This window comes from Anomaloglossus baeobatrachus, chromosome 3 (assembly GCF_048569485.1).
Source record: "Anomaloglossus baeobatrachus isolate aAnoBae1 chromosome 3, aAnoBae1.hap1, whole genome shotgun sequence".
In the NCBI taxonomy this organism is placed as follows: Eukaryota; Metazoa; Chordata; class Amphibia; order Anura; family Aromobatidae; genus Anomaloglossus; species Anomaloglossus baeobatrachus.
Window position 1 is genome coordinate 7,667,839 of NC_134355.1, and position 71,601 is coordinate 7,739,439.

Below are 71,601 nucleotides of genomic sequence, written 5' to 3' on the forward strand. Positions count from 1 at the left end.
TCCAGCTCTAGGCCCCAGATTCACAGGACAGCTCACTCTGCGTCTGTTCACTTCTACTGCTCCCTACAGACTAACTAACTCCTCCCCCAGGTCAGGCTTAAGGAAGCTCCCTGAAACTTCAGGTTCAGAGCTCCCCCTACTGGCCTGAGGGAGAAACTGCGGTGGATGTTAACTTACTGGCCAGTAGATTTCCCCATTACCTCCAGGCTCAGCATTAACCCTCAGGAGGGCAATGCCGTTGTGGCGACCAGGTCCTAGGGCGCCACAGATAGATAGATAGATAGATAGATAGATAGATAGATGATAGATAGATAGATAATAGATAGATAATATAGATAGATAGATAGATAATAGATAGATAATATAGATAAATAGATAGATAATAGATAGATAGAGGGATAGATAGATAATAGATAGATAGATAGATAATAGATAGATAGAGGGATAGATAGATAGATAGATAGATAGAGGGATAGATAGATAATAGATAGATAGAGGGATAGATAGATAGATAGATAGAGGGATAGATAGATAGATAGATGGATAGATAGATAGATAGATAGATAGATAGATAGATAGAGGGATAGATAGATAGATAGATAGATAGAGGGATAGATAGATAGATAGATAGATAGATAGATAGATAGATAGATAGATAGAGGGATAGATAGATAGAGGGATAGATAGATAGATAGATAGATAGATAGATAATATAGATAGAGGGATAGATAGATAGATAATATAGATAGATAATAGATAGATAATATAGATAGATAGAGGGATAGATAGATAGATAGATAGATAATATAGATAGATAGATAGATAGATAGATAGATAGATAATATAGATAGATAATATAGATAGATAGAGCGATAGATAGATAGACAATATAGATAGATAGAGGGATAGATAGATAGATAGATAGATGGATAGATAATATAGATAGATAGAGGGATAGATAGATAGATAGATAGATAGATAGATAGATAGATGGATAGATAATATAGATAGATAGAGGGATAGATAGATAATATAGATAGATAATAGATAGCTAGATAGATAGATAATATAGATAGAGGGATAGATAGATAGATAGATAGATAGATAGATAGATAGATAGATAGATAGATAGATAGATAGATAGAGGGATAGATAGAGAGATAGATAGATAGATAATATAGATAGAGGGATAGATAGATAGATAATATAGATAGATAGATAGATAGATAGATAGATAGAAGGATAGATAGATAGATAGATAGATAGATAGAGGGATAGATAGAGGGATAGATAGATAGAGGGATAGATAGATAGATAGATAGATAATATAGATAGATAGAGGGATAGATAGATAGATAGATAGATAGATAGATAGATAGATAGATAGATAGATAGAGGGATAGATAGATAGATAGATAGATAGATAGAGGGATAGATAGATAGATAGATAGAGGGATAGATAGATAGATAATATAGATAGAGGGATAGATAGATAATATAGATAGATAGATAGAGGGATAGATAGAGAGATAGATAGATAGATAATATAGATAGAGGGATAGATAGATAGATAATATAGATAGATAGATAGATAGATAGATAGAAGGATAGATAGATAGATAGATAGATAGAGGGATAGATAGAGGGATAGATAGATAGAGGGATAGATAGATAGATAGATAATATAGATAGATAGAGGGATAGATAGATAGATAGATAGATAGATAGATAGATAGATAGAGGGATAGATAGATAGATAGATAGATAATATAGATAGAGGGATAGATAGATAATATAGATAGATAGATAGAGGGATAGATAGATAGAGGGATAGATAGAAGGATAGATAGATAGATAGATAGATAGAGGGATAGATAGAGGGATAGATAGATAGAGGGATAGATAGATAGATAATATAGATAGATAGAGGGATAGATAGATAGATAGATAGATAGATAGATAGATAGATAGAGGGATAGATAGATAGATAGATAGATAATATAGATAGAGGGATAGATAGATAATATAGATAGATAGATAGAGGGATAGATAGATAGAGGGATAGATAGATAATATAGATAGATAATAGATAGATGGATAGATAGAGGGATAGATAGATAGATAGAGGGATAGATAGATAGATAGATAATATAGATAGATAGATAGATAGATAGATAGATAGATAGATAGATAGATAGATAGATGGATAGATAATATAGATAGATAGAGGGATAGATAGAAGGATAGATAATATAGATAGATAGATAGATAGATAATATAGATAGATAGAGGGATAGATAGATAATAGATAGATAATATAGATAGATAATAAATAGACAGATGTAATATTATTACACATTTTTTTTTTATAAAATAATAAACATCACAAATCAGTAAATACAATGGACATATTTGTTGTCCTTGTAATCGTAACGACCTGAACAACGCAGCGATCAGATTATTTATGGGGATCGGTAAATGTCAAAAACAATGGCGCAATTTATTATTTTCTTTATTAAACCCCTAAAATATGTAATAAAAATGTATCACTGAGGCCGTGTTCACACGTAGCGTAAATGCTGCGTTTTTCTGCAGGATCCGCAGCACGAGTGCAGTAACAATCTCCTCTGATTATTGGTGTCTGCGGTATTTTTTATGCATTGTTCCCTCTTTTGCTCCATGTTTGTTTCAGACGTGAATCCTGAACCTTCGCACAGTTCAGCGGCGTCTTTAGACACCGAGGCCGGAGATCTCAGGACGTCTCATCCACTTTGCTGGGACATTTAGTCCGTGTTCACATGTAGTGGAAACGCTGCATTTTTTTCTGCTCTTTTTTTGCACAAATTCTGTTGTGTTTAATTGTCCGAGCAAAGTGGATGTGATTTCATGAGAAGACGTCGCTGAACCAGGTTTCTATGTGGAGCTTAAAAAAATGCAGGAAAAAACTGCAGATACTTTTATAAGAGCAGAATCTGAGGTTTATTGTAAAAACACTTAATAACCTGATTCACTTTGCACCAGAAACGCATTAACTAATGGAGAAAAAATGGAATAAGCAGAGACGATTGTTGTGTAGTTTGGTGCAGACAGCGGCAGAAACAAAAACCACCGGATTTATGCAGCGTGTGAACACGGCCTTATAGGCACAAATAAACGTCACATAGTGACACATAAATCTAAGAACATTCTGGCTGCGATGACGATGAATGAGCCGTCCAGGGCGTCTGCTGAATGACCCTTACTGACAAATGGGTGTGGCCAGGGGCGTGGTCATGGCCCTCTCCTTTCTTCAGTAGGCGTGAGGGGTGTGGTGGAGGTGAAGTTACAGCAGCACATTTGTTGTCTGCTCTGCAGCCGCAGTTCCTCCGTGTGCCAGGTCCTCGGTGATGGACAATTGTACGGTTTTTCTGCGGCTCCATCGCTGCAGATCCCAACCGTACAGTGACCGCGGAGGACGGCGGCAGTGCAGTGTGGGCGTGGCCTGGAGATACATGGCGGAGCGGAGACACACCCATTTGTCCTATTTCTCATGGTTGCTATGGTTTCGATGTGGTGCGTCGCCCTTTGCTGGATGGTTTCGTTCTGTGACCAAGAAAACCATCAAAGGATTTTTAAAAATGTAAAAAATTTTTTTTCCAAAGTTAAAAATATAAAAATGAAAAAAAAAATAAAAAGAAGCCGCAACAGCCGATGTATGAGATATAGCATTAAAAGAATAACTGTGGAGACGGAAGGGGTTAATGCAGGCATTCCGCTAGTCCGGCACGGCACGGCACGGCACAGCACAGCACAGCACAGCACAGCCGTGTTTTGCAGGGGTCGCCGCCGGGGGGCGCTTTATCAACGGGTTCCATAGTTTCCCGCCATCTTTCCGTTGCTATGGATACAGGTACGCTCGACATTCCACTGCTCACGCCTGGCTGTGATTGGCGGGAGCTCAGGAGCTCGGGCGCTGATTGGCTGGGCCTCGCTGTGTTTGGTTCCGTGTCGGCGCTTGATGACGTGTGACTGAGGCGCCGCTCGGCGGGTGATTACTCTGCTCTGACCGGCGGTTGCTCCGGTGCTGCTGGCGCTCGCCCTGAAGGCCGCGGAAGAGGAAAGGGAACAATGGCGGAGACCGAGGCTGTGAGGGACGAAGACGGCGGAATGTGCTGGTGTCTGCGGAGACTGGGAGGAATCCAGGAGATATTACTGCTGCCTGAGGGGGAGGAGGTGAGAAGACGGGGCCCCGATACACAGCTGATAGGAGGGGCCCCCGATATATACACACATGGCAGGAGGGGACCCCCGATATATACACAGCTGACAGGAGGGGGACCCCGATATATACACAGCTGACAGGAGGGGACCCCTGATATATACACACATGGCAGGAGGGGACCCCCGATATATACACAGCTGACAGGAGGGGGACCCCGATATATACACAGCTGACAGGAGGGGGACCCCGATATATACATAGCTGACAGGAGGGGGACCCCGATATATACACAGCTGACAGGAGGGGGACCCCGATATATACACAGCTGACAGGAGGGGACCCCCGATATATACACAGCTGACAGGAGGGGGACCCCGATATATACACAGCTGACAGGAGGGGGACCCCGATATATACATAGCTGACAGGAGGGGGACCCCGATATATACACAGCTGACAGGAGGGGACCCCCGATATATACACAGCTGACAGGAGGGGACCCCCGATATATACACAGCTGACAGGAGGGGGACCCCGATATATACACAGCTGACAGGAGGGGGACCCCGATATATACATAGCTGACAGGAGGGGGACCCCGATATATACACAGCTGACAGGAGGGGGACCCCGATATATACACAGCTGACAGGAGGGGACCCCCGATATATACACAGCTGACAGGAGGGGGACCCCGATATATACACAGCTGACAGGAGGGGACCCCCGATATATACACAGCTGACAGGAGGGGGACCCCGATATATACACAGCTGACAGGAGGGGGACCCCGATATATACATAGCTGACAGGAGGGGACCCCCGATATATACACAGCTGACAGGAGGGGGACCCCGATATATACACAGCTGACAGGAGGGGACCCCCGATATATACACACATGGCAGGAGGGGACCCCCGATATATACACAGCTGACAGGAGGGGGACCCCGATATATACACAGCTGACAGGAGGGGACCCCCGATATATACACACATGGCAGGAGGGGACCCCCGATATATACACAGCTGACAGGAGGGGGACCCCGATATACACACAGCTGACAGGAGGGGGACCCCGATATACAAACAGCTGACAGGAGGGGACCCCCGATATATACACACATGGCAGGAGGGGACCCCCGATATATACACAGCTGACAGGAGGGGCCCCCGATATATACACAGCTGACAAGAGGAGACCCCCCGATATATACATAGCTGACAGGAGGGGACCCCCGATATATACACAGCTGACAGGAGGAGACCCCCCGATATATACACAGCTGACAGGAGGGGACCCCCGATATATACACAGCTGACAGGAGGGGGACCCCGATATATACATAGCTGACAGGAGGGGGACCCCGATATACAAACAGCTGACAGGAGGGGACCCCCGATATACACACATGGCAGGAGGGGACCCCCGATATATACACAGCTGACAGGAGGGGCCCCCGATATATACACAGCTGACAAGAGGAGACCCCCGATATATACACAGCTGACAGGAGGAGACCCCCGATATATACACAGCTGACAAGAGGAGGACCCCCGATATATACACAGCTGACAGGAGGAGACCCCCGATATATACACAGCTGACAGGAGGGGACCCCCGATATATACACAGCTGACAGGAGGGGGACCCCGATATATACATAGCTGACAGGAGGAGACCCCCCGATATACACACATGGCAGGAGGGGACCCCCGATATATACACAGCTGACAGGAGGGGCCCCCGATATATACACAGCTGACAAGAGGAGACCCCCCGATATATACATAGCTGACAGGAGGGGACCCCCGATATATACACAGCTGACAGGAGGGACTCCCCATATATACACAGCTGACAGGAGGGGACCCCCGATATATACACAGCTGACAGGAGGGGGACCCCCGATATATACATAGCTGACAGGAGGAGACCCCCCGATATACACACATGGCAGGAGGGGACCCCCCGATATATACACACATGGCAGGAGGGGACCCCCGATATAAACGCACCTGACGGGCACACCCGTCCCCCTCCTGTTGTCAGCGGCATCTATTATTGTACTTATGTGCTCACATCTGGGGCTCCCCGCTTCGTTGGCGCTGTGTCCCTCATAACTTGTAATTTTCCGTCTCCTTCAGGTTTCGCTGGGCAGAGGTCTGGGTGTCATGTACCAGCTGAGCTCCACGGCCTGGCCGCTGATGATCTCCCGCACACACTGCTTCCTCAGGCAGAACGAGGAGGGGCGCTGGACCATCACAGACAACAACGTAAGTCTGACACCCCAATCCCCAATGCAGGAACAGCATGATGTAGAGGACGGTCCCTGCGAGGACCCCCAGGAAGGGAACGTGGGCAGCTCTGGAGGGTCACAGGGGAAGGGAAAGTGGCAGCTGTGGAGGGTCACAGGGGAAGGGAACGTGGCGGCTGTGGAGGGTCACAGGGGAAGGGAAAGTGGCAGCTCTGGAGGGTCACAGGGGAAGGGAACGTGGCAGCTCTGGAGGGTCACAGGGGAAGGGAACGTGGCGGCTGTGGAGGGTCACAGGGGAAGGGTAAGTGGCAGCTCTGGAGGGTCACAGGGGAAGGGAACGTGGCAGCTCTGGAGGGTCACAGGGGAAGGGAACGTGGCAGCTCTGGAGGGTCACAGGGGAAGGGTAAGTGGCAGCTCTGGAGGGTCACAGGGGAAGGGAAAGTGGCAGCTCTGGAGGGTCACAGGGGAAGGGAAAGTGGCAGCTCTGGAGGGTCACAGGGGAAGGGAAAGTGGCAGCTCTGGAGGGTCACAGGGGAAGGGAAAGTGGCAGCTCTGGAGGGTCACAGGGGAAGGGTAAGTGGCAGCTCTGGAGGGTCACAGGGGAAGGGAACGTGGCAGCTCTGGAGGGTCACAGGGGAAGGGTAAGTGGCAGCTCTGGAGGGTCACAGGGGAAGGGAACGTGGAGGGTCACAGGGGAAGGGAACGTGGCGGCTGTGGAGGGTCACAGGGGAAGGGAAAGTGGCAGCTGTGGAGGGTCACAGGGGAAGGGAAAGTGGCAGCTGTGGAGGGTCACAGGGGAAGGGAACGTGGCAGCTGTGGAGGGTCACAGGGGAAGGGAACGTGGCAGCTCTGGAGGGTCACAGGGGAAGGGAACGTGGCAGCTCTGGAGGGTCACAGGGGAAGGGTAAGTGGCAGCTCTGGAGGGTCACAGGGGAAGGGTAAGTGGCAGCTCTGGAGGGTCACAGGGGAAGGGAAAGTGGCAGCTCTGGAGGGTCACAGGGGAAGGGAAAGTGGCAGCTCTGGAGGGTCACAGGGGAAGGGAAAGTGGCAGCTCTGGAGGGTCACAGGGGAAGGGAAAGTGGCAGCTCTGGAGGGTCACAGGGGAAGGGAAAGTGGCAGCTCTGGAGGGTCACAGGGGAAGGGAAAGTGGCAGCTCTGGAGGGTCACAGGGGAAGGGTAAGTGGCAGCTCTGGAGGGTCACAGGGGAAGGGAACGTGGCAGCTCTGGAGGGTCACAGGGGAAGGGTAAGTGGCAGCTCTGGAGGGTCACAGGGGAAGGGAACGTGGCAGCTCTGGAGGGTCACAGGGGAAGGGTAAGTGGCAGCTCTGGAGGGTCACAGGGGAAGGGAACGTGGAGGGTCACAGGGGAAGGGAACGTGGCGGCTGTGGAGGGTCACAGGGGAAGGGAAAGTGGCAGCTGTGGAGGGTCACAGGGGAAGGGAACGTGGCAGCTGTGGAGGGTCACAGGGGAAGGGAACGTGGCAGCTCTGGAGGGTCACAGGGGAAGGGAACGTGGCGGCTGTGGAGGGTCACAGGGGAAGGGAACGTGGGAGCTGTGGAGGGTCACAGGGGAAGGGAACGTGGCAGCTGTGGAGGGTCACAGGGGAAGGGAAAGTGGCAGCTGTGGAGGGTCACAGGGGAAGGGAACGTGGCAGCTGTGTAGGGTCACAGGGGAAGGGAATGTGGCAGCTGTGGAGGGTCACAGGGGAAGGGAACGTGGCGGCTGTGGAGGGTCACAGGGGAAGGGAACATGGCAGCTGTGGAGGGTCACAGGGGAAGGGAAAGTGGCAGCTGTAGAGGGTCACAGGGGAAGGGAACGTGGCAGCTGTGTAGGGTCACAGGGGAAGGGAACATGGCAGCTGTGTAGGGTCACAGGGGAAGGGAACGTGGCGGCTGTGGAGGGTCACAGGGGAAGGGAAAGTGGCAGCTGTGGAGGGTCACAGGGGAAGGGAAAGTGGCAGCTGTAGAGGGTCACAGGGGAAGGGAACGTGGCAGCTGTGTAGGGTCACATGGCTGTAGACAGTTAGAGGGGGCTTCTACAGGAGGATGTGGGTAGTAGTGGAGTCCAGGGCATTGCAGCTCTTGAAGGTCTGTAGCGTTAACTACATGATATACCCAGTGCAGGTCTATAGACAGTCATCTCTGCGTGACACTAGATGGCGCCACATGTCCGTGTATAAGACCTGTAGTAAGAGGGTTGTGTCTGTAGAGAAATAATCCCAACGGTTTCTGAAGCAGCGAGGGCCATCCCCAGAGGAGAGCAGTAACTGCGGGGTACATATATATATATCTCCTCCTGTCAGTGTATTATATTTGGTGGCTCTGACACTAGATGGCGCCACATGTCTGTGTTATGATGTGGCCGTTGTGACTGCCCGGGGCTTTACAGTGTTATTTGTCTGATCTCTGGAGTCAGCGCTGCCTCGATCACTGCTCTGCCGTCACGTCCTCTATTATTTCTGTATCAGTCCGGGTTATGTAATCTAATGCACCAGTGTGGATTATATATCTGCCCAGCAGAGGGCATCACAGGGTGTCCGGGCCGCAGCCTGAGAGCGAAAGCACGACTGTACATACAATGGAAAATGCATTAATGTACTGACACAAGGCATAACTCCCCCTGACCCCCGTGCTCGCAACCTCTCCTCCACCAGCTGTGCCCCCACAGGAGACAAATGATGCACGTCACTGCCCCAAAATATGGAAACACTAAAACCTATGGACTCCTTCCCTTCTGTGACCTGAGCTCCCGACACACCGGGAGAAGACCGAGATACATAATACAGGAGGTGACTCAGGATCAGTAATGTATGTGCACAGTGACTGCACCAGCAGAATAGTGAGTGCAGCTCTGGAGTATAATACAGGAGGTAACTCAGGATCAGTAATGTATGTGCACAGTGACTGCACCAGCAGAATAGTGAGTGCAGCTCTGGAGTATAATACAGGAGGTAACTCAGGATCAGTAATGTATGTACACAGTGACTACACCAGCAGAATAGTGAGTGCAGCTCTGGGGTATAATACAGGAGGTAACTCAGGATCAGTAATGTAATGTATGTACACAGTGACTGCACCAGCAGAATAGTGACTGCTGCTCTGGAGTATAATACAGGAGGTGACTCAGGAGCAGTAATGTGTGTGCACAGTGACTGCACCAGCAGAATAGTGAGTGCAGCTCTGGGGTATAATACAGGAGGTAACTCAGGAGCAGTAATGTAATGTATGTACTCAGTGACTGCACCAGCAGAATAGTGAGTGCAGCTCTTGAGGATAATACAGGAGGTAACTCAGGATCAGTAATGTAATGTACACAGTGACTACACCAGCAGAATAGTGAGTGCAGCTCTGGAGGATAATACAGTAGGTAACTCAGGAGCAGTAATGTATGTGCACAGTGACTGCACCAGCAGAATAGTGAGTGCAGCTCTGGGGTATAATGCAGGAGGTAACTCAGGATCAGTAATGTAATGTATGTACACAGTGACTGCACCAGCAGAATAGTGAGTGCAGCTCTGGAGGATAATACAGGAGGTAACTCAGGATCAGTAGTGTAATGTATGTACACAGTGACTGCACCAGCAGAATAGTGAGTGCAGCTCTGGAGTATAATACAGGAGGTAACTCAGGAGCAGTAATGTGTGTATATAGTGACAGCACCAGCAGAATAGTGAGTGCAGCTCTGGAGGATAATACAGGAGGTAACTCAGGATCAGTAATGTATGTACACAGTGACTGCACCAGCAGAATAGTGAGTGCAGCTCTGGAGTATAATACAGGAGGTAACTCAGGATCAGTAATGTATGTACACAGTGACTGCACCAGCAGAATAGTGAGTGCAGCTCTGGAGGATAATACAGGAGGTAACTCAGGATCAGTAATGTATGTACACAGTGACTGCACCAGCAGAATAGTGAGTGCAGCTCTGGAGTATAATACAGGAGGTAACTCAGGATCAGTAATGTATGTACACAGTGACTGCACCAGCAGAATAGTGAGTGCAGCTCTGGAGTATAATACAGGAGGTAATTCAGGATCAGTAATGTATGTACACAGTGACTGCACCAGCAGAATAGTGAGTGCAGCTCTGGAGTATAATACAGGAGGTAACTCAGGATCAGTAATGTATGTACACAGTGACTGCACCAGCAGAATAGTGAGTGCAGCTCTGGAGGATAATATAGGATGAAATGGAATGTGTGTACTCGTACTGTTATATAACACAGTTAGAAAAACATTTGTTGTTTTTTTTGATCCATCAGAAGCTGCTGATTTGGGCTGAACCCTTCATCTCTGCTGCGGTGAGAGATATCGGAGCGTCTTTATTACATCAGCAGATGCGGTGCAAATCATTTTGGCATTGAGTTACATGTCCACAGAGGGGGGGGGGTGAATGGCAAAAAATGACTTTTAAGAGCAATGTATTGGATGATAAGATGTAACACACAGCCGCGCAGTGTTAGTGCCGTCCGCAGTGATGCAGTGATGCAGCGGATGTGACAGGGAAGGATGGGTTTGTACGGATACATTCCCCTGTATAATGGTGCATAACCGGTGACTTGTGCCACTCGTTATCATGTGATTGGTTCTGATCTCATTATATTATGGCATCACGTGTCGCCTCTGCGGCTGCGGGCGACATTCCAGCATCAGGGTGAAGGGTCCGGACAATGGAACAGGTTTTAATTGATCTAAAATAAAGGTTTTTTTTCCTTTTCGAGTGGATTTTACCCTCCTCCATTCTTCTTTATCTCTTAGCTAGTATTGGGGCTATAAACAATAACCGGGGTCTTTTCTGTGGGGGGGGACCTCAGAAGTTGCTGATTGTCTCGTCTCTCGTCTTTCAGAGCCTGAATGGAGTTCTTCTCAATAAAGAGAAGCTGAAGCCTCAGCAGCCGTACCCCGTGCCCCCGGGCAGCAGCCTCCAGATCGGCGTGGTCATGCCCAATGCAGACAGGCCCGAGTTTGAGTACGAGTTTGTTCAGGAGAACCTGGCACAGATTCGGCCGCTCCTCACTCGCCCGCAGTCCGGAAAGAGAAAGTCAACCAGAAGCAAACGGAAGCTGAACTGTGAGGACTCCGAGGCCTCCGGGATGGAGGGCACCTCCAGCACCTCCAGGGCCAAAATCCCCCGCGTCTCAATAGACCGCAACCAGCCAACCAGGTCACCGCATACTGAGATGTCTAAACAGCCCACAGTAAAGGTGGACGCATCAATGGACCTGGACTGCTCCACAGACGTGGACCTCGTGGCCTCCACTCAGACGCCACCTGACACCACTCTCCATTTCACTAAAATCAGTCAGTCTCTTGTAGAACTTAACAACTTCATTCTGCAAGTCAAGGAGAAGATAAAGACCACCCAACAGTTCGGCTCCCCCGGGGACAGACAGGAGCTCCTGGACCTGCAGAAGGAGCTGAGCAGCAAACGAGAGGAGCATCTCCAGAGGCTCAGCGAGATGAGGACCACCATCCCGGAGGAGCGAGGAGGCGAGGTATGGGGAGCGAGGAGGCAAGGTATGGGGAGCGAGGAGGCAAGGTATGAGGGGCAGGCAAGGAGGCGAGGTATGGGGAGCGAGGAGGCGAGGTATGGGTAGCGAGGAGGCGAGGTATGGGGAGCGAGGAGGCGAGGTATGGGGAGCGAGGAGGCGAGGTATGGGGAGCGAGGAGGCGAGGTATGGGGAGCGAGGAGGCGAGGTATGGGGAGCGAGGAGGCGAGGTATGGGGAGCGAGCAGGCGAGGTATGGGGAGCGAGCAGGTGAGGTATGGGGAGCGAGGAGGCGAGGTATGGGGAGCGAGGAGGCGAGGTATGGGGAGCGAGGAGGCGAGGTATGGGGAGCGAAGAGGCGAGGTATGGGGAGCGAGGAGTCGAGGTATGGGGAGCGAGGAGGCGAGGTATGGGGAGCGAGGAGGCGAGGTATGGGGAGCGAGGAGGCGAGGTATGGGGAGCGAGGAGGCGAGGTATGGGGAGCGAGGAGGCGAGGTATGGGGAGCGAGGAGGCGAGGTATGGGGAGCGAGGAGGCGAGGTATGGGGAGCGAGGAGGCGAGGTATGAGGGGCAGACAAGGAGGCGAGGTATGAGGAGGCGAGGTATGGGGAGCGAGGAGGCGAGGTATGGGGAGCGAGGAGGCGAGGTATGGGGAGCGAGGAGGCAAGGTATGAGGGGCAGGCAAGGAAGCGAGGTATGGGGAGGCGAGGTATGAGGAGGCGAGGTATGGGGAGCGAGGAGGCGAGGTATGGGGAGCGAGGAGGCGAGGTATGGGGATGCGAGGTATGAGGAGGCGAGGTATGGGGATGCGAGGAGGCGAGGTATGGGGATGCGAGGAGGCGAGGTATGGGGATGCGAGGAGGCGAGGTATGAGGAGGCGAGGTATGGGGATGCGAGGAGGCGAGGTATGGGGATTCGAGGTATGGGGATGCGAGGAGGCGAGGTATGGGGATGCGAGGAGGCGAGGTATGGGGAGCGAGGAGGCGTGGTATGGGGAGCGAGGAGGCGTGGTATGGGGAGCGAGGAGGCGAGGTATGGGGAGCGAGGAGGCGAGGTATGGGGAGCGAGGAGGCGAGGTATGGGGAGCTAGGTATGAGGGGCGAGGAGGTGAGGTATGAGGGGTGAGCGAGGAGGTGAGGTATGAGGGGCGAGCGAGGTATGAGGAGTGAGCGAGGAGGTGAGGTATGAGGAGCGAGGTGAGGTATGAGGGGCGAGCGAGGTGGCGAGGTATGGGGAGCGAGGAGGCGAGGTATGGGGAGCGAGGAGGCGAGGTATGGGGAGCGAGGAGGCGAGGTATGGGGGGCGAGGAGGCGAGGTATGAGGGGCAAGGTGTGAGGCGAGGTATGAGGGGCAAGGTGTGAGGCGAGGTATGAGGAGGCGAGGTATGAGGAGGCGAGGTATGAGGAGGCGAGGTATGAGGAGGCGAGGTATGAGGGGCGAGGAGGCGAGGTATGGGGATGCGAGGAGGCGAGGTATGAGGAGCGAGGAGGCGAGGTATGGGGATGCGAGGAGGCGAGGTATGGGGAGCGAGGTATGGGGAGCGAGCGAGGAGGTGAGGTATGAGGAGCGAGCGAGGAGGCGAGGTATGAGGGGCGAGCGAGGTATGAGGGGCGAGCGAGGTATGAGGGGCGAGCGAGGTATGAGGGGCGAGCGAGGTATGAGGAGCAAGGAGGCGAGGTATGAGGAAGCGAGGTATGAGGAGGCGAGGTATGGGGAGCGAGGAGGCGAGGTATGGGGAGCGAGGAGGCGAGGTATGGGGAGCGAGGAGGCGAGGTATGGGGAGCGAGGAGGCGAGGTATGAGGAGGCGAGGTATGAGGAGCGAGGAGGCGAGGTATGAGGAGGCGAGGTATGAGGAGGCGAGGTATGAGGGGCGAGGAGGCGAGGTATGAGGCGAGGTATGAGGGGCGAGGAGGCGAGGTATGAGGCGAGGTATGGGGAGCGAGGAGGCGAGGTATGAGGAGGCGAGGTATGAGGGGCGAGGTATGGGGGCGAGGAGGCGAGGTATGGGGAGCGAGGAGGCGAGGTATGAGGGGCGAGGAGGCGAGGTATGAGGGGCGAGCGAGGAGGCGAGGTATGAGGGGCGAGCGAGCAGGCGAGCTATGAGGGGCGAGCGAGCAGGCGAGGCATGAGGGGCGAGCGAGCAGGCGAGGCATGAGGGGCGAGCGAGGAGGCGAGGCATGAGGGGGCGAGCGAGGAGGCGAGGTATGAGGGGCGAGCGAGCAGGCGAGCTATGAGGGGCAGGCGAGCTATGAGGGGCGAGCGAGCAGGCGAGGCATGAGGGGCGAGCGAGGAGGCGAGGCATGAGGGGCGAGCGAGGAGTCGAGGTATGAGGGGCGAGCGAGGAGTCGAGGTATGAGGGGCGAGCGAGGAGGCGAGGTATGAGGGGCGAGCGAGGAGGCGAGGTATGAGGGGCGAGCGAGGAGGCGAGCTATGAGGGGCGAGCGAGCAGGCGAGCTATGAGGGGCGAGCGAGCAGGCGAGCTATGAGGGGCGAGCGAGCAGGCGAGCTATGAGGGCGAGCGAGGAGGCGAGCTATGAGGGGCAGGCGAGCTATGAGGGGCGAGCGAGCAGGCGAGGCATGAGGGGCGAGCGAGGAGGCGAGGCATGAGGGGCGAGCGAGGAGTCGAGGCATGAGGGGCGAGCGAGGAGGCGAGGTATGAGGGGCGAGCGAGGAGGCGAGGTATGAGGGGCGAGCGAGGAGGCGAGCTATGAGGGGCGAGCGAGGAGGCGAGCTATGAGGGGCGAGCGAGCAGGCGAGCTATGAGGGGCGAGCGAGCAGGCGAGCTATGAGGGCGAGCGAGCAGGCGAGCTATGAGGGCGAGCGAGGAGGCGAGGTATGAGGGGCGAGCGAGGTATGGGGAGCGAGGTAGGAGGGGCGAGCAGGCGAGCTATGAGGGGCGAGCGAGGAGTCGAGGTATGAGGGGCGAGCGAGGAGGCGAGGTATAAGGTCATACCTGACCCTACACATGTAATGGTACGGCCGGTGTCACCCCCGGTCACACCTGAGTCTATCCACGTGGATCTGTGCCTCTTGTTTGCTCACACACGGCCCCCCCGGCGGTGCAGAGGGTTAGGGGGGTCGCTCCGCCATGTGACCGACAGAGCTGTGGGGTTGGGGTTTCTCCGGTGTCATTCAGAGACTTTCTCCTTCTGACCACAGGGGGCGTCATCGCTGTCGGCAGAGGAGCGTGTGACGGAGCCGCTGGCACAGACCCTGGCAGAGGTGACGTATGGCTGTGAGACCCCCGGATGAATGATGGCGAGTATGGGGGGAATCTGTGGACCCCGCGGTTACGATCTCACAGCTCAGAATGTGGAATTACGAGGACGTTTTACATCCTGCACATTATGGGTTAATTGTCCTTGGGTCTTACATTACAAATGGGAATTTTTTTATAGAGGGAGGAGGGGTCTCTATAGTGATACTGTATGAGGAGGGCTGGTAATGGAGGGGGGGGGAGGGGTCTCTATAGTGATACTGTATGAGGGGGGCTGGTAATGGAGGGGGGGGAGGGGTCTCTATAGTGATACTGTATGAGGGGGGCTGGTAATGGAGGGGGGGGAGGGGTCTCTATAGTGATACTGTATGAGGAGGGCTGGTAATGGAGGGGGGGGAGGGGTCTCTATAGTGATACTGTATGAGGGGGGCTGGTAATGGAGTGGGCCTCTATAGTGACACTGTATGAGGGGGGCTGGTAATGGAGGGGGGCTCTATAGTGATACTGTATGAGGGGGGCTGGTAATGGAGGGGGCCTCTATAGTGACACTGTATGAGGGGGGCTGGTAATGGAGGGGGGCTCTATAGTGATACTGTATGAGGAGGGCTGGTAATGGAGGGGGGGAGGGGTCTCTATAGTGATACTGTATGAGGAGGGCTGGTAATGGAGGGGGGGGAGGGGTCTCTATAGTGATACTGTATGAGGAGGGCTGGTAATGGAGGGGTCTCTATAGTGACACTGTATGAGGAGGGCTGGTAATGGAGGGGGGGGCTGGTAATGGAGGGGGGCTCTATAGTGATACTGTATGAGGGGGGCTGGTAATGGAGTGGGCCTCTATAGTGACACTGTATGAGGGGGGCTGGTAATGGAGGGGGGCTCTATAGTGATACTGTATGAGGGGGGCTGGTAATGGAGGGGGGCTCTATAGTGATACTGTATGAGTGGGGCTGGTAATGGAGGGGGGCTCTATAGTGATACTGTATGAGGGGGGCTGGTAATGGAGGGGGGAGGGGGCTCTATAGTGATACTGTATGAGGGGGGGCTGGTAATGGAGGAGGAGGGGGCTCTATAGTGATACTGTATGAGGGGGGCTGGTAATGGAGTGGGCCTCTATAGTGATACTGTATGAGGGGGGCTGGTAATGGAGGGGGGCTCTATAGTGATACTGTATGAGGGGGGGCTGGTAATGGAGGGGGCCTCTATAGTGACACTGTATGAGGGGGGCTGGTAATGGAGGGGGCCTCTATAGTGACACTGTATGAGGGGGGCTGGTAATGGAGGGGGGCTCTATAGTGATACTGTATGAGGGGGGCTGGTAATGGAGGGGTCTCTATAGTGATACTGTATGAGGGGGGCTGTTAATGGAGGGGGCTTTATAGTGATACTGTATTAGGGGGGCTGGTAATGGAGGGGGGGAGGGGGCTCTATAGTGATACTGTAGGAGGGGGGCTGGTAATGGAGGGGGGGAGGGGGCTCTATAGTGATACTGTATGAGGGGGGCTGGTAATGGAGGGGGGAGGGGGCTCTATAGTGATACTGTATGAGGAGGGCTGGTAATGGAGGGGGGGAGGGGGCTCTATAGTGACACTGTATGAGGGGGGCTGATAATGGAGGGGGGAGGGGGCTCTATAGTGATAATGTATGAGGGGGGGCTGATAATGGAGGGGGGGAGGGGGCTCTATAGTGATTCTGTATGGGGGGGCTGGTAATGGAGGGAGGAGGGGGCTCTATAGTGATACTGTATGAGGGGGGCTGGTAATGGAGGGGGGGAGGATGCTCTATAGTGATACTGTATGAGGGGGGCTGGTAATGGAGGGGTCTCTATAGTGATACTGTATGAGGGGGGCTGGTAATGGAGGTGGCTCTATAGTGATACTGTATTAGGGGGACTGGTAATGGAGGGGGGGAGGGGGCTCTATAGTGATACTGTATGAGGGGGGCTGGTAATGGAGGGGGGGAGGGGGCTCTATAGTGATACTGTATGAGGGGGGCTGGTAATGGAGGGGGGGAGGGGGCTCTATAGTGATACTGTATGAGGAGGGCTGGTAATGGAGGGGGGGAGGGGGCTCTATAGTGATACTGTATGAGGGGGGCTGGTAATGGAGGGGGGGAGGGGGCTCTATAGTGATACTGTATGAGGAGGGCTGGTAATGGAGGGGGGGAGGGGGCTCTATAGTGACACTGTATGAGGGGGGCTGATAATGGAGGGGGGGAGGGGGCTCTATAGTGATAATGTATGAGGGGGGCTGATAATGGAGGGGGGGAGGGGGCTCTATAGTGATTCTGTATGGGGGGGCTGGTAATGGAGGGAGGAGGGGGCTCTATAGTGATACTGTATGAGGGGGGCTGGTAATGGAGGGGGGGAGGATGCTCTATAGTGATACTGTATGAGGGGGGCTGGTAATGGAGGGGGGAGGGGGCTCTATAGTGATACTGTATGAGGGGGGCTGGTAATGGAGGGGGGGAGGGGGCTCTATAGTGATACTGTATGAGGGGAGCTGGTAATGGAGGGGGGCTCTATAGTGACACTGTATGAGGAGGGCTGGTAATGGAGGGGGGCTCTATAGTGATACTGTATGAGGGGGGCTGGTAATGGAGGGGGGAGGTGGCTCTATAGTGACACTGTATGAGGGGGGCTGGTAAAGGAGGGGGGGAGGGGGCTCTATAGTGATACTGTATGAGGGGGGCTGGTAAAGGAGGGGGGAGGGGGCTCTATAGTGATACTGTATGAGGGGGGCTGGTAAAGGAGGGGGGGAGGGGGCTCTATAGCGATACTGTATGAGGGGGGCTGGTAATGGAGGGGGGGAGGGGGCTCTATAGTGACCCTGTATGAGGGGGGCTGGTAATGGAGGGGGGGAGGGGGCTCTATAGTGACCCTGTATGAGGGGGGCTGGTAATGGAGGGGGGAGGGGGCTCTATAGTGATACTGTATGAGGGGGGCTGGTAATGGAGGGGGGGAGGGGGCTCTATAGTGATACTGTATGAGGGGGGCTGGTAAAGGGGGGGGGCTCTAGTGATACTGTATGAGGGGGGGCTGGTAATGGAGGGGGAGGGGTCTCTATAGTGACACTGTATGAGGAGGGCTGGTAATGGAGGGGGGGGAGGGGGCTCTATAGTGACACTGTATGAGGGGGGCTGGTAATGAAGGGGGGCTCTATAGTGACACTGTATGAGGGGGGCTGGTAATGGAGGGGGGAGGGGCCTCTATAGTGACACTGTATGAGGGGGGCTGGTAATGGAGGGGGAGGGGGCTCTATAGTGATACTGTATGAGGGGGCTGGTAATGGAGGGGTCTCTGTAGTGATACTGTATGTGGGGGGCTGGTAATGGAGGGGGGAGGGGGCTCTATAGTGATACTGTATGAGGGGGGCTGGTAATGGAGGGGGGCTCTATAGTGATACTGTATGAGGTAGGCTGGTAATGGAGGGGGGGAGGGGGCTCTATAGTGATACTGTATGAGGGGGGCTGGTAATGGAGGGGGGGAGGGGGCTCTATAGTGATACTGTATGAGGGGGGCTGGTAATGGAGGGGGGGAGGGGGCTCTATAGTGATACTGTATGAGGGGGGCTGGTAATGGAGGGGTCTCTGTAGTGATACTGTATGAGGGGGGGGGCTGGTAATAGAGGGGGGAGGGGGCTCTATAGTGATAATGTATGAGGGGGGTTGGTAATGGAGGGGGGAGGGGGCTCTATAGTGACACTGTATGAGGGGGGCTGGTAATGGAGGGGGGAGGGGGCTCTATAGTGATACTGTATGGGGGGGCTGGTAATGGAGGGGGGAGGGGGCTCTATAGTGATACTGTATGGGGGGGCTGGTAATGGAGGGGGGGAGGGGGCTCTATAGTGATACTGTATGAGGGGGGCTGATAATGGAAGGGGGGAGGGGGCTCTATAGTGATACTGTATGAGGGGGGCTGGTAATGGAGGGGGGGGAGGGGGCTCTATAGTGACACTGTATGAGGGGGGCTGGTAATGGATGGGGGGAGGGGGCTCTATAGTGACACTGTATGAGGGGGGCTGGTAATGGAGGGGTTGAGGGGGCTCTATAGTGATTCTGTATGAGGGGGCTCTATAGTGATACTGTATGAGGGGGGCTGGTAATGGAGGGGGGAGGGGGCTCTATAGTGACACTGCATGAGGGGGGCTGGTAATGGAGGGGGGAGGGGGCTCTATAGTGATACTGTATGAGGGGGGCTGGTAATGGAGGGGGGGAGGGGGCTCTATAGTGATACTGTATGAGGGGGGCTGGTAATGGAGGGGTCTCTGTAGTGATACTGTATGAGGGGGGTTGGTAATGGAGGGGGGGAGGGGGCTCTAAAGTGACACTGTATGAGGGGGGCTGGTAATGGAGGGGGGGAGGGGGCTCTATAGTGATACTGTACGAGGGGGGCTGATAATGGAAGGGAGAGGGGGCTTTATAGTGATACTGTATGAGGGGGGCTGGTAATGGAGGGGGGAGGGGGCTCTATAGTGATACTGTATGAGGGGGGCTGGTAATGGAAGGGAGAGGGGGGCTCTATAGTGATACTGTATGAGGGGGGGCTGGTAATGGAGGGGGGAGGGGGCTCTATAGTGATACTGTATGAGGGGGGCTGGTAATGGAGGGGGGGAGGGGGCTCTATAGTGATACTGTATGAGGGGGGCTGGTAATGGAGGGGGATCTATAGTGACACTGTATGAGGGGGGCTGGTAATGGAGGGGGGGAGGGGGCTCTATAGTGATACTGTATGAGGGGGCTGGTAATGGAGGGGGGAGGGGGCTCTATAGTGACACTGTATGAGGGGGGCTGGTAATGGAGGGGGGGAGAGGGCTCTATAGTGATACTGTATGAGGGGGGCTGGTAATGGAGGGGGATCTATAGTGACACTGTATGAGGGGGGCTGGTAATGGAGGGGGGGAGGGGGATCTATAGTGACACTGTATGAGGGGGGCTGGTAATGGAGGGGGGGAGGGGGCTCTATAGTGATACTGTATGAGGGGGGCTGGTAATGGAGGGGGATCTATAGTGACACTGTATGAGGGGGGCTGGTAATGGAGGGGGGGAGGGGTCTCTGTAGTGATACTGTATGAGGGGGGGCTGGTAATAGAGGGGGCTCTATAGTGATACTGTATGAGGGGGGCTGGTAATGGAGGGGGAGGGGGCTCTATAGTGACACTGTATGAGGGGGGCTGGTAATGGAGGGGGGAGGGGGCTCTATAGTGATACTGTATGAGGGGGCTGGTAATGGAGGGGGGGAGGGGGCTCTATAGTGATACTGTATGAGGGGGGCTGATAATGGAAGGGGGGAGGGGGCTCTATAGTGATACTGTATGAGGGGGGCTGGTAATGGAGGGGGGAGGGGGCTCTCTAGTGATACTGTATGAGTAGTGCTGGTAATGGAGGGGGGAGGGGGCTCTATAGTGATACTGTATGAGGGGGGCTGGTAATGGAGGGGGGAGGGGGCTCTATAGTGATACTGTATGAGGGGGGCTGGTAATGGAGGGGGGAGGGGGGCTCTATAGTGACACTGCATCAGGGGGGCTGATAATGGAGGGGGATCTATAGTGACACTGTATGAGGGGGGTTTTATAGTTATTTTCCCGTCAGTGGGATTTTGGGGGGATTTACCGCGGTTTCCTCGGTCTCCCCAGTATTCGCGGCTCCTGGAGGATTTGAGTTGTTCTCACCAAGACTTGGAGCGGATAATTCAAGCTAAGAATAAAGAGCAGGAAATCAAGGTGCGTCCTCCACATCCCTGACACACGGGCGGGGTCTGTCCAGTTCTGCTGGGAGTTGTAGTCCTCACATTGTGATTTTTCTGTTTTTTGCAGGAGGAGATGGAAAGGATGGAGGCGCGGAAGGAGGAGGTTCTGTACCACGTGAACGACGTCCTGGACAACGAGCTGCAGTGCATCATCTGCTCCGAGCCCTTCATAGAGGTGAGGGGCCGGCACCGCCACCCGGGGGAGGGGGGTGCTACAGTATATCACAGAAGTGAGTACACCCCTTACATTTTTGTAAATATTTTATTATATCTTGCACAATGTGCAGTGTCAGTGTGCAGCTTGTATACAGTGTGCAGTGTCAGTGTGCAGCTTGTATACAATGTGCAGTGTCAGTGTGCAGCTTGTATGCAATGTGCAGTGTCAGTGTGCAGCTTGTATGCAATGTACAGTGTCAGTGCGCCGCTTGTATACAATGTGCAGTGTCGGTGTGCAGCTTGTATGCAATGTGCAGTGTCGGTGCGCAGCTTGTACACAATGTGCAGAGTCGGTGCGCAGCTTGTACACAATGTGCAGAGTCAGTGCGCAGCTTGTACACAATGTGCAGTGTCAGTGTGACAGCATGTGAGCGAGAACACCGAATGTAACACACCTGCTGCTTCAGTCACTCCGGAGACCTTGTGACATTAAAGAGTCACATGAAACAGAAGAGGGAAGATGGCTAATTGGGGGCAGTTTGGCCATTTTCACTTAGGGGTGTACTCACTTTTGTTGCCAGCAGTTTACATATTAATGTCTGTGATGAGTTATTTACACTGTTATACAAGCTGGGCACTGACACTGCACATTGTATACAAGCTGCGCACTGACACTGCACATTGTATACAAGCCACTGCACTGACACTGCACATTGTATACAAGCTGCGCACTGACACTGCACATTGTATACAAGCTGCGCACTGACACTGCACATTGTATACAAGCTGCGCACTGACACTGCACATTGTATACAAGCTGCGCACTGACACTGCACATTGTATACAAGCTGCGCACTGACACTGCACATTGTATACAAGCTGCGCACTGACACTGCACATTGTATACAAGCTGCGCACTGACACTGCACATTGTATACAAGCTGCGCACTGACACTGCACATTGTATCACAATCAGACCTGCAGCAATGTCCCAGGAGAAGGTATAAGAAAATATTCACACATGTCAGGGGTGTACTCACTTCTGTGATATCCTGTATATTACAGGCCAATCAGTGGGACTCATCCAATGCTCGATCCTGAAGCTTCACTCCAGGAGACGTCCTAGTGATTGGGCTGTAATGTCATTCCCAATGTCCGCAGATGTGACGTGCATTACCCCGTGTTTACTGCCCCCCATAGGCGGTCACCCTGAACTGCGCCCACAGCTTCTGCGCATATTGCATCCAGTCATGGAGAAGTCGGAAGGAAGAATGTCCCATCTGCCGGCAGCAGATAACGTCCCAAACACGCTCCCTCGTCCTGGACAATTGTATCAGCCGCATGGTGGACAAGCTGAGCCCCGAAATGAAAGATCACCGACTGGCCCTCCTCCTAGAGCGCAAAGGTGAGAGGTGGGTGACCCCAACCACAGCGGCCGGTTACTGACATCTAGAGAAAGCAGACCACGAACCGCTGATCTCTGGTGATGGATAGGAGGTGTTCTCAGTGATGTCACCGCTGATCTCTGGTGATGGATAGGTGGTGTTCTCAGTGATGTCACCGCTGATCTCTGGTGATGGATAGGAGGTGTTCTCAGTGATGTCACTGCTGATCTCTGGTGATGGATAAAAAGTGTTCTCAGTGATGTCACCGGTGATCTCTGGTGATGGATAGGAGGTGTTCTCAGTGATGTCACTGCTGATCTCTGGTGATGGATAGGCGGTGTTCTCAGTGATGTCACTGCTGATCTCTGGTGATGGATAGGAGGTGTTCTCAGTGATGTCACTGCTGATCTCTGGTGATGGATAGGAGGTGTTCTCAGTGATATCACCGCTGATCTCTGGTGATGGATAGGAGGTGTTCTCAGTGATGTCACTGCTGATCTCTGGTGATGGATAGGAGGTGTTCTCAGTGATGTCACTGCTGATCTCTGGTGATGGATAGGAGGTGTTCTCAGTGATTTCACCGCTGATCTCTGGTGATGGATAGGCGGTGTTCTCAGTGATGTCACCGCTGATCTCTGGTGATGGATAGGAGGTGTTCTCAGTGATGTCACTGCTGATCTCTGGTGATGGATAGGAGGTGTTCTCAGTGATGTCACCGCTGATCTCTGGTGATGGATAGGAGGTGTTCTCAGTGATGTCACTGCTGATCTCTGGTGATGGATAGGAGGTGGTCTCAGTGATGTCACCGCTGATCTCTGGTGATGGATAGGAGGTGTTCTCAGTGATGTCACCGCTGATCTCTGGTGATGGATAGGAGGTGTTCTCAGTGATGTCACCGCTGATCTCTGGTGATGGATAGGAGGTGGTCTCAGTGATGTCACTGCTGATCTCTGGTGATGGATAGGAGGTGTTCTCAGTGATGTCACCGCTGATCTCTGGTGATGGATAGGAGGTGTTCTCAGTGATGTCACTGCTGATTTCTGGTGATGGATAGGAGGTGTTCTCAGTGATGTCACTGCTGATCTCTGGTGATGGATAGGAGGTGTTCTCAGTGATGTCACCGCTGATCTCTGGTGATGGATAGGAGGTGTTCTCAGTGATGTCACTGCTGATCTCTGGTGATGGATAGGTGGTGTTCTCAGTGATGTCACTGCTGATCTCTGGTGATGGATAGGAGGTGTTCTCAGTGATGTCACCGCTGATCTCTGGTGATGGATAGGCGGTGTTCTCAGTGATGTCACTGCTAATCTCTGGTGATGGATAGGAGGTGTTCTCAGTGATGTCACCGCTGATCTCTGGTGATGGATAGGAGGTGTTCTCAGTGATGTCACCGCTGATCTCTGGTGATGGATAGGAGGTGTTCTCAGTGATGTCACCGCTGATCTCTGGTGGTGGATAGGAGGTGTTCTCAGTGATGTCACCGCTGATCTCTGGTGATGGATAGGAGGTGTTCTCAGTGATGTCACCGCTGATCTCTGGTGATGGATAGGAGGTGTTCTCAGTGATGTCACCGCTGATCTCTGGTGATGGATAGGAGGTGTTCTCAGTGATGTCACCGCTGATCTCTGGTGATGGATAGGAGGTGTTCTCAGTGATGTCACCGCTGATCTCTGGTGATGGATAGGAGGTGTTCTCAGTGATGTCACCGCTGATCTCTGGTGATGGATAGGAGGTGTTCTCAGTGATGTCACCGCTGATCTCTGGTGATGGATAGGAGGTGTTCTCAGTGATGTCACCGCTGATCTCTGGTGATGGATAGGAGGTGTTCTCAGTGATGTCACCGCTGATCTCTGGTGATGGATAGGAGGTGTTCTCAGTGATGTCACCGCTGATCTCTGGTGATGGATAGGAGGTGTTCTCAGTGATGTCACTGCTAATCTCTGGTGATGGATAGGAGGTGTTCTCAGTGATGTCACCGCTGATCTCTGGTGATGGATAGGAGGCGTTCTCAGTGATGTCACCGCTGATCTCTGGTGATGGATAGGAGGCGTTCTCAGTGATGTCACCGCTGATCTCTGGTGATGGATAGGAGGTGTTCTCAGTGATGTCACCGCTGATCTCTGGTGATGGATAGGAGGTGTTCTCAGTGATGTCACCGCTGATCTCTGGTGATGGATAGGCGGTGTTCTCAGTGATGTCACCGCTGATCTCTGGTGATGGATAGGCGGTGTTCTCAGTGATGTCACCGCTGATCTCTGGTGATGGATAGGCGGTGTTCTCAGTGATGTCACCGCTGATCTCTGGTGATGGATAGGCGGTGTTCTCAGTGATGTCACCGCTGATCTCTGGTGATGGATAGGAGGTGTTCTCAGTGATGTCACCTCTGATCTCTGGTTATGGATAGGAGGTGTTCTCAGTGATGTCACCGCTGATCTCTGGTGATGGATAGGCGGTGTTCTCAGTGATGTCACCGCTGATCTCTGGTGATGGATAGGCGGTGTTCTCAGTGATGTCACCGCTGATCTCTGGTGATGGATAGGAGGTGGTCTCAGTGATGTCACCGCTGATCTCTGGTGATGGATAGGAGGTGGTCTCAGTGATGTCACTGCTGATCTCTGGTGATGGATAGGCGGTGTTCTCAGTGATGTCACCGCTGATCTCTGGTGATGGATAGGAGGTTTTCTCAGTGATGTCACCGCTGATCTCTGGTGATGGATAGGAGGTGTTCTCAGTGATGTCACCGCTGATCTCTGGTGATGGATAGGAGGAGTTCTCAGTGATGTCACCGCTGATCTCTGGTGATGGATAGGAGGTGTTCTCTGTGATGTCACCGCTGATCTCTGGTGATGGATAGGCGGTGTTCTCAGTGATGTCACCGCTGATCTCTGGTGATGGATAGGAGGAGTTCTCAGTGATGTCACCGCTGATCTCTGGTGATGGATAGGAGGTGTTCTCAGTGATGTCACTGCTGATTTCTGGTGATGGATAGGCGGTGTTCTCAGTGATGTCACCGCTGATCTCTGGTGATGGATAGGAGGAGTTCTCAGTGATGTCACCGCTGATCTCTGGTGATGGATAGGAGGTGTTCTCTGTGATGTCACCGCTGATCTCAGGTGATGGATAGGCGGTGTTCTCAGTGATGTCACTGCTGATCTCTGGTGATGGATAGGAGGTGTTCTCAGTGATGTCACCGCTGATCTCTGGTGATGGATAGGCGGTGTTCTCAGTGATGTCACTGCTGATCTCTGGTGATGGATAGGAGGTGTTCTCAGTGATGTCACCGCTGATCTCTGGTGATGGATAGGAGGTGTCCTCAGTGATGTCACCGCTGATCTCTGGTGATGGATAGGCGGTGTTCTCAGTGATGTCACTGCTGATCTCTGGTGATGGATAGGAGGTGTTCTCACTGATGTCACTGCTGATCTCTGGTGATGGATAGGAGGTGTTCTCAGTGATGTCACTGCTGATCTCTGGTGATGGATAGGAGGTGTTCTCCGTGATGTCACTGCTGATCTCTGGTGATGGATAGGAGGTGTTCTCCGTGATGTCACTGCTGATCTCTGGTGATGGATAGGAGGTGTCCTCAGTGATGTCACCGCTGATCTCTGGTGATGGATAGGCGGTGTTCTCAGTGATGTCACTGCTGATCTCTGGTGATGGATAGGAGGTGTTCTCAGTGATGTCACTGCTGATCTCTGGTGATGGATAGGAGGTGTCCTCAGTGATGTCACCGCTGATCTCTGGTGATGGATAGGAGGTGTTCTCAGTGATGTCACCGCTGATCTCTGGTGATGGATAGGAGGTGTTCTCAGTGATGTCACTGCTGATCTCTGGTGATGGATAGGAGGTGTCCTCAGTGATGTCACCGCTGATCTCTGGTGATGGATAGGCGGTGTTCTCAGTGATGTCACCGCTGATCTCTGGTGATGGATAGGAGGTGTTCTCAGTGATGTCACTGCTGATTTCTGGTGATGGATAGGAGGTGTTCTCAGTGATGTCACCGCTGATCTCTGGTGATGGATAGGAGGTGTTCTCAGTGATGTCACCGCTGATCTCTGGTGATGGATAGGCGGTGTTCTCAGTGATGTCACTGCTGATCTCTGGTGATGGATAGGCGGCCTTCTCAGTGATGTCACCGCTGATCTCTGGTGATGGATAGGAGGCGTTCTCAGTGATGTCACCGCTGATCTCTGGTAATGGCTAGGCGGTGTTCTCAGTGATGTCACTGCTGATCTCTGGTGATGGATAGGAGGTGTTCTCAGTGATGTCACTGCTGATCTCTGGTGATGGATAGGAGGTGTCCTCAGTGATGTCACCGCTGATCTCTGGTGATGGATAGGAGGTGTTCTCAGTGATGTCACTGCTGATCTCTGGTGATGGATAGGAGGTGTTCTCAGTGATGTCACTGCTGATCTCTGGTGATGGATAGGAGGTGTCCTCAGTGATGTCACCGCTGATCTCTGGTGATGGATAGGCGGTGTTCTCAGTGATGTCACCGCTGATCTCTGGTGATGGATAGGAGGTGTTCTCAGTGATGTCACTGCTGATTTCTGGTGATGGATAGGAGGTGTTCTCAGTGATGTCACCGCTGATCTCTGGTGATGGATAGGAGGTGTTCTCAGTGATGTCACCGCTGATCTCTGGTGATGGATAGGCGGTGTTCTCAGTGATGTCACTGCTGATCTCTGGTGATGGATAGGCGGCCTTCTCAGTGATGTCACCGCTGATCTCTGGTGATGGATAGGAGGTGTTCTCAGTGATGTCACCGCTGATCTCTGGTAATGGCTAGGCGGTGTTCTCAGTGATGTCACTGCTGATCTCTGGTGATGGATAAAAAGTGTTCTCAGTGATGTCACTGCTGATCTCTGGTGATGGATAGGAGGTGTTCTCAGTGATGTCACCGCTGATCTCTGGTGATGGATAGGTGGCGTTCTCAGTGATGTCACTGCTGATCTCTGGAGATGGATAGGAGGTGTTCTCAGTGATGTCACCGCTGATATCTGGTGATGGATAGGAGGTGTTCTCAGTGATGTCACTGCTGATCTCTGGTGATGGATAGGAGGTGTTCTCAGTGATGTCACTGCTGATCTCTGGTGATGGATAGGCGGTGTTCTCAGTGATGTCACCGCTGATCTCTGGTGATGGATAGGCGGTGTTCTCAGTGATGTCACTGCTGATCTCTGGTGATGGATAGGAGGTGTTCTCAGTTATGTCACCGCTGATCTCTGGTGATGGATAGGAGGTGTTCTCAGTTATGTCACCGCTGATCTCTGGTGATGGATAGGCGGTGTTCTCAGTGATGTCACCGCTGATCTCTGGTGATGGATAGGTGGTGTTCTCAGTGATGTCACCGCTGATCTCTGGTGATGGATAGGAGGTGTTCTCAGTGATGTCACTGCTGTTCTCTGGTGATGGATAGGAGGTGTTCTCAGTGATGTCACCGCTGATCTCTGGTGATGGATAGGTGGTGTTCTCAGTGATGTCACCGCTGATCTCTGGTGATGGATAGGCGGTGTTCTCAGTGATGTCACCGCTGATCTCTGGTGATGGATAGGAGGTGTTCTCAGTGATGTCACCGCTGATCTCTGGTGATGGATAGGTGGTGTTCTCAGTGATGTCACCGCTGATCTCTGGTGATGGATAGGCGGTGTTCTCAGTGATGTCACTGCTGATCTCTGGTGATGGATAGGAGGTGTTCTCACTGATGTCACTGCTGATCTCTGGTGATGGATAGGAGGTGTCCTCAGTGATGTCACCGCTGATCTCTGGTGATGGATAGGCGGTGTTCTCAGTGATGTCACTGCTGATCTCTGGTGATGGATAGGCGGTGTTCTCAGTGATGTCACCGCTGATCTCTGGTGATGGATAGGAGGTGTTCTCAGTGATGTCACTGCTGATTTCTGGTGATGGATAGGAGGTGTTCTCAGTGATGTCACCGCTGATCTCTGGTGATGGATAGGTGGTGTTCTCAGTGATGTCACCGCTGATCTCTGGTGATGGATAGGTGGTGTTCTCACTGATGTCACCGCTGATCTCTGGTGATGGATAGGAGGTGTTCTCAGTGATGTCACCGCTGATCTCTGGTGATGGATAGGAGGTGTTCTCAGTGATGTCACCGCTGATCTCTGGTGATGGATAGGCGGTGTTCTCAGTGATGTCACCGCTGATCTCTGGTGATGGATAGGCGGTGTTCTCAGTGATGTCACCGCTGATCTCTGGTGATGGATAGGAGGTGTTCTCAGTGATGTCACCGCTGATCTCTGGTGATGGATAGGCGGTGTTCTCAGAGATGTCACTGCTGATCTCTGGTGATGGATAGGCGGTGTTCTCAGTGATGTCACTGCTGATCTCTGGTGATGGATAGGAGGTGTTCTCAGTGATGTCACTGCTGATCTCTGGTGATGGATAGGAGGTGTTCTCAGTGATGTCACCGCTGATCTCTGGTGATGGATAGGAGGTGTTCTCAGTAATGTCACCGCTGATCTCTGGTGATGGATAGGCGGTGTTCTCAGTGATGTCACTGCTGATCTCTGGTGATGGATAGGCGGTGTTCTCAGTAATGTCACCGCTGATCTCTGGTGATGGATAGGAGGTGTTCTCAGTGATGTCACCGCTGATCTCTGGTGATGGATAGGAGGTGTTCTCAGTGATGTCACCGCTGATCTCTGGTGATGGATAGGCGGTGTTCTCAGTGATGTCACCGCTGATCTCTGGTGATGGATAGGAGGTGTTCTCAGTGATGTCACCGCTGATCTCTGGTGATGGATAGGAGGTGTTCTCAGTGATGTCACCGCTGATCTCTGGTGATGGATAGGAGGTGTTCTCAGTGATGTCACCGCTGATCTCTGGTGATGGATAGGAGGTGTTCTCAGTAATGTCACCGCTGATCTCTGGTGATGGATAGGCGGTGTTCTCAGTGATGTCACTGCTGATCTCTGGTGATGGATAGGCGGTGTTCTCAGTGATGTCACCGCTGATCTCTGGTGATGGATAGGAGGTGTTCTCAGTGATGTCACCGCTGATCTCTGGTGATGGATAGGAGGTGTTCTCAGTGATGTCACCGCTGATCTCTGGTGATGGATAGGAGGTGTTCTCAGTGATGTCACTGCTGATCTCTGGTGATGGATAGGAGGTGTTCTCAGTGATGTCACTGCTGATCTCTGGTGATGGATAGGAGGTGTTCTCAGTGATGTCACTGCTGATCTCTGGTGATGGATAGGAGGTGTTCTCAGTGATGTCACTGCTGATCTCTGGTGATGGATAGGAGGTGTTCTCAGTGATGTCACCGCTGATCTCTGGTGATGGATAGGAGGTGTTCTCAGTGATGTCACCGCTGATCTCTGGTGATGGATAGGCGGTGTTCTCAGTGATGTCACCGCTGATCTCTGGTGATGGATAGGAGGTGTTCTCAGTGATGTCACCGCTGATCTCTGGTGATGGATAGGTGGTGTTCTCAGTGATGTCACCGCTGATCTCTGGTGATGGATAGGAGGTGTTCTCAGTGATGTCACCGCTGATCTCTGGTGATGGATAGGAGGTGTTCTCAGTGATGTCACCGCTGATCTCTGGTGATGGATAGGAGGTGTTCTCAGTGATGTCACCGCTGATCTCTGGTGATGGATAGGAGGTGTTCTCAGTGATGTCACTGCTGATCTCTGGTGATGGATAGGAGGTGTTCTCAGTGATGTCACCGCTGATCTCTGGTGATGGATAGGAGGTGTTCTCAGTGATGTCACCGCTGATCTCTGGTGATGGATAGGAGGTGTTCTCAGTGATGTCACCGCTGATCTCTGGTGATGGATAGGAGGTGTTCTCAGTGATGTCACCGCTGATCTCTGGTGATGGATAGGAGGTGTTCTCAGTGATGTCACCGCTGATCTCTGGTGATGGATAGGAGGTGTTCTCAGTGATGTCACTGCTGATCTCTGGTGATGGATAGGCGGTGTTCTCAGTGATGTCACCGCTGATCTCTGGTGATGGATAGGAGGTGTTCTCAGTGATGTCACTGCTGATCTCTGGTGATGGATAGGAGGTGTTCTCAGTGATGTCACCGCTGATCTCTGGTGATGGATAGGTGGTGTTCTCAGTGATGTCACCGCTGATCTCTGGTGATGGATAGTAGGTGTTCTCAGTGATGTCACTGCTGATCTCTGGTGATGGATAGGCGGTGTTCAGTGATGTCACCGCTGATCTCTGGTGATGGATAGGTGGTGTTCTCAGTGATGTCACTGCTGATCTCTGGTGATGGATAGGCGGTGTTCTCAGTGATGTCACTGCTGATCTCTGGTGATGGATAGGCGGTGTTCTCAGTGATGTCACCGCTGATCTCTGGTGATGGATAGGAGGTGTTCTCAGTGATGTCACTGCTGATCTCTGGTGATGGATAGGAGGTGTTCTCAGTGATGTCACCGCTGATCTCTGGTGATGGATAGGCGGTGTTCAGTGATGTCACTGCTGATCTCTGGTGACTGGTTGTGCTGATGGGGGTGGTTGTTTGGGAGTAGTAGTGAAGGTTTGTTTTGTGTAATGAGAACTGTTTTTTTTTCCATCTTCTGCACTTCCTGATTTCGGGGTCTGCGGGGGTCGCACTGATGATGGGTGGCTTCAGTTGTTCTCTGGTGACTTGTTGGAAATGGTTCGTACCCGCCCCCGCTCTCGGCCCTCCCCCACCTGCCCGGTCCCGCCCTCAGTTGCCCGGCCCCGCCCTCGGCCCCCCGATCATCCAGTTGCACCGTTGCTGTGTTACATGCCCGCCATTACCGCTGTGGTCACTGCTGCGTCCATCACTCCGGATCCAGTGCCGCTTGTTTCTGGCTCTTACATCCGTTCCTCGGGTTCGCTGTCCTCCATCCACCATTCGGCCGATCTTCTTCCGTGGGGGGGCTCTTATGGTTTGGCGTCACAGCTCGTGTCCCCGTCCTTTCATGTGGTATTGTGGAGACTCGATCTGATTCGTCTGTGATTCTTCTCACATCTACACAGCATTTAGTTTTCCTTTTTGTGGTGGATCTGAGGAAGCCTCATGTTTTGGGGTTCGCTTAGTGATAAACCTCTGGCACTTTGGGTCGTGCTGTCCAGGAAAGGACACTACTGGTGTTTCCTCTAATCAAGAGTGCTGGCTCTGAGATTTAGAGCCTGAAAGGTTCAAAACATTGTTACCCTTTTGCTCGTCACTAGAGATGGGCATTCCCACAGATATTTGGGATCGGCGGGTGCAACCATATTTTTTTCTTTAAAAAAAAAAAACTGTTCAGGACCAGAATTAACCACAAACTTCTGCCCAGACACCGATCCTCACAGATATAGTCTATAGGGATCCAAATATTGCGTTTTAAAATGGTGGTTGAAAGGGCTAGAGGGATTAGAGCAGAAGCGTTATTCGTACCAAGTCTCCCCAGCACGGCTGTCACACTACTGCCTGGGGCCGCTCATTATTACTCATACATATTCACTGCTTTCTCCGCCCACCGGCAGTCCTGGTGTCTGTGATTGGTTGCAGTCAGACCGTGCGCCCCCCCTTCATGTTACAAGCGTGTCTGATTGCAATCACACATGCTGGCTGCGTCCCTATAGTGATACAAAAATATATAAATTGTCGTAGGGTTCCCTAATATTATGATACCAGCACAGATAAAGCCACGGCTACAGGAGGCAGCCCCCAGTTGTGCTCATCTTGGCTGTGTGTCAAAATAAGAGGAATCGCGTGCGGCTTTTTAAAATTTATTTATTATTATTATTAATAATAATTTATTTAAATTAATTTTTAAAAAGCGGACGTGTGGTCCTCCCAATTTTGATGCACAAGCCATGATAAAGCCAACAGTTGGGAGCTGGTATTTCCAGGCTGTGAAGGTCCATGGTTATTGGATCCCCCAACCTAAAAATAACAGCCTGCAGCCGCCCAAGGTTATCGCATTCATTAGATGTGACAGTCTCTGCGTTTCCAGGCTCTTGATGATTGCCCTGTTGTGGTGGCAATTGGGGTAATATAAGGAGTTAATGACAGCTCACAGCTGCTACTTAGCCCTAGGCAGGTATTTAGGAGACCCCCCCTCCCATTACTAATCTGTAAGTGAAAAGAAATAAACACAATAAATCAAAAAAATCCTTTATTTGAAGTACAGTTAAAAAACCCACCCTCTTTCACCAATTTATTAACCCCCCCAAACACCCAGGTCCAACATAATCCACACGAGGTCCCACGGTATTTCTGGCTCTAATACATTACTGAAGTCACAGCACGCAGGCACAGAACATGACCGACCGCTGTGGCTTCAGGCAGAGACTGAGCGGTGACGTCACTCAGTTTATTTGTAGTCACAGCTGCAAGTTCCTATGGCCCTTTACCTGTGACTGCAGTAATCTGACCTCAATGACCTCACCTCAGATGAACTGAGTTCACAGATCTGCATCTCCTGGCAAAAAAACGCACTAAAGCATTTTTTGGTGTGCGTGTTTTGCCAATAGATGCAGATTTGGTGCTGAAATTTATACAGCATATTCCTGCACCAAATCGGCATTTTCTGGCAAAAATACGCATCAAAACATCATGCAGTATTATTGCGATATTTTACCAGGAGATGCAGATTTGGTGCAGGAATATGCTGTATAAATTTCAGCACCAAATCTGCATCTCTTGGCAAAAAACGTACAAAAAAATGGTGTTAGTGCGGTTTTCTGCAATAAGATGCAAATTTAGTGCTGAAATGTCTGCACCAAATTTGCATCTCCTGGCAGAAGTCGGCTTTATCATGGCTGGATATCAAAATTGGGGGGAACACATGCCGGGGGTTTTAAATTATTTATTAAAATAATATAAAAAAGATATAAAAAAATAAAAAAACGTATGCAGTTCCTCCTATTTTGATACACAGCCAAGATAAGCGCAGGGCTGGGGGCTGCAGCCTGTAGCCATGGCTTTATCTGTGCTGGGTATCATAATATGGGGGGACCTTACGCCAATTTATTTATTTTTACACCACTATACTACAATCACAGACGCTGTCACACGGTGGGGGCAGTCTGCACCCTGCAACCAATCAGAAACGGGCACTGCCAGTGGGCGGGGGAAGCAGTGAATATGTATGAGGTTAATGAGCGGCTCTGGAAGTTGTTCCGCAGTGCGGGAGACGCGGTGAGTATAATTTGCTTGTCTTGCTACCTTACTAACTTTTTTTTTTTTTTTTTTTATTACCCGGGTGGCCAAATCCAGATTACACAGAGTTCCCGGAGAACTCCGGGGTCAGTGCACGGATACTGTGTAACTGTTATGGATTCCGGATTTTACAGGAGCAGGAGCAGTGGAGCTGAATGTGGTGGAAAAGAGTGTGGAAGGGTGGTGTAGGGGTGATGGAGGAAGGATCTGGCGGCAGGGCGGTGGAACAGGGGGCGGTGGAACAGGGGGCGGTGGAGCAAAAAGCTGGCTGCAAGGGTGGTGGATCAGGGGATGCTGGGGGCGGTAGAGGAAAGAGCTGGTGGATCCGGGTTAGTGTGTGCAGAATCAGAGTGCGGAGGGTGCTGGCTGCAATAGAGCTGGATGCCAGTGCGGTGGAGCCGGGTGTGGAAGAGCGGGGTGTGCTGGAGTGGGATGTGGGGAACGCAGGGTGTGGTGCAGGCGCGCTGAGTGCGGTGGAGCAGTAGTTGACTGGGGTGCACTAGGTGCAGGGGGTGTCGGTGCTGTAGCATTGCAGTGGGGGGCACTATGTGCAGGGGGTGCTGGTGTGGTGGCAGTGCAGTGGGGGGGGCACAATGTGCAGGGGGTGCTGGTGCGGTGGCAGTGCAGTGGGGGGGGGGCACAATGTGCAGGGGGTGCCGGTGCGGTGGCAGTGCAGTGGGGGGCACTATGTGCAGGGGGTGCCAGTGCGGTGGCAGTGCAATGGGGGGCACTAGGTGCAGGGGGTGTCGGTGCTGTAGCATTGCAGTGGGGGGCACTATGTGCAGGGGGTGCCGGTGCGGTGGCAGTGCAGTGGGGGGCACAATGTGCAGGGGGTGCCGGTGCGGTGGCAGTGCAGTGGGGGGCACTATGTGCAGGGGGTGCCGGTGCGGTGGCAGTGCAGTGGGGGGCACTATGTGCAGGGGGTGCCGGTGCGGTGGCAGTGCAGTGGGGGGGCACTATGTGCAGGGGGTGCCGGTGCGGTGGCAGTGCAGTGGGGGGCACTATGTGCAGGGGGTGCCGGTGCGGTGGCAGTGCAGTGGGGGGCACTAGGTGCGGTGGCAGTGCAGTGAGGGGCACTAGGTGCGGTGGCAGTGCATTGGGGGGCACTAGGTGCGGTGGCAGTGCATTGGGGAACACTAGGTGCGGTGGCAGTGCAGCGGGGGACACTAGGTGCGGTGGCAGTGCAGCGGGGGGCACTAGGTGCGGTGGCAGTGCAGCGGGGGGCACTAGGTGCGGTGGCAGTGCAGCGGGGGGCACTAGGTGCGGTGGCAGTGCAGCGGGGGGCACTAGGTGCGGTGGTAGTGCAGCGGGGGGCACTAGGTGCGGTGGCAGTGCAGCGGGGGGCACTAGGTGCGGTGGCAGTGCAGCGGGGGGCACTAGGTGCGGTGGCAGTGCAATGGGGGGCACTAGGTGCGGTGGCAGTGCAGTGGGGGGCACTAGGTGCAGCAGTGCAGCGGGGGCCAGTGGAGCAGGGCGCAGGGTCCTACCTCTGCATTGTGTAACCCACTCTCTTGTCTCCTCCGCAGATCTCGCAGAGTCCAGCACCCCCCTCCCGGCCCCCTCCGTCAGTGAGGGCAGCCCCCTTCCTTCTGACGTCTCCATTCTGTCCAGCATTGAGGACATTGAGGACGCGCTGGAGGTGGATGAGGACGCGTCTGACAGCGAGGGGGCTCCACAGCCTCTTCTCGGAGGATGAGTTGGACAGTGATGATTGGGGGGGATCTGTTCGCTGATGATGAGATGTTTGATGATGATGAGGATGATGACGACTACCTTTTTTATACCATGTGAGCGGCGCCATTGGAGGGGGAGGGGGCGCATTAAATCCATTCACTGCTCTTGCTGAGAGTTGGTTTCTTTAGGTGCAGCGCGCGGACGAGAGCGGGTAATTTATTTTGTATTATGTTCTGTACAGGATCGGACCGGGACCGGGTCCAGTTGTAAATTGTCTGCATTTTGTTCTGTTAATATAAAGATCACACTTTTTCAGTTGCCCGGTGTAGGGGGTCTTCAGTTGTTGTGTCCACATCAGACTCTGCTGGGTCCTCCCCCTCTCCCCGCTCTGCTGAATCGCCATGTCCTCCCCTCCCTCCCTGCTCTACTGGGTTGCCGTGGCCTCCCCTCCCCCCTGCTCTACTGGGTTGTCGTGGCCTCCCCTCCCCCCTGCGCTCTGCTGCCGGGTCCCCTCCCCCCTGCGCTCTGCTGCCGGGTCCCCTCCCCCCTGCGCTCTGCTGCCGGGTCCCCTCCCCCCTGCGCTCTGCTGCCGGGTCCCCTCCCCCCTGCGCTCTGCTGCCGGGTCCCCACCCCCCCCTGCGCTCTGCTGCCGGGTCCCCCACCCCCCTGCGCTCTGCTGCCGAGTCCCCTCCCCCCCTGCGCTCTGCTGCCGGTCCCCCTTCCCCCCCCCCCCCCCCCTGCGCTCTGCTGCCGGTCCCTTCCCCCCCCCCCCCCCTGCACTCTGCTGCCGGTCCCCTTCCCCCCCCCCCCCCTGCGTTCTGCTGCCGGTCCCCTTCTTCCCTTCACCCCTGCGCTCTGCTGCCGGGTCCCCTCCCCCCTGCGCTCTGCTGCCGGTCCCTTCCCCCCCCCCCCCCCCTGCACTCTGCTGCCGGTCCCCTTCCCCCCCCCCCCTGCGCTCTGCTGCCGGTCCCCTTCTTCCCTTCCCCCCTGCGCTCTGCTGCCGGTCCCCTTCTTCCCTTCCTCCCTGCGCTCTGCTGCCGTTCCCCTTCTCCCCCCCCCCCCCCTGCGCTCTGCTGCCGGGTCCCCTTCCCCCCCCCTGCGCTCTGCTGCCGGGTCCCCTTCCCCCCCCCCCTGCACTCTGCTGCTGGGTCCCCTCCCTTGCCTCCGCTTTGCCGGGTCCCCTCCCTTGCCTCCGCTTTGCCGGGTCCTCCCCTCCCCCGGGCCGCCGTGTCCTCTCCCCCCTCCGCTCTGCTGCGTCACCAGGTTGCACCTTTCTGTCATTTCTTGCTCCTCGTTATTCACTTTAGTCCTGATCAGCGGCTGCAGCTTCATATTATCGGGGGCTTACACTCTCCACCATGCTTTACACTTCAGCTCTGCTTGTCCACCTCCTGATACAATAGTAAGTCAAGACCGTGTCCTGACCGGAGGACGCCCCAGTCACTCTCCTGCTCCTCGTCATCCTCTGGGCTCGGTGGTGCTGGGGGAGGGGGAATCTGGGGTCTGATGAAGCCCCCTCAGCCTCTCCTGCCTGATAGACGGGATTATTATACATTACGTCCTCCCCAGGTCAGTGACAGGTGGCCCCGCCCCCGCTCCGCCCCCGCTGCAGACACTCGCTGTCCCTGCCTCAATCATCTCGTTGGACTGGTTATTTGGGTCCAGGATTAACCCCTTCTGTGCTGGACTCCACACACCTGAAAACACAACACAAACCTCATTGTAGTGTGTGATCTGCCCTGGCTGTAACGCTGCAGACGTAAGTCTAGACCCCCCGGGATATACAGGTCCCGAGGGCAAAATCTTGTCTCTAATCTTGAGAGCGGGGACAAAAGTGTCCTAGTGTCGGGGCCGGGACCACGCGCCAACTACCAACGGATCAGGTGTTGTACTGCCGCATTGCATGTACCATTAACCAGCAGGGCACTGGGTGTACCACTGACAAGCCGGAAACCAGATGCCAATGGTGCCTCTGACCGCCCATGGAGCGGGCATCCACTGTGGCTCTGACCACCAGGGAGCGGGCATCCACTGTGCCCCTGACCGCCCAGGGAGCGGGCATCTACTGTGCCCCTGACCGCCCAGGGAGCGGGCATCCACTGTGCCTCTGACCACCAGGGAGCGGGCATCCACTGTGCCTCTGACCACCAGGGAGCGGGCATCCACTGTGCCTCTGACCACCAGGGAGCGGGCATCCACTGTGCCTCTGACCACCAGGGAGCGGGCATCCACTGTGCCTCTGACCACCACTGAGCGGGCATCCACTGTGGCTCTGACCACCAGGGAGCGGGCATCCACTGTGCCTCTGACCACCAGGGAGCGGGCATCCACTGTGCCTCTGACCACCAGGGAGCGGGCATCCACTGTGGCTCTGACCACCAGGGAGCGGGCATCCACTGTGGCTCTGACCACCAGGTAGCGGGCATCCACTGTGCCTCTGACCACCAGGGAGCGGGCATCCACTGTGCCTCTGACCACCAGGGAGCGGGCATCCACTGTGCCTCTGACCACCAGGGAGCGGGCATCCACTGTGGCTCTGACCACTAGGGAGCGGGCATCCACTGTGGCTCTGACCACCACGGTCCACTATAGTAAAACACCCCGAGCCCATCCTCAGCCCGGAAAGGGCACTGCAGCTGGTCTCCTCGCTGGTGCTGATCCTGGAGCCTGTAGGGGGCGCTCTGGTGCTGCCACTGTGCATCGCAGGTCTTCCAGTGCTGGTGATGTTGCGTCTGCCCCTCCCTGCCAGGACTCGTACACATGAGTGGCAGATACGTAGACTATTTGTCATCGGCACTGACCCCCTCCTGATACAGAAGTTGCAGCACTGGACAACCCATTAAACATCATAGAATGGTAGATTTGGAAGGGACCTCCAGGGCCGTCAGCTCCAACCCCCTGCGAGTGCAGGTTTTCCTAAATCATCCCAGCTATGTGTTTATACAGCTTCTGCTTGAAGATTTCCATGGATGGAGACCTCACTGCCTCCCGTGGCCGCCTGTTCCACTCTCTGACTGCCCTTACTGTCTCCTGTGACCACCTGTTCCATTCTCTGACTGCTCACTGCCCCTCGTGGCCGCCTGTTCCCCTCTCTGACTGCCCTCACTGCCTCCCGTGGCCGCCTGTTCCCCTCTCTGACTGCCCTCACTGTCTCCTGTGACCGCCCATTCCCCTCTGACTGCCCTCTCTGACTGCCGTGGCCGCCTGTTCCCTTCTCTGACTGCTCTCACTGCCTCCCGTGGCCGCCTGTTCCCCTCTCTGACTGCCCTCACTGCCTCCTGTGGCCGCCTGTTCCCCTCTCTGACTGCCCTCACTGCCTCCCGTGGCCGCTTGTTCCCCTCTCTGACTGCCCTCACTGCCTCCTGTGGCCGCCTGTTCCACTCTCTGACTGCCCTCACTGCCTCCTGTGGCTGCCTGTTCCCCTCTCTGACTGCCCTCACTGTCTCCTGTGGCTGCCTGTTCCCCTCTCTGACTGCCCTCACTGTCTCCTGTGGCTGCCTGTTCCCCTCTCTGACTGCTCTCACTACCTCCTGTGGCCGCCTGTTCCCCTCTCTGACTGCCCTCACTACCTCCTGTGGCCGCCTGTTCCCCTCTCTGACTGCCCTCACTGCCTCCTGTGGCCGCCTGTTCCACTCTCTGACTGCTCTCGCTGCCTCCTGTGGCCGCCTGTTCCACTCTCTGACTGCTCTCACTACCTCCTGTGGCCGCCTGTTCCCCTCTCTGACTGCTCTCACTACCTCCTGTGGCCGCCTGTTCCCCTCTCTGACTGCTCTCACTGCCTCCCGTGGCTGCCTGTTCCCCTCTCTGACTGCCCACACTGCCTCCTGTGGCCGCCTGTTCCACTCTCTGACTGCCCTCACTGCCTCCTGTGGCTGCCTGTTCCCCTCTCTGACTGCCCTCACTGTCTCCTGTGGCTGCCTGTTCCCCTCTCTGACTGCCCTCACTGCCTCCTGTGGCCGCCTGTTCCCCTCTCTGACTGCCCTCACTGCCTCCTGTGGCCGCCTGTTCCCCTCTCTGACTGCCCTCACTGCCTCCTGTGGCCGCCTGTTCCATCTCTGACTGCCCTCACTGCCTCCTGTGGCCGCCTGTTCCCCTCTCTGACTGCCCTCACTGCCTCCTGTGGCCGCCTGTTCCACTCTCTGACTGCTCTCACTACCTCCTGTGGCCGCCTGTTCCCCTCTCTGACTGCTCTCACTGCCTCCCGTGGCCGCCTGTTCCCCTCTCTGACTGCCCTCACTGCCTCCCGTGGCCACCCGTTCCATTCTCTGACTGCTCTCACTGCCTCCCGTGGCCGCTTGTTCCCCTCTCTGACTGCTCTCACTGCCTCTTGTGGCCGCTTGTTCCACAGTATGATGTTTGGAGCTGTGCCGTTCTCCACTTGTCAGGTCTCTTAAAGCAAATTCTGATGATCCGAAAAACATGGCTGGTTTCTTTTGGAGACGGCGCCCCTCCTGCCCCTGGTGTGGTCCGGTATTACAGCTGTGGGTTGTGACCGTCGCGTCCTGTGACCGGATATTCCGGCACCGGGTGCCTTTGATTACAGGTAAGGTGCTGATTATGTTGGGGGACGCTGTGCTGGAGCCGCCTCACGCCCCGGTATTTATAGGCTTATAAATGAGGTCACGGCACATAAATATGTAATGACTGAGGGCGACGCCTCACCCCAAGTGCAGAGGTGTCGGTGCGGGGCCATGTATTGGGGAGGGGTGGTGAGATGAGCTGTCCAGACGTGAGGAGTGCGGGGGCCGGCATTGCCCCCACAGATGTCCTGAGCACTCAAGTCTGGGTCAGTACCGGGTGAGGAGAGGACGGTGCCGCAGCCTCTGCACATACACTGCCTTCCCAGCAGCTGGACCTCCAGAACCAGAACCAGGCCCGAGGACGGAAAGAATCCTCACATATCAGCCGGGCAGGGCACTGGCAAAGCTGAGTGCCCACCTCTAGGCTCATCGGACCTCAGTCGCTGAGGGCGAGTCCAGTCTCCAGGTGCGGAGAGTTCTGGTCCAGCTCCGCTTCTATCACAGCCATCATTACGAGGATGGGGCAGAGGTCGGTGCTAGGAGGGGTGCACAGTCAGTACTCGTGTCCAGATAATGAGCACTGAGTGCTCCAGGCTCCACCACGCCCGAAACGCTGCGGCCTCATTCACTACAGAATAATCCCAACAGTTACTATCAGCGCAGCTCTGACCGGCACCAGTGATGGGGGGAGCAGCCGGGGGGCCATGATGGGGGGAGCAGCCGGGGTGCCATGATGGGGGGAGCAGCCGGGGTGCCATGATGGGGGGAGAAGCCGGGGTGCCATGATGGGGGGAGCAGCCGGGGGGCCATGATGGGGGGAGCAGCCAAGGTGCCATGATGGGGGGAGCAGCCAAGGTGCCATGATGGGGGGAGCAGCCGGGGGGCCATGATGGGGGGAGCAGCCGGGGGGCCATGATGGGGGGAGCAGCCGGGGGGCCATGATGGGGGGAGCAGCCGGGGGGCCATGATGGGGGGAACAGCCGGGGGGCCATGATGGGGGGAGCAGCCAAGGTGCCATGATGGGGGGAGCAGCCGGGGGGTCATGATGGGGGGAGCAGCCAAGGTGCCATGATGGGGGGAGCAGCCGGGGGGCCATGATGGGGGGAGCAGCCAAGGTGCCATGATGGGGGGAGCAGCCGGGGGGCCATGATGGGGGGAGCAACAAAGGTGCCATGATGGGGGGAGCAGCCGGGGTGCCATGATGGGGGGAGCAACAAAGGTGCCATGATGGGGGGAGAAGCCGGGGTGCCATGATGGGGGGAGCAGCCGGGGGGCCATGATGGGGGGAGCAGCCAAGGTGCCATGATGGGGGGAGCAGCCAAGGTGCCATGATGGGGGGAGCAGCCAAGGTGCCATGATGGGGGGAGCAGCCGGGGGGTCATGATGGGGGGAGCAGCCAAGGTGCCATGATGGGGGGAGTAGCCGGGGGGCCATGATGGGGGGAGCAGCCGGGGGGCCATGATGGGGGGAGCAGCCGGGGGGCCATGATGGGGGGAGCAGCCAAGGTGCCATGATGGGGGGAGCAGCCAAGGTGCCATGATGGGGGGAGAAGCCGGGGTGCCATGATGGGGGGAGCAGCCGGGGGGCCATGATGGGGGGAGCAGCCGGGGGGCCATGATGGGGGGAGCAGCCAAGGTGCCATGATGGGGGGAGCAGCCGGGGGGCCATGATGGGGGGAGCAACAAAGGTGCCATGATGGGGGGAGAAGCCGGGGTGCCATGATGGGGGGAGCAGCCGGGGGGCCATGATGGGGGGAGCAGCCAAGGTGCCATGATGGGGGGAGCAACAAAGGTGCCATGATGTTGGGGGAGCAGCCGGGGGGCCATGATGGGGGGAGCAGCCAAGGTGCCATGATGGGGGGAGCAGCCGGGGGGCCATGATGGGGGTAGCAGCCAAGGTGCCATGATGGGGGGAGCAACAAAGGTGCCATGATGTTGGGGGAGCAGCCGGGGGGCCATGATGGGGGGAGCAGCCAAGGTGCCATGATGGGGGGAGCAGCCGGGGGGCCATGATGGGGGGAGCAACAAAGGTGCCATGATGGGGGGAGCAGCCGGGGTGCCATGATGGGGGGAGCAGCCAAGGTGCCATGATGGGGGGAGCAGCCAAGGTGCCATGATGGGGGGAGCAGCCAAGGTGCCATGATGGGTGGAGCAGCCGGGGGGCCATGATGGGGGGAGCAGCCAAGGTGCCATGATGGGGGGAGCAGCCGTGGTGCCATGATGGGGGGAGCAGCCGTGGTGCCATGATGGGGGGAGCAGCCGTGGTGCCATGATGGGGGGAGCAGCCGTGGTGCCATGATGGGGGGAGCAGCCGGGGGGCCATGATGGGGGGAGCAGCCGGGGGGCCATGATGGTGGGAGCAGCCGGGGGGCCATGATGGCGGGGAGCAGCCGGGGTGCCATGATGGCGGGGAGCAGCCGGGGTGCCATGATGGTGGGAGCAGCCGGGGTGCCATGATGGTGGGAGCAGCCGGGGTGCCATGATGGTGGGAGCAGCCGGGGGGCCATGATGGGGGGGAGCAGCCGTGGTGCCATGATGGGGGGAGCAGCCGTGGTGCCATGATGGGGGGAGCAGCCGTGGTGCCATGATGGGGGGAGCAGCCGGGGTGCCTGGCGGGGGTCATGATGGGGGGAGCAGCCGTGGCTCCTGGTGGGGGTCATGATGGGGGGAGCAGCCGTGGCGCCTGGCGGGAGCCATGATGGGGGGAGCAGCCGTGGCGCCTGTCGGTGGTCATGATGGGGGGAGCAGCCGTGATGCCTGGCGGGGATCATGATGGGGGGAGCAGCCGGGGGGCCATGATGGGGGGAGCAGCCGTGGTGCCTGGCAGGGGCCATGATACGAGGGAGCAGCCGTGGTTCCTCGCGGGGGCCATGATGGGGGAGCAGTCATCTCCTGTGACTCCTGTACGTGTAGGGCGCCCCCCTCCTGTGACTCCTGTACGTGTAGGGCGCCCCCCTCCTGTGACTCCTGTACGTGTAGGGTGCCCCCTCCTGTGACTCCTGTACATGTAGGGCGCCCCCTCCTGTGACTCCTGTACATGTAGGGCGCCCCCTCCTGTCACTCCGGTAAGTGTAGGGCGCCCCCCTCTTGTGACTCTTGTACGTGTAGGGCACCCCCCTCCTGTGACTCCTGTACGTGTAGGGCGCCCCCCTCCTGTGACTCCTGTACGTGTAGGGTGCCCCCCTCCTGTGACTCCTGTAGGTGTAGGGCGCCCCCCTCCTGTGACTCCTGTAGGTGTAGGGCGCCCCCCTCCTGTGACTCCTGTAGGTGTAGGGCGTCCCCTCCTGTGACTGTTCCGTGTAGGGCGCCCCCCTCCTGTGACTCCTGTAGGTGTAGGGCACCCCCCTCCTGTGACTCCTGTAGGTGTAGGGCACCCCCCTCCTGTGACTCCTGTAGGTGTAGGGCGCCCCCCTCCTGTGACTCCTGTAGGTGTAGGGCGCCCCCCTCCTGTGACTCCTGTAGGTGTAGGGCGCCCCCCTCCTGTGACTCCTGTAGGTGTAGGGCGCCCCCCTCCTGTGACTCCTGTAGGTGTAGGGCGCCCCCCTCCTGTGACTCCTGTAGGTGTAGGGCGCCCCCCTCCTGTGACTCCTGTAGGTGTAGGGCGCCCCCCTCCTGTGACTCCTGTAGGTGTAGGGCGCCCCCCTCCTGTGACTCCTGTAGGTGTAGGGCGCCCCCATCCTATGACTCCTGTAGGTGTAGGGCGCCCCCCTCCTGTGACTCCTGTAGGTGTAGGGCGCCCCCCTCCTGTGACTCCTGTAGGTGTAGGGCGCCCCCCTCCTGTGACTCCTGTAGGTGTAGGGCGCCCCCCTCCTGTGACTCCTGTAGGTGTAGGGCGCCCCCCTCCTGTGACTCCTGTAGGTGTAGGGCGCCCCCCTCCTGTGACTCCTGTAGGTGTAGGGCGCCCCCCTCCTGTGACTCCTGTAGGTGTAGGGCACCCCCTCCTGTGACTCCTGTAGGTGTAGGGCGCCCCCCTCCTGTGACTCCTGTAGGTGTAGGGCGCCCCCCTCCTGTGACTCCTGTAGGTGTAGGGCGCCCCCCTCCTGTGACTCCTGTAGGTGTAGGGCGCCCCCCTCCTGTGACTCCTGTAGGTGTAGGGCACCCCCTCCTGTGACTCCTGTAGGTGTAGGGCGCCCCCCTCCTGTGACTCCTGTAGGTGTAGGGCGCCCCCCTCCTGTGACTCCTGTAGGTGTAGGGCGCCCCCCTCCTGTGACTCCTGTAGGTGTAGGGCGCCCCCCTCCTGTGACTCCTGTAGGTGTAGGGCGCCCCCCTCCTGTGACTCCTGTAGGTGTAGGGCGCCCCCTCCTGTGACTCCTGTAGGTGTAGGGCGCCCCCCTCCTGTGACTCCTGTAGGTGTAGGGCGCCCCCCTCCTGTGACTCCTGTAGGTGTAGGGCGCCCCCCTCCTGTGACTCCTGTAGGTGTAGGGCGCCCCCCTCCTGTGACTCCTGTAGGTGTAGGGCGCCCCCCTCCTGTGACTCCTGTAGGTGTAGGGCGCCCCCTCCTGTGACTCCTGTAGGTGTAGGGCGCCCCCCTCCTGTGACTCCTGTAGGTGTAGGGCGCCCCCCTCCTGTGACTCCTGTAGGTGTAGGGCGCCCCCCTCCTGTGACTCCTGTAGGTGTAGGGCGCCCCCCTCCTGTGACTCCTGTAGGTGTAGGGCACCCCCCTCCTGTGACTCCTGTAGGTGTAGGGCACCCCCCTCCTGTGACTCCTGTAGGTGTAGGGCACCCCCTCGCGGTACAGGACTTCGGTATTGCTGACGGAAGTACTGGCAGCGCTGCCCTTAGTAAACGTGGCCGCCTCTCTATTCACCTCGCTCCTTATTGGTGGAAAGTTTTCGCTGGACACTCCCCCTGTGGGCGGTTCTCCTCTCAGTGCGTCGTCAGTGGTCTGTGATTGGTGGTCTGGACACGACGTCATCCACCCCGTGGTCGGGTAAAGTCCGAGCAGTCAGTTCAGGTGTTCGGTACCTGGAGCACGGAAGAGCCGGGAGCGGCGGAGACCGAGAGGCTGCGGAGCCGGGGGAGGGGCGGAGCCCGGGGAGATGGAGTGACCGGGGCAGCAGCGCACAGGGGCAAGTAGAGACCAGCGAGGGGCGACTGAGGGCGTGCGAACCGGGGGTACAGAGAGCCCGAAGGCGGGGGATGGGGTGCAGGGGGGTATAGCGGGGTGCAGGGGGTAGTGGGGGCTGTGGAGTATACAGGGGTATATAGTGGGGTCTGTGTAGTATAGAGGGGGGATATAGTGGGGTCTGTGGAGTATACGGGGGGAATATAGTGGGGTCTGTGGAGTATACGGGGGGAATATAGTGGGGTCTGTGGAGTATACAGGAGGTATATAGTGGGGTCTGTGGAGTATACACGGGGTATATAGTGGGGTCTGTGGAGTATACACGGGGTATATAGTGGGGTCTGTGGAGTATACACGGGGTATATAGTGGGGTCTGTGGAGTATACAGGGGGTATATAGTGGGGTCTGTGTAGTATACACGGGGTATATAGTGGGGTCTGTGGAGTATACAGGGGGTATATAGTGGGGTCTGTGTAGTATACACGGGGTATATAGTGGGGTCTGTGGAGTATACAGGGGGTATATAGTGGGGTCTGTGGAGTATACAGGGGGTATATAGTGGGGTCTGTGGAGTATACAGGGGGTATATAGTGGGGTCTGTGGAGTATACACAGGGTATATAGTGGGGTCTCTGCCCGTACAGTAGGGTCTGTGCCCGTACAGTAGGGTATGTAGAGTATACAGTGGGGTCTGTGTAGTATACAGGGGGTATATAGTGGGGTCTGTAGGGTATATAGTGGGGTCTGTAGGGTATATAGTGGGGTCTGTAGGGTATATAGTGGGGTCTGTGGAGTATACGGGGGGTATATAGTGGGGTCTGTGGAGTATACGGGGGGTATATAGTGGGGTCTGTGGAGTATACGGGGGGTATATAGTGGGGTTCTGTGGAGTATACGGGGGGTATATAGTGGGGTCTGTGCCCATACAGTGGGGTCTGTGGAGTATATAGTGGGGTCTGTGCCCGTACAGTAGGGTCTGTAGAGTATACAGTGGGGTCTGTGTAGTATACAGGGGGTATATAGTGGGGTCTGTGGAGTATACGGGGGGTATATAGTGGGGTCTGGGGGGTATATAGTGGGGTCTGTGGAGTATACGGGGGGTGTATAGTGGGGTCTGTGGAGTATACGGGGGTATATAGTGGGGTCTGTGGAGTATACGGGGGGTATATAGAGGGGTCTGTGGAGTATGCGGGGGGTATATAGAGGGGTCTGTGGAGTACACGGGGGGTATATAGTGGGGTCTGTGGAGTATACGGGGGGTATATAGTGGGGTCTGTGCCCGTACAGTGGGGTCTGTGGAGTATACGGGAGGTATATAGTGGGGTCTGTGCCCGTACAGTGGGGTCTGTGGAGTATATAGTGGGGTCTGTGCCCGTATAGTTGGGTCCTGGGCACGGGGCGGTTGCAGGGGGTGAGGCTCGGCTCAGGCAGGACAGGGCGCACTTGTTAGCAGAGGTCCCCTCCCCCGTTGGTGCTCAGCGCTTGCCATGCGGTTGACGCTGCACAAGAAGAAGATCGCCGCCCTGCTGCTGTTCCTGGGGATGGCATTCGGCACCTGGCTGTTGCTCACATCCTCGCGGCTGGATGACCCTCTACCCACAGAGCCGCTCTCCGATGAGAAGAGAGACCCGTCCGGTTTCCGGCTGCCGCGGGGTACTCCGCTACAGATGAGACTGGCCGCGTACCGCAACAACCTGCGTCAGCCGGTGCTCAACGCTGAAGTGTTTCCTGGGCGGCCGGAGCTGGTGGTGGTGGTGCAGGTCCGCGGAGGGCCGGGCAGTGGCTCCCGGCTGCAGTTACTGGCAGAGTCTCTGCAGAGCGCTGGACCCGGTGCCACCGGCCGCCTCCTGCTGGTGCTGAGCATGGAACAGCCGTGCCCGGAGGCCACCGAGGCCATGAGAGCCATAGACTTTTGCCGGGTGCTGCCAGTCTACTTCCCGTACAGTCTGAGCTTCTATCCAGATGAGTTTCCTGGCACTGACCCAGCCGACTGCCCACGGGACATGCCCAAAGAGTCTGCCCTGCTGAAGGGCTGCACCAACGCAGAGTACCCGGACAGCCACGGGCACTACCGCGAGGCCGTCTACACCCAAGACAAGCACCACTGGTGGTGGAAGCTGCACTTCACCTGGGAGCGGGTGCGGGAGGTGAGCGGGCACAGCCAGCACATCCTGTTCCTGGAGGAGGGGAGCTACCTGCTGCCGGACTGGCTCCACGTGCTGAGGCTCATGCAGAAACAATGCCAAGAAGACGGCTGCCATATGCTGAGCCTGGGGGGCATCAGTGTGCCGGAGACCACCCCGGACCCGCAGCACATGGAACTCAGCAACTTTGTGGCTTCACGGCACCGGACTGCCCTCACCGTGCCACGAGAGACGTACTACCAGCTGATGGGCTGCCTGGCGGAGTTCTGCACCTACGACGACTACAACTGGGACTGGAGCTTACAGCACGTGTCTGCCGCCTGCCTGGCACACCCGCTGAAGGTGCTGTCTGCCCGCCTGCCGCGAGTGCTCACACTGCCCCCCAACCCTGAGGACGGCGGCATGTGCGGGCGCTCCGGGCCCTGCTCCAATATCGACGCCGCTTCCCAGTCTCTGCGGGCAAAAGTGCGGGAACTGAGCGGCCAACTCTTCCCAAAGACCATGACCATAGCCAGCCGGCAACAAGAAGTGCGCAACCCCCCGCCCATGAAGAATGGCGGCTGGGGGGACATCAGGGACCACACACTGTGCCAGTCCTATGCCCGGCTCTGAGCTGACAGTGACCAAACCTCCATACTCAGGGATCAGGGGATCGGGCGCGTGGCCCGGACCTGCTGCTTATGATACCACATGCCTGATGGACGGTGCGTGGCCCGGACCTGCTGCTTATTATGCCATGTGCCTGACGGACGGCGCGTGGCCCGGACCTGCCGCTTATACCACGTGCCTGACGGACGGCGCGTGGCCCGGACCTGCTGCTTATTATGCTATGTGCCTGACGGACAGCGCGTGGCCCGGACCTGCCGCTTATGCCACGTGCCTGACGGACGGCGCGTGGCCCGGACCTGCTGCTTATTATGCCATGTGCCTGACGGACAGCGCGTGGCCCGAACCTGCCGCTTATGCCACGTGCCTGACGGACGGCGCGTGGCCCGGACCTGCCGCTTATGCCACGTGCCTAACGGACGGCGCCGGAGCCAACATCTGGGATTATTCCGGGAAAAGAAGTAAATGTAATGAATGTAAATGATTTCCTTGTGACTTTTCCGCTTTCTCTCAGCGCGGAGCCAACGAGGATATTACTGCCATATCTGAGTCCGCAGTCCAAACCCAACACACTGGTGTGCGGCTGTCAGGGCATGCTGGGAGTTGTAGTACCACATAGCGGTGTATGCCGGTGACTTGACCTCTTTGCTGGGAGGAGGGCACTAATACCCCCTGCTGTCTTTCTCTTTTGGTGTCTCTCGGGCACCGTTCCTGTGCTGTAGGGGTTAATGAGCAGCCGGTCGGTCCTGTTTTGGGGCAGGATCGGTGTCTGCTCTTCCGGCTACACCACATTCTGCTGCACCAGTTTCCCAGCATTCCCTCCTGTCTGTGGGCCGGTGTCATCAAATCCTGCCTGAAGCCACACACCGCGTGCTGACAGATCTCCGCGGCCTCGCGCCTCTTGTGCACATACTAAATATTACTGTTTACTCTGCGCTGAAGGCGCCGCGGTGGAGGGTGGGCCGCGGTGGAGGGTGGGCCGCAGGCCGTGGTGGGCGGTGGAGGGTGGGCCGCGGTGGGAGCGGTGGAGGGTGGGCCGCGGTGGAGGGTGGGCCGCAGGCCGCGGTGGAGGGTTGGGAGCGGTGGAGGGTGGGCCGCAGGCCGCGGTGGAGGGTGGGCCGCTCCTCCCTCATATCAGCCGTCCCTTCTTAACTGCACTTATGAAATGTAATCTGTTTACTGGGTGACGCTATTGAGGCGGGGGGTACGTGCCTCGCGCCTCCGTCTTATCACTGGCGCCTATTATATAAGACCCTAAATGTACCAAAGCCTGAGTCTGACGCTTCATTCTCCGGAGGCATTTGGTGCCCCGCGCCTCCGTCACATCAGAGGTGGAGACTATTACACGGACTGTTGTACCAGGCGCTGGTGCTACCACAGAGGCGCGAGGTGTGTGCGTCTCATGCCTCAGTCATGGTGATGGTGCCTGCCGCTACTGCCATATATGATGCCACCACTCAGCCGGCACCAGGCATCCTGCACAGACGGGACGTTACTGAGCGCCTCCGCCAGGACGGGCAGAATAGTGACCACCGGCCGTACACCATCCGCTGGTGCTTGCGCCTCTGTACCGGCAGTGCAGATACGTGAAGCCGCCCGTCTGTAGCAGGAGCCGCTGCCAGCAGTGAGGCGTCCGGAGCCTCGTGCCTCCACCAGGGCGGGCAGAATAGTGACCACCGGCCGTACACCATCCGCTGGTGCTTGCGCCTCTGTACCGTCAGTGCAGATACGTGAAGCCGCCCGTCTGTAGCAGGAGCCGCTGCCAGCAGTGAGGCGTCCGGAGCCTCGTGCCTCCACCAGGGCGGGCAGAATAGTGACCACCGGCCGTACACCATCCGCTGGTGCTTGCGCCTCTGTACCGTCAGTGCAGATACGTGAAGCCGCCCGTCTGTAGCAGGAGCCGCTGCCAGCAGTGAGGTGTCCGGAGCCTCGTGCCTCCACCAGGGCGGGCAGAATAGTGGCCACCGGCCGTATGTGGCCTGTAAAGTGTCAGGAGCCTCAGTTGTTTTTTGCTTTGTGCTTAAATTACAGATGATTTTATAATTAAATTCTTGATTGAAGGAAATATAAAGTTTATTATCCGCCTCTCGAGTGCTGAGTGTCTGTCTCTCCCGGTCCTTCCGCTCGGCGATCCCGGCGCACGCACATCCGGGGCCACCTTCATAAAATAGGAAGCAAAACACAGGACCTTAATTAGTAAATTTCCCCTATTTGTAAGTAAAGTGATTAGTGCGGTCGAGGGGTTCAGCAAACACCCCACAAAGGTAGGTGCGGGGGATTCGCCCTATTACAGGGATTATTATATATATAATAATAATAATATTTATTCATTTATATAGCGCTGTTAATTCCACAGCGCTTTACATACATTGGCAACACTGTCCCCATTGGGGCTCACAGTCTAAGGTATATAAGACCCCACAGTGCTGATCCACAGAACCCACCATTCCTCCTATAAAGTTTTTCACATTTTTTTTAGGTTTTTCATTGTTTATATTGTAACTTTTGGGGCCACTTATTAATTTTGGGCTGAAACTGATAAGTGCAAAATGTGAAGTCGGAAAACTTAATTCTTAAAGGGCCTGCAGCTTCTATTCTACTGATAGCGCCAGTTTGTGAGTGACCACAAGATGGCGATGTGCTGCTGCAGATGGGCAGCCGAGCTGCTACATCGTAAAGTGGTGTGCTGCTGCCACCCTGTGGTCATTTACAGAACTGCACATACAAATTACCAGACCTGTCCTGCAGGGAGGAGGCTGCAAGTAATGGCAAGAAGCGACTGTCTGAAGTGAACCCCCCCCGCCACTCACCATCGGATATTTATTATTTTCTCTGCCCCATTAGGACCCCATTATGATCAGTGTCTCCCGCTCCGCTGCAGTGTCTGTGGAGTGTGAACATTAAACCCCGCATCTGTCTCTTCAGGGCCCCATGTTCCGCACTTTCACTTATACCAGGGATGGGGAGGATTTCCAGGGGACATTTATAACATTTGCAGCTCTAAAAAAAAAATGATCAACATAAGAATTATCCTGTGATATTCGGTCGAATATTTTATTACCTCCTCCCTAATGCGACGCCCGGAGCGGCTTCTCCTCAGTGTAATGGTAGGTGATGATGATGCTATTTGGAGCTGCTTTTCCAGATTTGCGTCTGCCTGAAGAGCCGTCAACTCTGCAATGAGATCTGTAAAGATCTCGCAGCAGTAAGATGTCCCATATATAAATGTATATTATACTGCAAGATTCCTCACACTGGGAAAGTCATCGCAGATCACTTTACATTTATCAATCTCGGCAGTACGACATCTAAAGCATATACATCACACAGGAGATCCTGAAACTGCTGTATATACATGACATAGGAGACACCGAGACTGCTGTATATACATCACATAGGAGACACTGAGACTGCTGTATATACATCACACAGGAGATCCTGAAACTGCTGTATATACATGATATAGGAGACACCGAGACTGCTGTATATACATCACATAGGAGACACCGAGACTGCTTTATATACATCACATAGGAGACACAGAGACTGCTGTATATACATGACATAGGAGACACTGAGACTGCTGTATATACATCACACAGGAGATCCTGAAACTGCTGTATATACATGACATAGGAGACACTGAGACTGCTGTATATACATCACACAGGAGATCCTGAAACTGCTGTATATACATGACATAGGAGACACCGAGACTGCTTTATATACATCACATAGGAGACACAGAGACTTCTGTATATACATCACATAGGAGACACAGAGACTGCTGTATATACATCACCCAGCAGACATCGAAACTGCTGTATATACATCAATAAGATAACTCTGGCACACTTATAAAATGAAGACAAGGGAAAAAAAGTTTTGCTGCTTGTGTAATTTTTATTCTGAGTTTTTTGTGCAGAATAGATTAAATCTCATCACCCAACGTTTCGACCATATTTTTTGTGGTCTTTTTCAAGGGTATGATTTATCTAAGATAATAAAGAAATACATAGTGAATTTACAATAAATGTACAGTGCTATTATATACAAGGCATCATTTTCTAAAACGTCTGTTCGCAATATTACATTAATTGGTCAGACACGTTTAGGGTATGTGCGCACGTTGCTTTTTACCTGCTTTTTTGCTGCTTTTTCTTCTGCGCTGTTTAATGCCAAAATGGATGTGTTCTTCTATTCAAGCAAAGTCTATGGGAATTTGGGTTTCTTGTTCACACTATGTTGTTCAAAATGCTGCCTTTTTGTGGCAGAACTTTGGTCAAAAACTCAGCTTTTCAAAGAAGCAACATGTCAATTGTTTTTGCCATTTGGGTTTTGCACTGCAAAGCTGAGTTTTTGACCAAAGTTCTGCCACAAAAAGGCAGCATTTTGAACAACATAGTGTGAACAAGAAACCCAAATTCCCATAGACTTTGCTTGAATAGAAGAACACATCCATTTTGGCATTAAACAGCGCAGAAGAAAAAGCAGGTAAAAAGCAACGTGTGCACATACCCTTAGACCAATCGTCACAATCTAAGCACACAATTACACGGGTTGTATGTACATAGTAGTGAAATATTTTACATTGAAGGAAGGAAGGAACAAAAATCACCTCTAGGTAAAGACATAATGGGCTGTAAAATTTGCTGAGAGTTCAGAATGCAAACACACACCCACCTATAAAGACAAAACCAGGCGAATGGATAATTTGAGTCAGATGATCGTCACAATATGACAATATGTGGGCTCCTAATCCTGTACAAGGGACAACATTCATTCATTTAACTTGTGTGGCATCTGAATCATACAAAAAAAGGCAGAGAGCATCATGAAGACCAAGGAACACAACAGGCAGGTCCAGGATACTGTTGTGGAGACGTTTAAAGCCGGATTTGGTTACAAAAAGATTTCCACAACTTTAAACATCTACAAGGAGTATATACAGGAGTATATACATAGTATATACATAGTATATACATACATCCCAAGGAGCCCTGTGCAAGCGATCATATAGAAATGGAAGGAGAATCACACCACTGCAAATCTACCAAGACCCGGCCGTCCATCCAAACTGTCATCTCACACAAGGAGAAGACTGATCAGAGACGCAGCCAAGAGGCCCATGATCCCTCTGGATGATCTGCAGAGATCTACAGCTGAGGGGGGAGAGTCTGTCCATAGCACAACAATCAGCCGTACACTGCACAAATCTGGCCTTTATGGAAGAGTGGCAAGAAGAAAGCCATTTCTCAAAGATATCCATAAAAAGTGTTGTTTAAAGTTTTCCACAAGCCGCCGGAGACACCAAACATGTGGAAGAAGGCGCTCTGCTCAGATGAAACCAAAATCACACTATTTGGGTACAATGCCAAACGATAAAAGCAACACAGCTCATCACCCTGAACACACCATCCCCACTGTCCAACATGGTGGTGGCAGCATCATGGTTTGCGACTGCTTTTCTTCAGCAGGGACAGGGAAGATGGTAAAATTGATGGGAAGATGGATGGAGCCAAATACAGGACCATTCTTGAAGAAAACCTGTTGGAGTCTGCAAAAGACCTGAGACTGGGACGGAGATTTGTCTTCCAACAAGACAATAATCCCAAACATAAAGCAAAATCCACAATGGAATGGTTCACAAATAACCGTATCCAGGTGTTAGAATGGCCAAGTCACAGTCCAGACCTGAACCCAATCGAGAACCTGTGGAAAGAGCTGAAAACTGCTGTTCACAAACGCCTCCATCCAACCTCACTCAGCTCCAGCTGTTTACAAAGAATGGGCGAGAATTTCAACTCTCCATGTGCAAAATTGATAGACACATACCCCAAGAGACTGCAGCTGTAATCGCAGCAAAAGGGGGCGCTACAAAGGATTCACTTACAGGGGATGAATAATATTGCACGCCACCATTTTCAGTTTATTATTTTTTAAAAAACTTTAAAATAAGCAATAAATTTCATCCAACTTCACAATTGTGTCACTTGTTGTTGATTCTTCACCAGAACATTCACATTTTATCTTTATGTTTGAAGCCTGAAATGTGGGAAAAGGTTAAAAAAAATAAAGGGGCCGAATACGTTTGCAAGGCACTTTATTTCACGTGTTTATTATATATTATATAGAGTCATTACACACAGAGGGATCTATTCCTATATATTATATAGAGTCAGAGGGATCTATTTCATGTGTATATTATATATAGAGTCATTACACACAGAGGGATCTATTCCTATATATTATATAGAGTCATTACACACAGAGGGATCTATTCCTATATATTATATAGCGTCATTACACACAGAGGGATCTATTCCTATATATTATATAGCGTCATTACACACAGAGGGATCTATTCCTATATATTATATAGCGTCATTACACACAGAGGGATCTATTCCTATATATGATATAGAGCCATTACACACAGAGGGATCTATTCCTATATATTATATAGAGTCATTACACACAGAGGGATCTATTCCTATATATTATATAGAGTCATTACACACAGAGGGATCTATTCCTATATATTATATAGAGTCATTACACACAGAGGGATCTATTCCTATATATTATATAGAGTCATTACACACAGAGGGATCTATTCCTATATATTATATAGAGTCATTACACACAGAGGGATCTATTCCTATATATTATATAGCGTCATTACACACAGAGGGATCTATTCCTATATATTATATAGCGTCATTACACACAGAGGGATCTATTCCTATATATCGTATAGAGCAGGGTTCCCCAACTCCAGTCCTCGAGGGCCGCCAACAGTGCATGTTTTCAGGATTTCCTTAGCATTACATGGGTGTTGGAATCATCAACTGTGCAGGTGATTAAATTCTCACATGTGCAATACTAAGGAAATCATGAAAACATGCACTGTTGGCGGCCCTTGAGGACTGGAATTGGGGACCCGTGATATAGAGCCATTACACACAGAGGGATCTATTCCTATATATGATATAGAGTCATTACACACAGAGGGATCTATTCCTATATATTATATATAGTCATTACACACAGAGGGATCTATTCCTATATATTATATAGAGTCATTACACAGAGAGGGATCTATTCCTATATATTATATATAGTCATTACACACAGAGGGATCTATTCCTATATATTATATAGAGTCATTACACACAGAGGGATCTATTTCATGTGTGTATTATATATAGAGTCATTACACACAGAGGGATCTATTCCTATATATTATATAGAGTCATTACACACAGAGGGATCTATTTCATGTGTGTATTATATATAGTCATTACACACAGAGTGATCTATTTCTATATATTATATAGAGTCATTACGCACAGAGGGATCTATTCCTATATATTATATAGCGTCATTATGCACAGAGGGATCTATTCCTATATATTATATAGAGTCATTACACACAGAGGGATCTATTCCTATATATTATATAGAGTCATTACACACAGAGGGATCTATTTCTATATATTATATAGAGTCATTACGCACAGAGGGATCTATTCCTATATATTATATAGAGTCATTACACACAGAGGGATCTATTCCTATATATTATATAGAGTCATTACACACAGAGGGATCTATTTCACGTGTTTATTTCTGTTAATGTTGATGATTAGGTTTTCATTGGCTGTAAGCCATAAAAGTCATTATCTTGAAAAATTAGAATATTATATAAAACCAACTGAAAACATGATGTCACACTCAGAAATGTTGGCGCCTCCTGAGAAGTCTGTGCAGTAAATGCCTCGATACTTGGTCACGGCTCCTTTTGCATGAATTACTGCATCATTGCGGCAATGTGGCAGGAGGTGATCAGCCTGTGGCACTGCTGAGGTGTTATGGAAGCCCAGGTTGCTGTGATAGCCGCCTTCAGCTCGTCTGCATTGTTGGCTCTGGTGTCTCATAGATTCTCTATGGGGTTTAGGTCAGGCGAGTTTGCTGGCCAATCAAGCACAGTGATACTGTGGTTAGTAAACCAGGTATTGGTGCTTTTGTCAGTGTGAACAGGGGCCAAGTCCTGTTGGAAAATGACATTTCCATCTCTAAACAGCTTGTCAGCAGAGGGAAGCAGAAAGAGCTGTACAATGTCCTGGTAGACGGCTGCGCTGACTTTGCTCTTGATAAAGCACAGTGGCGCTACCCCAGCAGATGACGGCCCCCCAAACCATCACTGATTGTGGAGACGTCACACCAGACCCCAGCAGCTTGGATTGTGGCCTCCTCTCTTCCTCCAGACTCTGGGACCCCGATTTCCAAATGAAATGCAAAATTTACTGTCCTCTGAAAATAATACCTTGGACACGGAGAACTGTCCAGATCTTCTCCTTGTCCCAAATAAGACGCTTCTGGTGCTGTCTATTGGTCATGAGCGGTGACACAAGGAAAGCGACACTTGTAGCCCATGTCCTGGATACGACTGTGTGCGGTGACTCTAGAAGCCCTGACTCCAGCAGCGTCCACTCCTTGTGAATCTCCCTCAAATCTTTGAATGGCCTTTTCCTTCCACTCAGCTTTCCATTAATGTGTTTGGATACAGCACCCAGCTTCTTTAGCAATGACCTTTTGTGGCTTACCCTCCTTGTGGAGTGTGTCAGTGACTGCCTTCTGGACGTCTGTCAAGTCAGTAGTCTTCCCCATGATTGTGTAGCCTACTGAACCAGACTAAGGGACCATTTTTAAATGCTTAGGAAGCCTTTGCAGGTGTTTTGTAGTTATTATTCAAAGTCTTCTGAGATAAGACTTTCGGGTTTTCATTGGCTGTAAGCATTAATCATCAACATTAACAGAAATAAACAATGGAAATAGATCCCTCTGTGTGTAATGACTCTATATAATATATAATAAACAGGTAAAATAGATCCCGCTGTGTGAAATGACTCTATACAATATATAATAAATATGTGAAATAGATCCCTCTGTGTGTAATGACTCTATATAATATATAATACACAAGTGAAATAGATCCCTCTGTGTGTAATGACTCTATATAATATATAATAAACACGAGAAATAGATCCCTCTGTGTGTAATGACTCTATATAATATATAATAAACAGGTGAAATAGATCCCTCTGTGTGTAATGACTCTATATAATATATAATAAACACGTGAAATAGATCCCTCTGTGTGTAATGACTATATTTTGTATTGCATTACTGAAATAAATTAACTTTTTGATGATTTTCTAATTTATTGAGATGCACTTGTACATCACATAGGAGACACCAAGACTGCTGTATATACATCACATAGGAGACACCAAGACTGCTGTATATACATCACATAGGAGACACCAAAACTGCTTATATACATCACATAGGAGACAGAGACTGCTATATATACATCACATAGGAGACACCAAGACTGCTGTATATACATCACATAGGAGACGCTGAAACTGCTCTGTTTACATCATATAGGAGATTCTGAGGCTGATGTATATACATCCACAAGTGAGCCAACCAGTATACACCAACATTGGGAACGTGGAGAAGAGACCTGGGATCAGATTTCGGTGGAGACATGCTTGAATCTGATGGAGAGCCCAGAGGGATTCAGGCAGAGGTGAAAGACAAAAGGTAGAATTAAATACTAACAAATAATAAAAATTGAAATATAGATTTTTAGCAGCAAAACAGTAACAATACAGCGATATGACAAGAATCTGCAGAACTAATCATATGCTAAATAGCTGCAAGTCACATTTATGTATGAGAAGCCAAGATGATTGTCTATAAAATGAAGGTCGTCTCACACTCAGTGCTGTAGTGGATGCTGAGATATGGAGCCTGAATCTGTACATCACTTCGGAGACACTGACTCTGCTGTATATATATGACAGAGGAGACACCAAGACTGGTGTATACATCACATAGGAGATACAGAGAGTGCCATATATACATCACATAGGAAAAACCGAGATTGGTGTATATACTTCAAATAGGAGACACTGAGACTACTATGTATATATCACAAGAAAAATCGTCACAGTGACAAAGTCCTCCTTTGCTATTAGAAAACCAAGAAGAAGAAAAAACAAGGACTATAAAAATATCAGAAATATTCATATTCTTTATTGATTACAAATACATTTTAAAACTCCGTACATAATAGGAAGGAAAAATCCATAAAAATACAAAAATGCCACAGGAAAATTCAATGTTAGATGTAAATAATTCTGCTGCACCACAATATGCAATAGTTAGATGGTGTGCACAGTAAAAAAAAATGGCATCAGTTGTCATTTCTGACAATTCACCTTAGATACCTAAAATCAAAAATATTGAATAAAAAAATCCAAAATGAAAAGTTGAATAAATGCTGCCACCTAGTGGGGAGAAAAAAAATATATCTAGCAGCTCATGTAAAAGTAAGAAAACTACACTAGGTGGCAGTAGTCAGTTACTTTTACATATGATGAGTTACTAGTAGAGTTGGTCGATGTAAAAAAAATCAGGACAGGCGAGTCCCTGCTAAATTTAGAAGAAACCTCGATCCGTTCCGGAATCCGGTACCCATATAAGTCATTGGGGATCATAATCCGGAGATTAAAAATGTTGGTGGAAGGGATAGGGGGGTAGGACCCCACACAGATACTCACCTAGGCTGTGTCATGGTGGCCTACTCCTTCCAGGTCACACTTTCCCATCGCTGCAGCCCCCAGCACAGATAAAGCCCCCGGCTACAGCCCCCAGCAAAGATAAAGCCCCCGGCTGCGGCCACAGCACAGATAAAGCCCCCGGCTGCAGCCCCCAGCAAAGATAAAGCCCCCGGCTGCGGCCACAGCACAGATAAAGCCCCCGGCTGCAGCCCCCAGCAAAGATAAAGCCCCCGGCTACAGCCCCCAGCAAAGATAAAGCCCACGGCTGCAGCCCCCAGCACAGATAAAGCCCCCGGCTGCAGCCCCCAGCAAAGATAAAGCCCCCGGCTACAGCCCCCAGCACAGATAAAGCCCCCAGCTGCGGCCACAGCACAGATAAAGCCCCCGGCTGCAGCCCCCAGCAAAGATAAAGCCCCCGGCTGCGGCCACAGCACAGATAAAGCCCACGGCTGCAGCCCCCAGCACAGATAAAGCCCCTGGCTACAGCCCCCAACACAGATAAAGCCCACGGCTGCAGCCCCCCGCACAGATAAAGCCCCCGGCTACAGCCCCCAGCATAGATAAAGCCCCCGGCTGCAGCTCCCAGCACAGATAAAGCCCCCGGCTACAGCCACCAGCACAGATAAAGCCCCCGGCTATAGCCCCCAGCACAGATAAAGCCCACGGCTGCAGACCCTCGCACAGATAAAGCGCCCGGCTACAGCCCCCCGCACAGATAAAGCCCACGGCTGCAGCCCCTCGCACAGATAAAGCGCCCGGCTACAGCCCCCCGCACAGATAAAGCCCCCAGCTGCGGCCACAGCACAGATAAAGCCCCCGGCTGCAGCCCCCAGCAAAGATAAAGCCCACGGCTGCAGCCCCCAGCACAGATAAAGCCCCCGGCTGCAGCCCCCAGCAAAGATAAAGCCCCCGGCTACAGCCCCCAGCACAGATAAAGCCCCCAGCTGCGGCCACAGCACAGATAAAGCCCCCGGCTGCAGCCCCCAGCAAAGATAAAGCCCCCGGCTGCGGCCACAGCACAGATAAAGCCCACGGCTGCAGCCCCCAGCACAGATAAAGCCCCTGGCTACAGCCCCCAGCACAGATAAAGCCCACGGCTGCAGCCCCCCGCACAGATAAAGCCCCCGGCTACAGCCCCCAGCATAGATAAAGCCCCCGGCTGCAGCCCCCAGCACAGATAAAGCCCCCGGCTACAGCCACCAGCACAGATAAAGCCCCCGGCTACAGCCACCAGCACAGATAAAGCCCACGGCTGCAGCCCCTCACACAGATAAAGCCCCCGGCTACAGCCCCCAGCACAGATAAAGCCCACGGCTGCAGCCCCTCGCACAGATAAAGCGCCCGGCTACAGCCCCCCGCACAGATAAAGCCCACGGCTGCAGCCCCTCGCACAGATAAAGCCCCCGGCTATAGCCCCCAGCACAGATAAAGCCCACGGCTGCAGCCCCCAGCACAGATAAAGCCCAAGGCTGCAGCCCCTCGCACAGATAAAGCCCCCGGCTACAGCCCCCAGCACAGATAAAGCCCCCGGCTACAGCCACCAGCACAGATAAAGCCCCCGGCTACAGCCCCCAGCACAGATAAAGCCCACGGCTACAGCCCCCAGCACAGATAAAGCCCCCGGCTACAGCCCCCAGCACAGATAAAGCCCACGGCTACAGCCACCAGCACAGATAAAGCCCCCGGCTACAGCCCCCAGCACAGATAAAGCCCACGGCTACAGCCCCCAGCACAGATAAAGCCCACGGCTACAGCCCCTCGCACAGATAAAGCCCCCGGCTACAGCCCCCAGCACAGATAAAGCCCCGGGCTACAGCCCCCAGCACAGATAAAGCCCCCGGCTACAGCCACCAGCACAGATAAAGCCCCCGGCTACAGCCACCAGCACAGATAAAGCCCCTGGCTACAGCCCCCAGCACAGATAAAGCCCCGGGCTACAGCCCCCAGCACAGATAAAGCCCCTGGCTACAGCCACCAGCACAGATAAAGCCCCCGGCTACAGCCCCCAGCACAGATAAAGCCCACGGCTACAGCCACCAGCACAGATAAAGCCCCCGGCTACAGCCCCCAGCACAGATAAAGCCCACGGCTACAGCCCCCAGCTGTCGGGCTTTATCTGTGCTGTGTATCAAAAGAAGACCGGAGTCACACATGCGAGGGACTCGCATCACATCACCTATCAGCTGCCCACTCTCCTGACAGGAGCGTGCAGGTACATAGAAACACATGCTGCCGACCCGCTCCTGTCAGAAGAGTGTGCGGCTGTGCTGGGTGATGCGATGTGAGACTTGTGCGAGTCTGGCATGACATCACCTTGTAGCGCCCCTGAAACCTCCAGGGTGCTACAAGGTTCTGCATCCCCGCCAGGTTGCACGGCCTACCCCCTTAAGGACCAAGAATCCCAGTGCCGGTAACACCAAAAACCCAGGTAATCCCAGTTTTTCCCCATCAATTCCCCCATACAATGGTACTTAGCTAGGGTGGGACCAATGGATGGCCGCCTAGAGGTGGAGCCACTCCAGTCCACTAGTTGACCAAGTGGGAGGAGCGGACTGTGGAGATTAGTCAGTGAGTTGACAGTAGAGAGTGAAGGTGTAACTGAGCAACGTCCTGACTCAGGTTGATGGTGACCTGGTACCCAGGAGAGGTGGTTGCCGGTGGAGTACGGTGGAGTACTCCTGGAACTACGCACCGACGGGGTACAGGACCCTAGGACAGGAAAGAGCTTCAAGCCGACCTGTTAACACCTGCACAGTGAGGGGACCATCAAGGACCTCGCTGACCCTAAAGAATCCGAAGACTCAGTAGCAAAGGGAGAACAGGGGACAGGACCAGAGACTCCAACCCCACAGGGTTCACACTACCGTCACTACCGAAGTGGACAAACAACAGAACGGTGACCCCCAGTTGTTCTATACCACGGGGACCCACTTACCAGAGACAGGTGCAGGGGAAGAAGGTACCAGAAAACCAGACTGGCACTGGGACGAAGGGGACCTGGAGGCGAAACCAGCCGGCCTCGGGCAACCAGTTACCACCAGCAAAAGTGAGTAAAAACCAGTTGCACTGAATACCTGTCTGGACTCCTTTTTCCGACGCCCACCGCACCATACACCCTCTGGGGCAAAACCCTACTTGCGGAGGGTCCACCATACAAGCTGCCAATAACACCAGCCCCAGTAGAGACATTCTGCAGCCGCGGCCCCTACACTTAGCCGCAACACCGCAAGTGGCGTCACAAATAAACTGTATTCAAATATCCCCTGTAAATATCCCCATTATAAAAAGGGCCCAGGGCACGGAATCGGGAACAGCCACCACCGTGACATTCCCAGGAGAGACTCTGCCCGGAACCGAGTACCCCATATTCCTGGGCACGACAACCCTTTTTCCTGGCGTCACAAACGGAATGAACTGGACCCGGTCAAACCGGGTGACGTATGCCTTAAAAACTGTGTGTTATGGACTATATTTTATTCTGTAAAAAACCACCGCCATTTTGCAGTGAAAAATAACTACGCCACGGCAGACCAAAAGGCGCGAAAATAAAGCCCTGCCCCCTGGGAGTATCCGGAATGTAAAACGAAACCGGAAGCAGGGAGCCCGATGGCCCTGCACCAGAATGCCTCCAGGACTGTATCAAGCAACATGTCTGCTTCAGGGGATCGTGCCAGTGCCACATGTCTACCAGGGACCTGGACCGCGGAGAGGCTAGAGGCGGAGGTCCAGCGGCTGTGCTGGACTCTGCGAGCGGAACACCTGCAGCGAGTCGAGGAGTGGAAGGCGGAGATGATTGAGGTGGTGGCAGCCATGCGGGCTCAAGAGAATGGAGCGCTGCTTTACCAGGCTGCACCGATCCAGCTACCGGGATCTGTCCTTGACCAGGCCGTGTCACCGCCAGAGCCAGAAAGACCAGAAGCGGTCGCATCACCTTCTCCACTGGAGAGGGGCACAGTGGTACCAGCTTCCCCTGCCAGACCAGAAGTGGTCGCATCACCTTCTCCACTGGAGAGGGGCGCAGTGGTACCAGCTTCCCCTGCAAAACCAGAAGCGGTCGCATCACCTTCTCCGCTGGAAAAGGAGCAAGCTTCGTCCTCTGATCCATTGACGGCAGGCCAGGCGATGACATTACTGGGAGCCGCGGAGGAGGCCGCCACCAGTGCTGACGACTGTCCCCAGGTACTGTGCCCGGTAGCTGTTGGGAACCCGGCTGACCCACTCCTCGCACTGGAGTGGATTCCGCCTGTAGGTGGCGAGGCTGTTAGCATCGTGTTAAGGAGCTACTGGGTGTCCGGACCTCGGGCGCCAAAGCTGGAGAACCTGGTGCGCCAATTCGCTGTCATTCCGTACCCGGCCTGATGTGAGGTTAGTTCTCAGATGCCATCCTATGTGCTGGCAGAGCCACCAGGAGGCAGTGCAGGTGCACGGGACCAGTGCACACAGACTCTAAGTGCTGATCCCAGGAGGCCAAGTGAACCTGATGGCCCCTACCCTGTACCCGGGTAGCCATGACCTGATATGCTACCACTTAAATTGTTTATTGTTTGAACATTGGACTCTTCCTGAAAAGTTACTAGTTAATGTTTTGATATAAATATGGACCCCAGGCTGCAGGACTGGCAGCAGCCAACACAAACTTGTGTTCATGTAAATAGTTGCACCAGTTGTTCCCCACCAGGTACACCCATCTAGCGGACATTGCTGTGAGCACCGCCACCAGGAGAGGTCAGGTGCAGGAAAGGTCCGGGACAGAGATGGTCTGAACCTGGTCTCTAATGAAACTGGTAACCTGCCTCCTTAGAAGTGTTCTGGGACCAGGATCTTTGGGTGGTGGGTGCAGTGAGGGATACCCAGGTTTGAAACGTTTAAAGTAATGAACCTCCTCTGCGTGGGAAGACCTGTTTATATATTAATGTTTACATGAAAATAAAAAATGTGTAACCAGTTTGATCTTGCAGCCTGAAGACGTGCTGGAATTAACCAAGGGGGAATGTAGTGCGCCTGAACCCTTCAGGGTGCTACAAGGTTCTGCATCCCCACCAGGATGCAGGGCTTACCCCCTTAGGTACCCAGAACCCCAGGGCCGGTAACACCAAAAACCCAGGTAATGCCAGGTTTTCCCCAACAATTCCTCCATACAATGGTACTTAGCTAGGGTGGGACCAATAGATGGCTGCCTAGAGGTGGAGCCACTCCAGTCCACTAGTTGACCAGGTGGGAGGAGCAGACTGTGGAGAGTAGTCAGTGTGTGAGTTGACAGTAGAGAGTGAAGGTGTAACTGAGCAACGTCTTGACTCGGGTTGACGGTGACCTGGTACCCAGGAGAAGTGGTTGCTGGTGGAGTACTCCCGGAACTACGCACCGACGGGGTACAGGACCCTAGGACAGGAAAGAGCTTCAAGCCGACCTGTTAACACATGCACAGCAAAGGGGACCATCAAGGACCTCGCTGACCCTAAAGAATCCGAAGACTCAGTAGCAAAGGGAGAACCGGGGATAGGACCAGAGACTCCAACCCCACAGGGTTCACGCTACTGTCAGGCAGACAGAAGTGGACAAGCCACAGAACGGGGACCTCCAGTGTTCCATACCACGGGGACCCACTTACCAGAGACAGGTGCAGGGGAAGAAGGTACCAGAGAACCAAACTGGCACTGGGACGAAGGGGACCTGGAGGCGAAACCAGCCAGCCTCGGGCAACCAGCTAACATCTCAAGAAAGTGAGTAAACCAGTTGCACTGAATACCTGTGTGGACTCCTTCTTCCGACGCCCACTGCATCACACACCCACTGGGGCAATACCCTACTTGCAGAGGGATTACCATACTGGCTGCTCACACCACCAGCCCCAGTAGAGACATTCTGCAGCGGCGGCCCCCTACACTTAGCCGCAACACCGCAAGTGGCGTCACATGTGGACATTATCATATTCTCCCCTATAAATATCCTCATTACAAAAAGGGCACAGGGCACGGAACCGGGTAACGGCCGCCACCGTGACATCCCCAAGAGAGACACTTCCCGGAACCGAGTACCCCATATCCCTGGGTGCGACAACCTCCTTACAAGAGCGTGCAGGTACATATAAATACATGCTGCCGAGCCGCTCCTGTCAGATGAGTGTGTGGCTATGCCGGGTGATGCGATGCGAGACCCGTGCGAGTCTGGCAGGACATCACACGGCATGGCCTGCTGTTCTCCGAACATGAACGTGCAGGTACATAGAAACATAACGGCCGACCCGCTCCTGTTAGGAGAGAGTGCGCGGCTGTGCCAGGTGATGCGATGCGAAAGTCGTGCGAGTCCCTCGCAAGAGAGACTCCGGCCTAAGAGAAACCGCATGCGGCTTTTTTTATTATTATTATTACCGTATTTTTCGGACTATAAGAAGCACTTTTTCCCCTCAAATGTTGGGGGAAAGTGGGGGGTGCGTCTTATAGTCTGAATGTAGGGCTGCGGGGAATGAGGGTGCTGCGGTGGAGCGGGTCATCGGGGGCATGAGCAGGCTGCAGCAGCGCCTGCCGTGACCACGTCAACCAGCTCATTACATATGCATGCCCATCTTCCCGCCCATCATCTCTCAGTGCTGAAGCCGGCGCTGACAGGTGGGCGGGAGGATGAGCGAGGGATAAACAGCCGGCCCGCATGATCACCCCTGGCAACTACAGCCTGTAGTGATCATGTGCGGCTGTATTCACTGCCCCCCCGCACATCATCATCAGCGTGGGGTGCAGTGAATCAGTATACTCACCGGCCATGATCCCTGCAGCACCATGATGTCCTCCTGTCTGTGTTGGCGGCTGTGTGGAGACTAGCGGTGCACACAGCGATGACGTGATCGCTGTGCGCACGTGTCCACATGCAGACGCAGCTGACACAGACAGGAGGATATCGCGATGCTGCAGGGATCGTGGCCGGCTCCACTCAGCGGCGCTGCTGCTGACACAGACGGGAGGAGGAGCGATGCTGCAGGGAGTGAGGTAAGGTGAGTATGAACGTTTATTTTTTTTATGTGCCACAGGATGCGGCCCGTATACCAGGATGGGGGTATATTATGAGCAGGATGGGGGTATATTATGAGCAGGGTGGGGGTATATGAGCAGGATGGGGGTATATAGCAGGATGGGGGTATATGAGCAGGATGGGGGTATATTATGAGCAGGATGGGGGTATATGAGCAGGATGGGAGTATATAGCAGGATGGGGGTATATGAGCAGGATAGAGGTATATAGCAGGATGGGGTATATAGCAGGATGGGGCCATATGCCAGGATGGGGTATATAGCAGGATGCAGCCATATGCCAGGATGACAGTATATAGCAGGATGTGGGCTATACCAGGATGAGGGACATATACTGTATATACAAGGCAGGAGGATCATTACCAGGCTGGGGTACCTTAGTAAAGAATTTGGGGACACATTACCTCCATAACAGTGTCAGCAGCAGATCCTCGCCCCATAACAGTGTGTCATGACCACATTTTTTGCTTAAAATTTTACTTTCCTATTTTCCTCCTCTAAAACCAGGGTGCGTCTTATAGTCCAGTGCGTCTTACAGTACGAAAAATACGGTATTTAAATAATTTTAAAAAAAACGCCGTGCGGTCCCCCCAATTTTGATACCCAGCCAAGATAAAGCCGGCTGGTGGTTGGTATTCTCAGCCCGCAGCTGCTCGGTATTGCCGCATCCATTAGATGTGACAATTCCGGTGCTTTACCGGCTCTTCCCGTTGCCCTGGAGACGTGGCAATCGGGGTAATGAGGGGTTAATAACAGCGCACAGCTGCCACTAAGCCCTAGGTTAGTGATGGCACAGGCGTCTATAAGATACCTGCATTACAATCTGTACATGAATATAAATAAGTACAAACAGAGAAAAAATCCTTTATTTGGAATCAAATACAAAAACACACACCCTCCTTCACCTCTTTATTAACCTCCAACACATCCCAATAGGTCCGAAGTAATCCACACAAGGTCCCACGCCGCTTGCAGCTCTGCTACATCTCACAGCGATCGGCCATAGAACAAGGGTGTGAGTGCAGACAATGACTGAGCCGCGATGAGCAATGACTGCAGGCAGACGCTGTCACAGGCTGGGGGCGCCTCTGACTGCAGCCAATCACAGACGACAGGACGGCCGGTGGGCGGGGAAAGCACAGAGGGCTGTGTGTATGCGATGAGCCTAATGCGCAGTACAGGAAGTGAATGCGCGACCCGGAAGCAGTGTGCCACCATGACACCGAGTCTCCGGAAGTATTGTTTTTCTTTATTTTTCCTTTAATTTCCCCAGTGCCGAATCCAGATTGTACACCCGGAATCCCGGGCCTGGGTCCGGCACCCGGGCATCTTTGAAACCGCGCGGATCCGGACTAGAACAGTCCAAGTTCGCACAGCCCTAGTTGCTAGATATAGGAGTTGCTGTTTCACAATCAGGCGCTTCATAACTGGCCAGGTGGATTTCACAGAAGTGAGTGACGGAGTTACATGGTGTTGTTTAAGTGTTCCGTTTATTTTTTTGCGCAATGTACATCACATAGGATACACCGAAACTGCTGTACATACAGTTAAGGAAAGAAGTATTTGATCCCTGGCTGATTTTGTCAGTTTGCCCACTGAGAAAGACATGAACTATAATTTTAAGGGTAGGTTCCCTTTAATAGTGAGAGACAGAATATCCAAAATAAAATCTGGAAAATCCCATTGTATAAATTATATAAATTTGCATTTTGCAGAGAGAAATAAGTATTGGATCCCTCTGGCAAACAAGACTTAATATTTGGTGGCCGTCCCCTTGTTGGCCGCCCAGCAGTCAGGTGGTTTTGTAGTTGATGATGAGGTTTGATGTCAGGAGGATTTTGCTCCACTCCTCTTTGCAGATCATCTCTAAATCATGAACATTTTGGGGCTGTTGCTTGGCAACTCGGGGCTTCAGCTCCTCCATAGGTTTTCTATGGGATTAAGGTCTGGAGACCGGTTAGCCCACTCCATGACCTTAATGTGCTTCTTAAAAACATCAGTGTCTGGGCAAAATGCCACTATTTGGACTGACTGAGCACTCCACCCTAGACCTGGCTGTGTTTATAACCTTTCTAGCAGGAGTCTTGCCACCCAGACATGAAGGTTTGCAGTCCAAATAATGGCAGATTGCCCAGACATGGATGTTTTTAACCTAGATAGTGGCATTTAAGTTAGGTTCCCGGATTATAGAGATTACCTTGCCATTGGTTTCCGGGCTTACATGAATTAGCTAATACATAAACTAAATATCTCTCTTTTGCAGTAATGCAGTGCCATATTTTCCCTTATACATTTTTGGCTTTTCAGTGTGCAGCAGTATGCATTTTATAGTCCTTAGCAGAGAAACACCCCCAAAATATAATGTTTCCCCCTCCATGCTTGACAGTGGGGATGGTCTTTGGGTCAAAAGCAGCATTTTCTTCCAAACCTGGCGAGTTGAGTTAAGGTCAAAGAGCTGAGTTTTTGTCTCATCTGACCACAGCACCTTCTCCCAATGACTCTCAGAATCATCCAGGTGTTCATTGGCAAACTTCAGACGGGCCGGCTGCACATGTGCCTTCTTCAGATGACCCGGCTGCACATGGGCCTTCTTCAGACAGTCCGCTGCACATGGGACTTCTTCAGATCGGCCGGCTGCACATTGGCCTTCTTCAGACGGGCCGGCTGCATATGGGCCTTCTTCAGAAGAACCGGCTGCACATGTGCCTTCTTCAGACAGGCCGGCTGCACATGGGACTTCTTCAGATCGGCCGGCTGCACATTGGCCTTCTTCAGACGGGCCGGCTGCATATGGGCCTTCTTCAGAAGAACCGGCTGCACATGTGCCTTCTTCAGACAGGCCGGCTGCACATTGGCCTTCTTCAGACGGGCCGGCTGCACATTGGCCTTCTTCAGACGGGCCGGCTGCACATTGGCCTTCTTCAGACGGGCCGGCTGCATATGGGCCTTCTTCAGATGAACCGGCTGCACATGGGCCTTCTTCAGACGGGCCGGCTGCACATGGGACTTCTTCAGACGAGCCGGCTGCACATGGGACTTCTTCAGACAGGTCGGCTGCACATGGGACTTCTTCAGACGGGTAAGCTGCAAATGGGCCTTCTTCAGACGGGCCGGCTGCACACATGAGCCTTCTTCAGGCTGGCCGACTGCACATGGGCCTTCTTCAGACTGGCCGGCTGCACATGGGCCTTCTTCAGACGGGCCGGCTGCACATGTGCCTTCTTCAGGCTGGCCGACTGCACATGGGCCTTCTTCAGACTGGCCGGCTGCACATGGGCCTTCTTCAGATGAATCGGCTGCACATGGGCCTTCTTCAGATGAACCGGCTGCACATGGGCCTTCTTCAGATGAACCGGCTGCACATGGGCCTTCTTGAGCAGTGGGACTTTGTGGACACTGCAGGATATTAAGCCATTACGGCGTAACATATTACCAATGGATTTCTTGGCAACAGTGGTCCCAGCTGCCTTGAGATCAGTAACAAGTTCCCCCCGTGTAGTTTTAGGCTGATTTCTCACCTTCCTCATGATCCTGGAGACCCCCACGAGGTGAGATTTTGCATGGAGCCCCGGATCGATGTGGATTGACACTCATTTTGTATTTCTTCCATTTTCTTAGTATTGCACCAACAGTTTTCTCCTTCTCACCCAGTGTCTTACTTATGGTTTTGGAGCCCATTCCAGCCTTGTGCAGGTCTATGGTCTTGTCCCTCACATCCTTAGAAAGGACTTCAGTGGGGCCCGCAGGGATCTGTACTGGGAGCAGTGGGGACTGCAGGGATCTGTACTGGGAGCAGTGGGGACTGCAGGGATCTGTACTGGGAGCAGTGGGGACCGCAGGGATCTGTACTGGGAGCAGTGGGGTGCTGCGGGGATCTGTACTGGGAGAAGTGGGGACTGCAGGGATCTGTACTGGGAGCAGTGGGGACTGCAGGGATCTGTACTGGGAGCAGTGGGGGGGGCTGCAGGGATCTGTACTGGGAGCAGTGGGGACTGCAGGGATCTGTACTGGGAGCAGTGGGGGCCGCAGGGATCTGTACTGGGAGCAGTGGGGGCTGAAGGGATCTGTACTGGGAGCAGTGGGGGCCGCAGGGATCTGTACTGGGAGCAGTGGGGGCTGAAGGGATCTGTACTGGGAGCAGTGGGGACCGCAGGGATCTGTACTGGGAGCAGTGGGGGCCGCAGGGATATGTACTGGGAGCAGTGGGGGCCGCAGGGATCTGTACTGGGAGCAGTGGGGGCCGCAGGGATCTGTACTGGGAGCAGTGAGGACCGCAGGGATCTGTACTGGGAGCAGTGGGGACCGCAGGGATCTGTACTGGGAGCAGTGGGGACTGCAGGGATCTGTACTGGGAGCAGTGGGGACTGCAGGGATCTGTACTGGGAGCAGTGGGGGCCGCAGGGGTCTGTACTGGGAGCAGTGGGGACTGCAGGGATCTGTACTGGGAGCAGTGGGGACCGCAGGGATCTGTACTGGGAGCAGTGGGGACTGCAGGGATCTGTACTGGGGGCAGTGGGGGCTGCAGGGATCTGTACTGGGAGCAGTGGGGACTGCAGGGATCTGTACTGGGAGCAGTGGGGGCCGCAGGGGTCTGTACTGGGAGCAGTGGGGGCCGCAGGGATCTGTACTGGGAGCAGTGGGGACTGCAGGGATCTGTACTGGGAGCAGTGGGGGCCGCAGGGATCTGTACTGGGAGCAGTGGGGGCTGCAGGGATCTGTACTGGGAGCAGTGGGGGCTGCAGGGATCTGTACTGGGAGCAGTGGGGACTGCAGGGATCTGTACTGGGAGCAGTGGGGGCCGCAGGGATCTGTACTGGGAGCAGTGGGGACTGCAGGGATCTGTACTGGGAGCAGTGGGGGCCGCAGGGATCTGTACTGGGAGCAGTGGGGGCCGCAGGGATCTGTACTGGGAGCAGTGGGGACTGCAGGGATCTGTACTGGGAGCAGTGGGGACTGCAGGGATCCGTACTGGGAGCAGTGGGGACTGCAGGGATCTGTACTGGGAGCAGTGGGGGCCGCAGGGATCTGTACTGGGAGCAGTGGGGACCGCAGGGATCTGTACTGGGAGCAGTGGGGACCACAGGGATCTGTACTGGGAGCAGTGGGGGCCGCAGGGATCCGTACTGGGAGCAGTGGGGGCCGCAGGGATCTGTACTGGGAGCAGTGGGGGCCGCAGGGATCCGTACTGGGAGCAGTGGGGGCCGCAGGGATCTGTACTGGGAGCAGTGGGGGCCGCAGGGATCTGTACTGGGAGCAGTGGGGGCCACAGGGATCTGTACTGGGGGCAGTGGGGACCGCAGGGATCTGTACTGGGAGCAGTGGGGACCGCAGGAATCTGTACTGGGAGCAGTGGGGGCCGCAGGGATCTGTACTGGGAGCAGTGGGGGCCGCAGGGATCTGTACTGGGAGCAGTGGGGACCGCAGGGATCTGTACTGGGAGCAGTGGGGGCCGCAGGGATCTGTACTGGGAGCAGTAGGGACCACAGGGGTCTGTACTGGGAGCAGTGGGGGCCGCAGGCATCTGTACTGGGAGCAGTGGGGACTGCAGGGATCTGTACTGGGAGCAGTGGGGACTGCAGGCATTTGTACTGGGAGCAGTGGGGATTGCAGGAATCTGTACTGGGAGCAGTGGGGACCGCAGGTATCTGTACTGGGAGCAGTGGGGACTGCAGGGATCTGTACTGGCAGCAGTGGGGACCGCAGGGATCTGTACTGGGAGCAGTGGGGGCAGCAGGGATCTGTACTGGGAGCAGTGGGGACCGCAGGGATCTGTACTGGGAGCAGTGGAGGCCGCAGGGATCTGTACTGGGAGCAATGGGGACCCCAGGGGTCTGTACTGGGAGCAGTGGGGGCTGCAGGGATCTGTACTGGGAGCAGTGGGAGCCGCAGGGATCTGTACTGGGAGCAGTGGGGACCGCAGGGATCTGTACTGGGAGCAGTGGGGACCACAGGGGTCTGTACTGGGAGCAGTGGGGGCTGCAGGGATCTGTACTGGGAGCAGTGGGGACTGCAGGCATCTGTACTGGGAGCAGTGGGGACTGAAGGCATCTGTACTGGGAGCAGTGGGGACTGCAGGCATCTGTACTGGGAGCAGTGGGGACCGCAGGGATCTGTACTGGGAGCAGTGGGGACCACAGGGGTCTGTACTGGGAGCAGTGGGGGCCGCAGGGATCTGTACTGGGAGCAATGGGGACCCCAGGAATCTGTACTGGGAGCAGTGGGGACCGCAGGGATCTGTACTGGGAGCAGTGGGAGCCGCAGGGATCTGTACTGGGAGCAGTGGGGACCGCAGGGATCTGTACTGGGAGCAGTGGGGACCACAGGGGTCTGTA

The 71,601-nt window shown here is 53.9% G+C and overlaps 2 protein-coding genes across 3 annotated transcripts; both read left to right on the forward strand.

The window, feature by feature from the left end:
- The first annotated feature begins 4,005 nt into the window (after positions 1 to 4,005).
- Positions 4,006 to 35,595, forward strand: RNF8 (ring finger protein 8). Of its 2 annotated transcripts, none has more exons than XM_075337910.1 (8): positions 4,006 to 4,212; positions 6,350 to 6,478; positions 11,306 to 11,953; positions 15,107 to 15,169; positions 20,795 to 20,881; positions 20,975 to 21,082; positions 22,264 to 22,468; positions 35,130 to 35,595. In XM_075337910.1, exons 1-8 carry the CDS (start codon positions 4,108 to 4,110, stop codon positions 35,297 to 35,299), a joined length of 1,515 nt encoding a protein of 504 aa, XP_075194025.1. In that variant the 5' UTR covers positions 4,006 to 4,107; the 3' UTR covers positions 35,300 to 35,595. The 2 variants fall into 2 exon arrangements, with proteins under 2 accessions (XP_075194025.1, XP_075194026.1); XM_075337911.1 differs by having other exon boundaries at positions 22,264 to 22,475; positions 35,130 to 35,261.
- Positions 35,596 to 46,099: 10,504 nt separating this feature from the next.
- LOC142294858 (alpha-1,6-mannosyl-glycoprotein 2-beta-N-acetylglucosaminyltransferase-like) lies at positions 46,100 to 48,598 on the forward strand. Its single transcript, XM_075337912.1, has one exon. It carries the CDS (start codon positions 46,348 to 46,350, stop codon positions 47,614 to 47,616), a length of 1,269 nt encoding a protein of 422 aa, XP_075194027.1. The 5' UTR covers positions 46,100 to 46,347; the 3' UTR covers positions 47,617 to 48,598.
- The last annotated feature ends 23,003 nt before the right edge of the window (positions 48,599 to 71,601 follow it).

Excerpts from the sequence above, each read along its gene's own strand:
- LOC142294858 (XM_075337912.1), top strand. The coding sequence starts at position 46,348 with ATGCGGTTGACGCTGCACAAGAAGAAGATCGCCGCCCTGCTGCTGTTC.
- RNF8 (XM_075337910.1), top strand. The coding sequence starts at position 4,108 with ATGGCGGAGACCGAGGCTGTGAGGGACGAAGACGGCGGAATGTGCTGG. Across the intron at positions 4,213-6,349 it reads TGCTGCCTGAGGGGGAGGAG|GTTTCGCTGGGCAGAGGTCT; the intron begins GTGAGAAGACGG and ends CGTCTCCTTCAG. Across the intron at positions 15,170-20,794 it reads TGGCACAGACCCTGGCAGAG|TATTCGCGGCTCCTGGAGGA; the intron begins GTGACGTATGGC and ends CGGTCTCCCCAG.